The sequence below is a fragment of the Strongylocentrotus purpuratus genome, unplaced genomic scaffold (genome assembly GCF_000002235.5).
Source record: "Strongylocentrotus purpuratus isolate Spur 01 unplaced genomic scaffold, Spur_5.0 spur5_scaffold_12, whole genome shotgun sequence".
Taxonomy (NCBI): domain Eukaryota; kingdom Metazoa; phylum Echinodermata; class Echinoidea; order Camarodonta; family Strongylocentrotidae; genus Strongylocentrotus; species Strongylocentrotus purpuratus.
In genome coordinates, this window is record NW_022145597.1 from 12,098,138 (window position 1) to 12,170,226 (window position 72,089).

A 72,089-nucleotide genomic window follows, 5' to 3' on the forward strand; every position below is an offset into this window, starting at 1 on the left:
GAAGAGCCATGCTTTTCAGGGAACATTTTAATTCTGATGTTCTTCCACACTTGCACAATAACAATAAAAACGCCCACAAATTATTTCACCTCTCCTCAGGAGTCAAACTTCTCTCTAACTGCTGTATTCCCCCTAGTTGAAGTTTAACGCAATTGCAAATGATATTGACTCTCTGGTTAGTTTTTAAATTCCCTTTCAAGAGGGTTAGTTTTCTTTCGATTTTGAAGCTAATGACAATCTTTAAACACATCCAATCCAATACAAAACAAAAAATATTGATATATATGGCGCCTTTAATTTGCGTTTCCTCACAGTTATAGAGTGGAGTACACATTGATCCATATGTTAGAACACTTTACTAATACTCAAGAAGACCTCAGCATCAATAGGCGAACAACTTTCTGTTCGTGTTTTGTTTTCAACATCAACATCAACATTTTTAGAATACAATAAAAATTGATTATGTATTTAAGTCGACTTTTACCAATTATACGCGGGCTTTGATAAGGACATCTTTTCTGGCTTGTCGACTGTGCTTCAAATGTCACCAGGAACATGATGTATCTTTTTCAGTCGTCTTAAACATTTTAGATGGGGGAGGATAAAGCAAGAAATTTCAACTTTCTGAATCCTTTTTAGCTGAAGATACTCTTTTGAAATGATAACGAAAGCCTGATAGATTGATGAAGACCTTGAATGTATATACATGTTGACAGTAAGTCGTTGCGCAGCGTTGGTCGATCCAGCTATTGAGCGGGAGCTGGTGAGGGGTGGGGGGGGGGGGGTGGCACCTTTCTTACTAGTAGTTTGATGCGAGAAAACAAGGCCATCGGTAAATCATCTTTCAATTTATTCTTTGGATATCGAAAAGAATTTTAAAAGAGTCACTTTTTGTAACGTACTATGTTTTAAACATCGCTCAATAAACAAATAATTTGATCTACTTTTACCCCGATGCAAATAACCTTTTTTCCTAAGAGATGTTTGTTCTTATTCAGGTTTTAACTTAAAATTTACATTTCTTGTTTTTTTAATTATAATTTTGAATTTTGGTTTAATCTGTATCCCAATTAGTTCAAACTTTCACCGAATCTGTTTATCCGACCCCCAGCCCCTCCCCCAAAGGAACTTGCGATCACAGTTGGGCTGCGTGTATAGGTTATATATAGCAGAAAATGTAAAAACTCACTTTTATTCTTGTCAGTTATTATTACTATTATTATTCTCATCAGTTAAATACTATTTTTACTCTGGATCTCGGTAGACAGTGTTCCTCTTAGTATGTTTTTGATATACCCACTAAATGCCAGCTACATTTAGTACAAACGTCGTCAGGGGAAAGACATTTCACTGCCCCCTCCCCCTTCTATAGAAATGATCAATTATATACTTTTTCTGAAACCTTATTATTTATATGTTCAGGAAACTTCCACTTTGAGTCTCACAAAGGTCTCAGCATCGCCTCAGACAATAAGAATTGACTTTAATCACCGAGGCACGTATTGTGTTTTTTATGGGTGAAGTAACCATGATTTATGTCCCTTTTGTGTATGTGTCTGCTATATATGTTTTTTTATAGACATCAATGGGGGATAAAAAGAAGAATTTATGGGCTTAACGGCTGAACTCAATCTAACCCGAATGACATGAGTGACATCAAGGCATTAAACAGTATCCCGTGACACTTACGTCAATATTAAGGAGCATAGACCCTTAATAGCTCTCTGTGTGTATTAATAAATTAATACAATACATGTAAATCATATTTATATATTATTGTTTGGAGAGGGATAAACACACAGTTAACACATAAAGAGAAAAATAAATCAGGTTTTCAAGTGATCCCGGCAAACGGAATTGTGAGCGTTTCTTTTTTTTTTAAAATTTTCACAAGCCCCAGTTCACCCCACCACAACTTCTGTTTAGACCACACTCTTTTTATTACATTTAAGTTAATATTATTTAGCTATATTTTGTCATTTAATTTTGAGTAGATTAATAGGATTAAGTTTCGATTTTGTAGCTACTTCTTAAAGATTGATTAATGAATATGGAGCCCCCCCCCCCCACCCCATAAAAACCGGTTAAAACTATCCATGACAAATTTACAGGTGCTTTTTATCGCCTCCAAAACCTGTAATCTAGGCCATATTTATTTCATGCGTGAATTTTGAAATGTGGAGGAAATTAATTTGCCAAAGAGCTCATTGTTTCAAGTTTAAGACATTAACCGAAACGGTGGGATAGCGAAATCGGATTATTTTACCACTAAAAATAAAACACATGAAAAAATCGAGTTATGTGATCTATATGAAGTCGAAGGTGACATCTCAATGGTTCTCGTTACAGTTTCCCTTTCGACGATTTTGTCAAAAAACGGTATTTAAGATGAAGTAATGATACGTGTGTTGAGAGTCGTCAAAAATTAAAAAGAAAAAGACGATTGGCAACCGTGTGATAGAGATTTTATTTAGGATGAATTGTATATTGTATATCAAACATGAACTAGTGATTTATTTTGATCATCACTAACGAAACTTCATCCTCATGAAGAGTTAGAAGTTCAAAGAAAAGATGCATGTACATGTAGTACGAAATTGTGTACATGAAGCACCCCTCTCCCCCCCCCCCCCCCCCCCCCCCCCCCTCTTCCACAAATTGTGGTGCATCAACGAGCTGGTTGCAGGAAAAGGGATAAATGGAAAAAGAAGAAAAATCAACAAAATGTAAATGAGAGTCGTTGTATTCAAATATTTCAGTAAAGAAAAAAGAAGAAACAACCGAATAAAAAAACAGAATATGGGGTGTAAGTTCATGCACTTTGTCTTGTTTTTATCAAGTGTAAGGCACTATTATTAAAAAGGATTTGTTAAATATTATTATTATTATTAAGGGGGCGGGTTTCCTATATCGGATGGCCTTTGTAGCCTAATTTTTTATAGAGTTGAAGGATCTTTATTGTAAGGGAACATTTCGATTCATTTCCCGATTATTCATTACGTCCTATTTAGATGACATGATGATTAATGATATATCCAAATTGTAGAAGGTTGAAAAATATTATGTGTTTCAAATGTCAACATATTTTTGTAAGGTAGGTATGAGGAAATATCTTTTCACAGATGATTTTCCGTCGTATCACTCATCATTTAAGGCAGATCCGGGATTTTCCGATAGGGGTTTGGGGAAAGGGGTAAATGCTTCCCGAAATAAAGTTGTAACGATAGTGTGAACTATTTTGTTGGGGGGGGGGGGGGTAGGCAAATTCGTAGGGTGAGCGCCCGCGCGCACACTCTCAAAGGCATATTGTCCGGCACCCCCTTCCCAACAAAAAAGCATTTAAAAACATGTGACAAGTCCATTGAAACACTGTGAAAACCTCTTTTTTTTCTCACTCAAGGCTGTCTCCAAGACTTCAAATTGTACTTTTCTTCATTAAAAATGACCTCGTGTTTAATGAAATATGTCACATCGTATCAAATTTTGTCGCAGAAGTTTGATAAGCCTGTATTTTCAAAATAAATAATGCATAATAAGGTAGGCTGTAAGATAAAGCTATTGACTTTAGTGAATCGAAAATTGCAGAGAACAGAAGGTGGACAAAATAAAAAAAGATGACAGGAGCAAAATTAGAATAAACATTAGATTATAAAGAAGAGAAAAGGAAGAAAACGGACGATAACAATAAAACAGCGAGGGGAAGAATTACCCTCAATAAGAATAGAATATTATTTTGAATTTGAATTGTAAACAGTTTATATCAATTCTGTTTCAAAGGAAAATAAAGCAACGTTAAAATGTTTCCTTGAAACTTTGCGGTTAGGTTTATCATGAGAATGTAATGATTAAAGAGCGTCATGACGCTATGATATTCCTATTAAACCGTTTCATTGTTTGGAGATTATAAAAAGGATAAAGAGGATTGGAAATATGGAAATGCTCGTGTCCCATACCCAATCATCATCCTCATCATCATCATCCTTTCCTCTCTCTCTCTCTCTCTCTCTCTCTCTCTCTCTCTCTATCTCGCTCACACACACTTACCCATCCCCCTGCACACACGCACACACGCACACACGCGCGTGCTCCCACCCTGAACACGCCCTCCATGTCATACACTAAGTGAAAAATAACGATACAAAAAAGTCACCCAGTAAATACAGTTAAATGCTTTCAATCGCCCCCCCCCCCCCATCCCCAACATACTGTACTTCCTGCTTCACCCTTTTTACCTTGAGACATCATTTAACCCAATTTTACTTGCCACAGTCATAATAGAAAATAGCTTCCTGTCAAAAAAAGACGCGAACAAATCGTAAAATACACCCCAAAGTACAAGAGATCGACATGGTTCGATGATAAATATTGTAGCGCGATCAAATTTTGAGCGCGCGTGCACTCCCATCCTAATTTTTTTCTTTTGCAGTGAGAAAATTGGTTTCTGTATTGTTGGCTTCATCACTAGTTGCATCAAGGCACTCGCGATTAATAGGGAGAAGGATTCCAGAGGAGAAAGAGCATTCCTCTGCGTCTTAGCGCATAGAGAAACAAGCGAGGCGGTCATCTTATTTCACTGGGAACTTGTCCGCGTATTCGTTTCCAAATATTTTAACAAAACCACCACTCGACAGATGTTTGAAGGGAGGGTGAGCTAGGTGACGATCAAGAACATTTCATCATCGCATGACTTTTTGGCGGACGTTTCAAACCTGGTGGAACTGATTCATCTTAAGTAGGATCTCGTGGTCAGTTCTTGCGGATTTTCATCATCGAATTCGGATTCTATTAGCCATTATTAATTAATTAATCCATCCGTTGTGACCCTCATATCGATGAACGGATAAGTAGGCCTAGGCCTATACCTCCGAAGTTTAAGGTACAATCAGTTGATAGATTAACTGCAATCATGAACCAAGTTGTGCTTCGTCAAAAATTGAAGCGATGATGAGCGATTGAGGAGTATAATTCAGTATAATTTAAATATATTATATAGATTTGTCACGTAACGCGCATAACATGGTCGAGTGACAAGGACTGACGCCCTCTTATTCTTGCAAGAAACTTTGTGAAGTTTACGAACCATCTTTTACTAGGCAATGATCGTTGGGAAGTGAGCTGGACATATTTGTGTTGTCTATCAGTCATCTATGATCCCAAATTTTCTGGGTTGAAACGTCCTGGCACGTACTGACTTCTTCTTACTTAATTGATCCTGATTGAATCACCTCTTAGGGCAAAAATAAACTCTCGAATGTTTTGAAGACTTCTAACATACTGTTCTTCCATCATCCAACGAGCTCTGAACGGCAACGAGATCCTCTCGAAAGGTTCCAACTCAACGGCACCTGCTTCTTGAGACAGACTTTCACGTTGTGGTTTCTTTCAGATGTGTCATCATCGTTGTTTTGTTTTGTGTTTGGACAAAGCCCAAGGCTCTGGCAAACTTTTGTTTTCAGTCGTTAACTTAATACGGTGGTAGGTACCACACCAATACATCCGTTCCTTTTTATTCGACGTGACATATTGGATCTCTGCGGACATTGCTGATCGATCTTGCATACGTACTTCACGGCTTTTTCTTCTTTCTATGAAACCACCACCTGTCTATAGTTCGAAAGAGGAAGGTCTAGCCAACTGCTTTCAAGAACACTCAGGTAATTAAAAACGGCATTTCAGAGTTGTTATCCCTATGAATTATTATTAGCGGCGTATGATAATTCCTATAAATAATTAGCGGCGTTTTGTATAATTTTTGTTATCAAGGAAGGCTATGCCATTGTATCAGATGGTTGCTCTACATCGTAATTTACCTAGAGCGCATGCAATTTAAAGATCAACTTTAGATTTTTCATCTCGGTTGATAGCAAAACTCCAACTTCCTCTGATTTTTTTTCTCAAAGTTAATTTTAAGAAGTGAAATATTCATATTCGGCCTTTTCACTTTACTGGCGGACAGCATTTTTAAAACCTGATTGTTGTTTTATCCTTATTCATTTACCTACTGCAATTTCTCGATTTGTATCTATTTGTTTTCACCTTCCTTCTTCATTTCCTCAGTGAATAATGCAATTCGATGTTTTATTCAGTTATGTAGGACTCATCAGCTATACTTCAAACGTCAATATCTTAAATTAAGCTTTGCAAAATTATAATCTCAGTCTTGAATTGAACTTAAAAAGATGGAAGTGTCTACTTCAACCTAGCTTACACTTGTTATGATCCATTGGTTAAACATAACTGTTATGTATATTTTATGTTTCAATGTTATATTCTCATTCTGGTCCGTCCCTTTGGAATAACCTACCACTTTAATAGTATTCGTAGCTTTACAGCGCTCCATTACTTGAAAGTTGCTCTAAAAACCCGTCTCTTTCTAAACAGTGCTATTTAATTATGACAATTGCAATTTTGTGGCATTATACTTTGTGTTGTTTTAGTTTACCTGTACTGTCTTTAGTTCAGAAAGTGATATGTTCGTGATTGTAATATGTGCAGCGCCATGAGCGTCAGAGCCTGGCGGATATCAGCGTTATATCAATATCCATATATGTTATGTTATAATAATATGTATTTCATCGTATAGTTTACGTTGCCATGTGGATTGTTCGATGGAACGTGTAATCTGCACTGTTTTTGTGCCTCCCTTTGTTTTTGCACAATACAGGTGATGTTTTAAAAAAAGAATTTAAGGAAATGTTGTCATGGGACGTCATCCTTTTTTCCTAAATTGGGGAAGGTTTACAGTGCTTTTGATAAAAAGATAACGCGGAATGTATTTATTGCTCCATCCATCTAGCTAAACCGATGATGTACCCCCTAATTCAATCACCTTAATGTAGTTGTCTGAGGGTAATTATAGCAATATGTAAGGGGTGAAACGGTCATTATAAGCATGATAATGGAAAGTTATTCTAGAGGTTTACTTGTTTAGGGAATAGTACGGGTATTTGTCTTGATTCCCAATAAAGATACGATGGTGTCACGGGAAGAGTTGTCGCAGCATCCGTTCTTTTGAAGGAAACATAACTTTCTTTAGAGCGTGCACTGTTTCCTCCAATAATCACATTAATGAAAAAATAGATTTCTATTCCAAATTTCTTACCTCTTAAGCTAACGCTTTAGACCCTTCGCACGCTGTATAGACATGTCTACGCTCTGATTTTGGAAGTATTGGCAAAAACAAAAAACTCAGCATTAAAACATGTATATTTTGAAATTCTCTACATGTATAATGGAGGTTATGAATAATTAAATCAATATTTTTTGTTTAATGTAGGCGTTATGGGATTCATGGGATAAATCCCAAGACTGTATATTATGTGGTACTGTACATATGAACATAATAATAAGACCCTATAAACTAAGTATGGCAATGTGGTGTCGTCATTTGTTGACGCCACACTATACGATTTTCCAGCGATCCGATTTTTCAAATAAAAAGAAATTAATTAATTATTGAAATATAAACAAAGATCATCTTCCTGATTTAGGTTCTAAATATTGATACGACTCCTAACACCCTGAATTTAAGTGCATTTTAGCCTTTTGAACAGAAAAAAAGACGAATCGGCTCAATATCGTAGACAATCGCACTATTTGGTACGACGTCACTACGATTCTGAGTCGACTTTGACACTCCTTATCTAAGGAAGCTTGAAATCTATTGAAATTTACATAACTTTTCAAATCATCGATCACTAAGATTTTAGAATGTTGAATGTTCGTATCAAATGATATTGCAAATTCTTCCAAACTCGGATCGTAGTGAGGTCGTATAGTTTGCAATGCGCTTTATAGAGTACTGAAATGCTATTATGTCATACTGGCCAAGTTTTCAAGGTTGCTGGTTCCACAAAATATTGTACTATTAAACCGATGGTGTCGTAATCGCACCACCCAAACACTGACTTTGCCCCGTTACATGCAGTCCGTTGCTTGAGCAATTTCGCGGTGAACCTCATGCGCAGGTTCTGATTTTGGAACCAGTAATTACGCTAGATGACGAGCGAATATGACTATAACACTTCGGTCCTAGGAAGTTTTAGATTTGCACAACGGAGAACGTGGACTGCCCTTTTAAGGCATTGTGACGTCCTTTAAGGCACTGGCAGGGACGTCACATTGACTTAAAAGGGCAGTCCACGTTCTCCATCGTGCAAATCTAAGAGTCCCTACTCTTTTGATTACGGCTATCGGAATCTTCCGATCTTGAGAATGGAAAAGAAATGTGTTTACGCCATCTTGTGGCACAGACGTCGTTAATAATTTGGACAAATTATTTTGCTATCTGACAAAAGCTATGCAAGCGGTTTCAACTACAATGAGGAGTTTTCAACGAAAAAGTGGCTCAGTGGACGAACAGTGGTCTCGTGATATAGAGGTCCCAGATTCAAAACCAAGTCGTTGCTCTAGTGCCCTTTTGTGATGGCAATACTCCTAATTACCTAGTCATTCGGAGGGGACGTAAAGCCGTTGGTCCCCTCTTCTTTTTTTTCTTCTTCTTCCAGTTAAGTGCCGCTTCATGGTGATGAAGATAATCGCACTGGTTTTGTGTGTATATGTGGAGACTTTCACATGTCCTGTTATTCCACATTTTAACTTGTTGTTCTTGTTGTGCAGGTGCATATATACATGTGTAAGTAAAAATATTCCCGGTCTTGTAGACATTACATCTGCATCCCACTCAAGAAGACCTTGAAGGCGTCAAGAGAGGGGTATTGGGCTGGGTCCTGTGGAAGGTTGTTCCAGTCCTTGCAGGTTCTTGGGAAGAAGGAAGAAGCATAGGTCTGACTACTGCAGTTGAATGTCCTAAAACGAGATCCATGTCCACTTGTTATTGATGTCAGTTCAGTGAGAAAGGACTGCCAGGTAACGTCGAAAAGGTTGAAACGGATGCGATACAGCATGGCAAGGCGGCTGTGAAGGCGTCTGGTGAGTAGCAATGGCCAATTCAGGTTTTCAAGCATAGCCGTTACACTGGAGGTTTGATTAAAGTCACCGGTGACGTAGCGAGCACACCTTCGTTGGACCATTTCAATCTTGTTGACATTCCGCTGTGTGTGTGGTTCCCATGCTGTTGCAGCATATTCCACCACTGGTCGGACGTATGTAAAGTATGTGGCCTGCTTGATCCGCCGTCTACAGTGTTTGAAGTTCCGTCGCAAGAAGCCTGTCACAGAATTAGCCTTCTTGACTGTAGTATCAACACGACTATTGAAGTTAAGCTTTTGATCTATGTTGATTCCAAGATACTTGGCGGAACTCACTAATTCCAGGTCGTGCCCGTGGATGTTATACAGGCCTAGGATTTGTTTCCTCTTGTTGGTGACTCTCATAGTCTGGCACTTGGAAGGGTGGAATTCCATCCGCCACTTTCTCTTCCATTCCTGCAGCCTGTCAAGATCTTCCTGAAGATTTGTACAATCTTGGACTGATCTGATGCGTCTACATAGCATGCAGTCATCAGCGAAGAGGCGTATGGTTGAGTGCTTTACACTGTCTGGTAGGTCATTGATGTATATGAGGAAAAGCAGCGGGCCGAGAGCACTACCTTGGGGCACTCCAGATGTAATCTTGGCCTCGTGACTACGCTGGCCCTCCAGTGTGACTTGTTGAGTGCGGCCACTAAGGAAGCTTTCGATTCATTTATAGTCAGCTTTGAGGAGGAGTCGTCGGTGAGAGACTTTGTCAAACGCTTTGGCAAAGTCTAATAAGACGCAGTCTATCTGCTCTCTATCATCCAGTCCTTTGGCAAGGTCATTGATGGCAAGGATGAGTTGTGTTTCACACGATCTTCGCTTCCTAAAACCATGTTATGAGTCTGACAACAGGTTGTGATTGATCAGGTGATGTATGACAGCACAATGCACTATGTGTTCACACAGTTTTGATAAGATTTCTGTCAGCGAGATTGGTCTGTAGTTTGCTGGAGATGACTTACACCCTTTCTTGTGGATGGGAACAACATAGGCTTTCTTCCAGTAAGAAGGAATTTCGCCTTGAAGTAGGGAGGCCTCAAAAAGGCAAACTAATGGCAGGTGAAATCTAATCAGCTGCCACCTTGAGGAGTCTAGCAGAGATGCCGTCTGGCCCAGTAGCTTTTTGTGGCTTCAGTTTCTTCAACAATTTCGCTACACCTGCTCGGCTAACTGATGTATCATCCATGGCTGGATAAGGACTGGGTCCCAGGTCTGGTAGAGCTGTGTCATCATCATCATCAGTGGTTGCTTTACTAACATGCATATACATAATTTCTAACCTGTCAGGTAAAGTAATACTCAATCAATCATCAACCAACCATCTATCGTTTTCCAAGGAGAATTCATCAGCTTTCAGGCCATTTAAAAACAAATCTAGAATCGTGTCAGAGCGTTGTGTACGGGGAGCGGAAAATTATTTTGGTCAAATTAGTTACCAATGCCCTTTAATTTACAATGGACCTCCAACTCTTTTTTCTAGGTTCATGTCTAATTGTTGACATCAGGTAGGCATTTCACGGCGTATTTCATAATTTAACTCTTGGGACTTTTATTTTAGATTATACAAACTGAAATACAATTGACTAATAAATAAATGACAGTCTTTTTTTGTTTTCAGGAATTCCTTCAAATGCATACATTCGATTTTGAACATCGTTTAAAAAAAGAAATGTTATGTCTTGTCTGTTACCAAATTATTTCGCGTCACATTAAGCTTGATTCAGCATGGCCAGAGCCTGATTAATAACCTTTTAATCTCCTAAGGATTAGGCCCTACTGTAAAGCCCCTGTTAACGGCAATCAAGGATTAAAATAATGGATGATGTTGTCAGCTTGAATAGTTCAGATATGATATGCCGCCGCGGCGCCGCCCCTTCTAGGGGAATTCCCAGATCTAAAAAGCGAACGAAGACTGACTGCTTATGAAGACGTTGCAAGACAAACGAGTAGACATGTCATATTAAAAAGCGACCGCACTAACTAGTCATGATTTTTTTTCCTGTGGGGAAACGGGGTTGAATTATTCACGTCCCTTAGACCTTTTTTTTCTTCTTACAAGTTCTTTTTGATCTGGCGCCTTTGAATTGTTCAGGAATTTGTCTTTCAATGTATGTAAAAGTAGTCATGAAAGTTTTAGGAAAAGCCTTCAACATTTTAAAACGGTAAATCAATTTAGAGTTTCATCAAGAGTAATCTAAAATGAGGTAGATTGAACTCTTTTTCTTAGGATAGATCCTTTGGAGAAAATAGGAAATCAAAGTTGTAAAATAAACTGTTAATCAATAGGACAGCTTAATAAACCTGATCCTCATTGAGTACAACTGGGTATCATTGTACTTGTTAATATTTTGTATTCTATATAAACATGTAAAACTAAATCGAAAGCGTTTGTGCATTTCAATTCATGCTCTTGTAGATTCCGCCTAGCGTTGCGAATTTATATATGTGTTACTATTTTCAACTCTGTATCTCGTTGGTCATTGTCCCTCTTAGCATTTTCAATATATATATTATAATACATTAAATATATAATATTATTTTGACATTTCTAAAGGCAAGCTAAAATATCGATCAAAGGTGAGTGCATCACCTCACCCTATACATATCCATAGTAATCAATCTCAAGAAAGGAAGTTCTTTCCTCCGATAATAGTTGAACATTTTTTTTTGTCGGTAATTTATTTATTTTATTTTGTTTTATTTACCCAGGGTAACCCCATCAGTGAGTAAAACACTGTTATACTCGGAGGCCATGCAATAGTACAACACAAATTACAAACATGTAAATGAATACAAAACAACAAATATTACAAACTTTTAAGAAAGAAAAAAAAAGAAGAAAAAAACTATAAGGCTCCCACAATGCCTCCGCTTGCCGGAACCAACTGGACAGCAAGGTCCGAAGGACTACCTCCAAACACTACTCTCCCTCGCCACCTCATATTGAATTTTTTTTTTTTTTTTGTTTGTTGATGTGTTTGTGTTCATACCAAACCATCTACTGATTTCTAATTCAAATTCCTGGAGGATGAAAAGACGTGCCGAACCAACCGTTAACCGGGATGATGACAATGATATGATTTGGCATGTTAACCGATAAGATGATACCCCGTGCTTCACATTAATTCTAAATCCACCAATTAAGGCTAACATTTGAAAATGCATGTTGACACATTTGATCTTCCAATTCCGATCTAGGGATCTTTTCGGTTCAAACGTATGGACGTAAGGGAAAAAGGGACATGGCATTACGTTTTAAAATGGCGTAGCGTGGGGTATTAAAGGGGAACCACTTCTTTGTACCTTTAAAATTTGATATAGAATGGCGGACAGCAATAATGGGGAATTTGTATATAAGCTTACGCAACATAATAATCTTTTTTCTTTTCCTGGCATCCATGTGACTCTTTTCCAAATGTACAACTGTACTCTTGTTTTGTATTCAACCACTTTCTTTGTTTTTGCCGAATAAATAATAACAATAATAAAATACAGAGAGAGGAAGATAACGGAAGAGAGGGGGCGAGGGAGGGAGAAGAGGGGATAAAAGGGAGAGAAGAAAAGAGAGAGGGAGAGAGAGGGGATATATAACTGAGGGGAGTTTGGGGTGAAAAAGGAGGCTGGGGGGGGGGGAGGGCGGAGGTTCGCTACAACTTCACTACCCTCCGATTTCTTGAAAAAATATGCGATTGACAGGTATGTGTATTAACCCAATTGCATGGATCATAATATTAACCTCTACCCAAGACAAATCTAAGAGTCGATAGTAAACAAGTTGATAAACATGTCATCCGGTAAGACGGCGTCATACCCAACCCTCCAATTAGAATAGATACGATGAACATGTAAAACCAGCTGTGTATCTGAACGGTTGTGTCGTATCCAGACCTCGGCATGAGGAAGGGCTGTCCATACAGTTCACCGCGGAAGATGGATGGGGGGGGGGGCATTGGCTACTTCTTAAAGCGGGACTGCACTACTTAAATCTACTTTCGCCCTCTATATATCAAACAATGCCTAATCGGTGAACATTGGTCCCCCATTTTCTTATTTTAATTGAGAGCCGATTTGATGAGATAACCACCTGTCAGTGACCACGCAGGGGGGAGGGGGTCTAATCCGTCCTGGCCAAACTAGTGCAGACAGTCTTTAAAGAAAAGTTGAATGCCCCTGTTTTACTATCGGCCGGTAATTTTTTTCAGTGTGTGAATGTCTCAATACTTTGAACATTTATATGAGTAATTTTACCATCAGCGCCTTCTTGAATCTGATTAGCCGAAAGTTTATAAACTCCCCGTTACTGTTCAATCAGATTGCTAAGACGACGAGTAGGACATACCGATTCTGCAACTATTGGTTGCATTTTGAAGTCCACATCATAGAGATTTCCTGTAAACAGGGACAAAATACACGGGGGTCGGGGCGAATTAGCCCCCGAAATGCCCAAAAGAGCCCCCGAAAGTGAATTCAAAAATATATTTCATTGTAATAAATTTCATCGCGCTTTGGTATTGGCATAATTTTAGCACCATTTTTCAAAACATTTATTTTTTTTTCATTCGATAAATTGTAAGGAGGCAGGTTAGTGATTGTTGGTTGGTTCAATTCGTCTATTTTCTGTTTTAAGCGGGACTGCATTACTTGTATCTACTTTCGCCCTCCATACAGCTAACAATACCTAAGCGGTACCCCTTGAAGATGAGATAACCACCTTACAGTGACCACGCAGGTCTAATTCCGCCTGGCCAACTAACGCAGATAGGATTTAAGTACGAGAGATTGTTGGTTGTGAAGAAATCTGGGTAGGTTGTTCACCGTGATGTCTTGGGAGGAGCGGAGTATACCTTGACGGTTGCCTAGTGGTTATGAGTTATGGGGGTGTTTCACAAAGATCCTTAGTTTAACTTATTGCTAAGTTGGACTTAAACATTATGGAGAGCCATGTGTAGCCTTATAATGAAATATATTCAAAAGCAAAACATTCAAGTATTTTAGACTTTCATAAATTCCACATCAAGAACAGGAAATCTTCCATGATAATAGAAAATATGAATGATTTGAATCAATATTTTATGCCTTTCAAAATAACTAAATTTTCAAAGATGCTAACGGCTTTCCATAATTGTTAAGTCAAACTTAGAGATAAGTTCAACTTAGGATCTTTGTGAAACACCCCCAGATACATGTAGGTAGGGAGGAGTGAGACCATGGATGCATTAATTTTGAAGGTAAGAAGAATTTTGTCGTCGATCCGGACCTGATGGGTATCCAAGTTCAGTTAACGAAGGATAGGTTTCATGTGACAGAACTTGAACCTGCATGTGGCAAGTCTGGCTGTAGCATGGTGATTGGTGAAGTTCGGTGATTGATGAAGTTCTGTCGTGATGGATTGCGGGGGTCAAGTTCTTCTTCGGGTGAATGCAACATTCGCTTGACTGAGGATGTTGTATGTTGCCCCTCTGATATTTGGGAATCTGCCAATCGTTGTTGTTCTTCCGCTTTTCCTGGCGTTGTCGTTTCTGCTAGTCGCATGGATTTCTGGGATTCTTTGGCTGGTTTGGTTGCCGAGTGTCCGTTCCTCTCGTTGCTGCTGGAAACCGTGCATTTCTCTGTTGTATTTGCGACTGGCAGACAGTAGATAAACAACGATTGGCAGACTTCCAAATATCATAGTTATGAAGATCAGAATGTAAAACATATTTTCTTTATATCTAGAACATGTTGAGACAGCGAAGCTGGTTTGTTTAAAAAGGAAGTGCACCCTGTTATTAAGTTGGTTTTAATTGAAGCAGAAAATATTAAAAATAGGTCAGTGCTGTTTGAGCGAAATCCGGCTGAAAATAAGAAAGTTGTTATTTAGGAGTTACGATTAATCGAACACAAATTGGCAACCCTGTGACGTATCTTGCGCAGGGGCGTCGCTAGACCGTTTTCAGTGGTGGGGGATGTAGAGGCCACCGATTACCGACAAAACTAGCCACCAATTACCAACAAATATATCAGTAAGCAATATCTACAAATTAGTTTAATCCTATAAACCCGGGGCCGGGGGCTAAATAATTTTTCCTACGAACTATCTATACCTCATTTGTTTGGCGGTCGTCTTACGCGCCAGCGAGATCGTTAAGACACACATTTGCCGAGAATTTCAGCACATTTGAACTTAAAGAAAAAACTGTGTACCTGGGTGTCAGTGAGCGCTATTCGCTATTATGTGACGGAGGGGGGGGGGGGATGTGAGGGCACATTGGTGTCATGTTTTCAGGTGACCATTTTTGTTTTTGGTGGTAATTTACGGCAAAAACTTTTCGTTCTGAAAATCTGTTTGCTCCCAATTTTAAGGGTCTGTCTGACATCTTATTTCGACTAAAATTTGTGTCAGTTTCTGTGCTCGTAAATTCCAGCCATACTACATCCTTCTGACCGGTACATCATCTAGATACGGGCAAGGTGACCCAACGGGGGGGGGGGGGGGTCTGTTTTGGTGACTCTGGCAATGGGTTAGATGTTCTCAGTAACTTCGAAAGGGGTGGCTATTTCGATCGGGACAGGCTCCTGACATATTTGTCTGTTTTCTTGATCTGACGCATCCACTGGTAGTTTCACTAGTGATTTTTTTTTCTTTTTTTTTTTGTCTTCATTTTCTTTATCAACACTTTCTTTCCAACATCAATGATTTATAATGACATAATGATACGAAGTGGGTTATTGATCGTGATATATGCGGGTATACAGACTCAGGGCAGTCACCTGTTTAAACCGCCAACAAATTGGATGAGAGCTCTTCGACTTCCGTGCTCTGTAATTTCTTTCTCTCCAGTCTTTCTGAGACTTCATGTCAATGAAGAAAATAATCCAAGGGAAGCTAGAGTCATTCAGACTGGTTTGGAGTTCAATTTCAGTTCAATGCGATGTTTCATATCAAACATTTTTTTGGTAAAGCATACGAGATGATAATGTAAGGTAATTTGCGTTAGTTTGGAGATCAAAACATGTACAACACAATCATGGTCCGTTGTTCGAGTCTCATTATCATTTGTCATTTGTATCATTATGAAATCCCTATGATTTGTATGATGATGAAGTAATGAAATATTGTATTATAATTCAAATGATTATAATTCCAAGGATTTGTCCATTACCCCTATAACTCTGACCGTTTAAATAAAAGCCTACAATTCAATAATTAAATCTTGTTTTAATATAGCAAACGTTAACAATTATGATTTTTGTTTTATTCATTACAGAAATTATCGAATACAAAAAATATCAAAAACCTGTTTCAGACAGTGACATACGGCGAAAAAATCGTTATAATTGCTATGATTGTTATGGTGATGAAGAAGAAGTAATGACTTATTGTATTATAATTCAAATGATTATAACTCCAAAGACGTTTCCACTGCCCTTCATAGTTACAATGTATATGAACGTTTGCTATGATCTAAACGAAAGTCTACAATTCAATGATTAAAGGCGTTTATTTAGAATATAGGAAACGTTTTAAAAAAAATGTTTGATTCATTGCAGAAATTGTTTAAATATGAATATCAAAATCCTGTCACAGACAGTGACATATAATCCCCAAGGCATGCAGAGCCATAGCAATCGCTTGAAGATGTTTTAAACTTCAAATCCTGGAGACCTGGAATAATTTAGGTCAGATGGGAGTATTTCTTTCACCATGGCCATTTATCTTAATCGAATCAGGTGATTGAAATCATAACAAGATGTGACGTATATTTTGTTTGTTTTCATGTTGTATGCTCATTTCTGCCATCAACCCCCCTTGAGGGGCATGGAAATGATATATTGGATCCGATCCGGCGCTGGTCGCCTATTAAAACGAGGTGTGTCGTCTATGTTGGTATTACCATACATATTTTTGTAGAGCTGTATTCTGTGCGGGAAAATGTCATACGAATGATAAAAACGACCGTTTTGACTGATGCATCTTTGTATAAAAGCGAGCCATACCTCACATGCTTCCTCTCGTTATGTACTCATGCTAATTACAGTGATTTTTTTTTTTGTAGAGGTTTCGTAGTCGAGTGAATTAATCGCCCGACTAGAAATACATAGGTCGTGGATTCGAGCTCCGGTACGGCTCTTATTGTTCTTGAGCAAGATATTTTTTCTTTATTGCTCCTATCCACCAAATAGAAATATATTATGGTATCATCAGAAGAAAAACAAATTGCGACAACTTTTATACGCACAATTTTGTAATTTAAAGTCATGGTTAAAGAATGGCAGGCTTTTGAACAGTAAAACCTCCAAGAAGAAAAAAAGGGGAAAATCCCTCTCGAGGGATGAGGTCGAAGCAAGCATAAAAGTTATTGCTCTCTTGAGTAAACGGGGATGTCGCGAAATCTAAACTCAGGATTAAACTCTACTCATTAACAATGTCATTAATGTCACATACTCAGACGATAGATTATGAGGGGAAGAGGTTTACACAGCGCAATAACCAGGAAGACATCAAAATTGGGCGAATCCTTCCCCGAATAGGAGGCGGATTATATCTGGGAGGCCCTGGATAAAGTTGACATAATTTTATGGCAGGTTGTATTTTGTGTTAGCCTTCAAACGGGGATTGAGGGTTGGGGGCGTATGCGGCTCCACCCTTCTTGTTACTCCTCTAGCCTCTTCTCTTTCTTCTCCTCGTCCTCCTCCTACTCTTCTTCTTCTTCTCTTCTTCTCTTCTTCTTCTTCTTCTTTCTCTACTTCTCTTCTAACTTCTTCTTCTTCTTCTTCTTCTTCTCCTCTTCCTCTTCTTCTCTTCTTCTTCTCCTCTTCCTCATCTTCTTCTTAATAGTATTATTATTTCTTCTTCTTCCTCTCTTCGTCCTCCTCCTCCTCCTACTCCTCCTCCTCTTCCTCTTCTCCTTCTTCTTTCCTTCTTCTTCTTCTTCTTCTTTTCTTCTTCTTCTTCTCCTTCTTCTTCATCTTCTTCTTCTTCTTCTTCTTCTTCTTCTTCTTCTTCTTCTTAGGAGAGTTTGGCCAACCAGGTGCGAATTGGGCAAATATGGCGAATACCGCTTTTGTATTGGACAAGCTCAAAATAACAGAAAATACGCTGTTGTGACCAAAATGTTGTGACCAAATGGAACCTATTGGCCCAAATACTAGTAAAGAAGGCTAAGTATGAGTATAATATTACACGATCGCAAAGACTTTCCGAAAAATCTATCAAAAGCAATTTGAAAGGGGGTGTAGCATGACGAGACCTACGTGTCTTTCCGTGGCCTGACTCGGGACCAATCGGGTATAATACCGACGACGCGACCACAGTATTCACGTGCGTGCAACATACGCGAAACCGAAGCGTGAGCAGAACTTCGGTCTGTTTCACGAACGCTTGCGCGCGCTGACCGTTAATTAAAGAGAAGGTTGAGTTCTGGGTGAACAATAATTTGTGAGCGTTATCATTCTTATTATGCAAGTGTGGAAGAACATCAGATAAGACATGTTCCCTGAAAAGCATGGCTCTTCAAATGCCTTCATATTTTAACTATGTCATGTAACATCGTAAAACTCCGGGGTAGGATTTTTACGCCACGTGTTCATGTAGTCCCATATACATCTTTCTGTGTACAGTGTTTGTAACTTTACCAAGACTTGGCCAAATTTATTATCATTTTGATGATTCCAGAACCTTGCAATACACACAAATTCTTATATGCTAGATGATCAACCTTTTCTGGTCGATTCCACACCGTTTCTTTCACAATGCAATCGCATGACCAGAACTTAACTTCATCTTTAAGTCCATTCGTGTATATGCAGTTGTCCAAAAGAAGCTGTGGATTGCGTTAATCAGTATTTGCCAAGCTACACCTCCATTAATAGCCTTGTGTATCACCTTTTTTTAAATGCGTGATCATGAAAGTAGCATTGACATATTTCATGACAATCCAAAAACGTTGTCTATATGCAATGCATGAGTAGACGGTCATGAAATTGCCCGTCATTTCTTTCAGAATCTTGAGAGATTGATTAGATGTAAGACAGTTGGTTGTGTATGAGTTTGTTCGCCTGTTAACCTTTGATCACCAATGCCTGCTGACATCATGCATGATGAATCCTAACTCCCCGTCTTGGGGGCGAGCCAATATTTACCCCCGTTTAACTCTAATAAACCGCCTGCCCCTCAAAGTTTCGCAGAACGCACTTGGAGAAAGGCAGAAAAGCAATTCAAGCTCTAACGATTACTATTTAGGCCTACGGACCTGGATATTAAAACATGACATTTTCACTATTTGGCGGAGCTTTGGTTAATCAGGGCCGCGCAAAGCCATGCTGTGTTTGATTCTGTTTTGTATTAATTCTTCGTTGCCTGGAATGCCTGCTATGCCATGTTGGTGTTTATGGATATAATCATGTACTTGGAATGATATTTTGCAAGGTTCTCATACCGCAATTATTCTTTGTTTCTTGGTTTCTGGTCACGTAATTATGACGTCGTTATTCGCACTGAGACGTATCTCATTTTCTTTTAAATTTACTGATGGAATCAAAACAGATGTGCTGGTACAAGTGAGTTGATGTCGAAATCGTGACATCAACATCTGAATAAAAATTAAAATTCCTCAACTGTTTTGATAAAACCGAATGTTTCATTTTTGCTGGTTGTTGCTTAATCGTTATTGGCGAACGACGTCGATTTCGCATAACGGTTCTGTTCTCTAATTGATCTGAGAAGCGTACGTATGCATCGGAACGTGCTTCAATTTGATTCAATTGCAGTAACACCAAACTATCACAACGGCGGACGAGGAACTTCAACTGTGAAATAGTAAGTTACGTAAGCTATGTGGGGTGTGCTCAAGATGTGTTGTGTTTGTGCGGGTGTGTTCGTGTGAGTGTGTGTGTATAAAACATGTGGTTATATTCCATAATATCATATTCAATATTTTGCGGATTGGTATATTGGTGCAAATTGTAGCCCTATTTTCTAGACCTTCAACGATATTTTGAAATATTCTCATTCGACCTTTACAAACATTAAAGGGGCACGTTCCCGTCAATGTAGTTATCGCTGCTCTAGTCATCGCCATCTTGGTTCCGAAGATCGACTTCTCATTTGCACACAGCTGTCAATCAAAGTACGCGCGGCCTGGCCTGCCTTCGCCAAGCCAGCTGATCGCTGCCGATAGTGACGTCACGAAAGTGGGTGGAAACAGCAGCCGAATCTTAGAGCCGAACTGCGATTGGTATGACTTCGGCACATGTATGCGATAATCGGCATTGTGCGGACATTCGGAACATGCCATCTGCGTTAGGGCCGTATTCTGTTGGTGTCAATAGGCAGCTAGCACCGTCCGCCAGCGGGTACGTATTTTGAACGCCCTCTGGAATACGGGGAACTTGCCCCTTTAATTGTTCTTTAAAAGGCCTATGACATATTTGACATGTTTTCTCAAATAATACGATTTATGAATCTCTGAAGTGATTTGATACGAACAAGTAATGACTGCATTTTTTTTAATCACTATCTTGGTATAGCTATGTTTTATAATCATTTATAGTTTCAAGAGCTCAATCCTATTTCAGAGGAATGTTTTAGTTACCTGGGGGGGGGGGGAGGGGGCTATTACGATAAGATTGATTCATTCAAAATAATTGAGTTGTGTATATAATTGTGTACTATTATGTTATGTATAGCAATTTGAAATAAGTAGTATGACGTACATGTATTGAATGAATACGCCTGCTAATTGAGTCAAACCCGACCTGGGATTGAGATGACGTTTACAAATGGAAACTTGGACCTCATACTAACTTCCTTAGCCAAAATCCGGTTTTGAGGGATGGATAAGCATTGGCGTCTAACAACAATTTTCAAAGCCAAGAAGCACTGAACATTTTCCGTAATAACATTTTAAAATGTTACACAGGTGTCAGGAAGTGTAAAGCAAGCTCGTGGTTTAAAACTGCAAAGGATATAATAAGGACCATATGCGAACGCACTCTCTCGTGGTTTGGGAAACTTAAGTTACTCGAAGTTTTAAAGCGGGAGTAATCTGATGGTTAATGCGAAAACTACGCGCAGCGGGGTCCCTCAATCGAAGTTAGGCCTATGTGCCGTATTTTTGTAGGTTTGTATTTTCTTTTGTTTATGTTTGTTTAATGTTGAAAATCGATTAAAAGTGGTAATGTAATTTAATTTTCCTTTTTTTAAAATAAATATAGCAACTCTTCATCTTGTCTTTTCTCCCCCCCCCCCCCCCCCCCAATCGTCTCTTTCATTTCCCTGGTTATTCGTCTTTCTATTCCCCATGTGCCTAACATAATTATGTGTTTACTTTAGAGTAGGCTGAATTTGTTCAGTCATGATTGATTATTATTTGAATGTAACATGTCTTTACATGTCTTTGTTTAAACTAAATAGAAAATTAGATTATAAAATGTCATCATACTTAATAAGTAGATACGCCCTGATATTTGCTAGTCCGTCCTGCGTGCTTGTAAGATTTAATAGTCATGTTGTTTGCTTAAGAAAGAAAATGAGGTTTTTCATTCTTTATCCCCTGTATCGTTCTATATGCTCAGGAATCTTTCAAGCTCGTTAATTTGAACTTCAATCCATCAAAATAGGTAAATACCTCAGCCATCGTCTCCATCATGCTCCCCGTAAATTGTACCTCTTTGTATCATCCGTCAGTGCGTCTGAATAGCATGCAAGCTAGGTCAATGTTTACACGAAACAAATACTACTCGGGCGTTATAGATTAATAACTTCGTTCCTTAATAACGGGCTATAAGATAAAGGTGAAGGGAATTCAAACTTGATAGCAAACTACTCTAGAAGAAAGCAAACAAATCAAGGAAGCATTCTGGTGACAGTTTTAATAAAATCGGACAAGAAAATAAGAAAGTCATGATTTTTTTCAAAGTTGCAATCATTGTACATTGTATACCGTGTCAAAAAAAGTTTTCACCGAGAAAATTGCTAATTATTTTTAAAATCATTTATGAACAGTAAATTATCATACATCATATGAAAGAGCGTTTTATCCCAAATCATTTAGTTTCATTTTTGTGTGGAATGTGTTCACGCTTGGATGAACAGGAGGCAAAGGCATGGGCTCTCCAAATTGGCCGAATCTGTATTGTCTCTGTGATGAAGTGGCGGTAAACTTGAGTCAAAGTCTTGAGTGACCCGGGATGGTCTTTCATTTCTGCAGGACCAATATTTATTTAATATGCTATCCATAATATCTTTCGAGTACTGCCCCCAACGTAAGAAGGCACTTTAATGGGAGGAAAGGATAAGTTCACGGTAGTTTTGCTTTGCATTTCACAATATCCTACTTCTCTTTCCTTTTCATTTTTTTCTGGTTGATCTGGCCGTCTTTGATTGGTTTCATTTCGATGCTGCCTAAAAATGTAAATATAGGTTAAATTCAGATAAGGATGTAAAACCAAAGTGGGACACCTTTCGCACGGAAATGCTGACCCGCCCCCCCCCCCCCCCTCCCCCTCGTTGTTTTAAATTATTTACCCAAAAGGCACCTACAAATTAATCCTTTCTTGTCAGAAGGGTACTGACATCACTCGCTGCGTGTGCCCCATATCAATAAGATTTCTGTCATTGAATTGAAGGTAGAAATCAATGGGAGCAAACATGAGAAGCAAACGTAGGCCGAATACACAATTAAATACTCAAAACAACCGTTGAGCAGCTTTAAAGATAAAGTTGAGTTCTGGTCATGCGATTGAATCGTGAAAGAAACGATGTGGAATCGATCAGAAAAAAATGATCATGTATAGAATTGAATTATTAATTGGTGTGTGCTTCAAGGTTCTGGACTCATCATAATGATAAGATATTCGACACAGTCTTGGTATTAAGTAACAAGCACTGTACACAGAAAGATATGGGACTACACAAACATGAGACATACAAATTGGGCCTCATTTTTTAGTTGTTACTTGTCATATTTAGAATATGAAGGCAATTGAAGAGCCAAGCTTTTCAGGGAACATTTTTTTTGTCTGATGTTCTTCCAGACTTATGACATAACAATAATAACGTTCACAAATTAGTGTTCACCTCTCCCCAGAACTCACCCTTCTTGCTTGTTTCTGGAGGAACGTCGGTTTAGACTTTAGCGTTCAGACTGATGCTCCACAATATAGCCGAGCGGCAATGATTATTCGGCCTTTATTTCGTCCAAGGCACATGCCTGGGGGGGGGGGGGGGAGGGGGGTCCGCTCGCTATTCATAAAGACCGCCATTCGTAAGGACCACTTTTCATTAGGACCGCTATTCATATTTTGAGAAAAGGGTCATTATTCGTCAGGATCGCTGTTCATAATGGAAGAAGAGGGTCGCTATTCATAATACAAAATCAGAGTCATTTGTCATAGGGGGTCCCTATTTAAAATACTGTCGTAGAGGGTCGCTATTCATAAATGAATGGATTCATGAATAGCGACCCTCTTCTCGTATTATAAATAGCGGTCCTTACAGTTGGTGACCCCGAATATAAATTGTACTATTGCGGCTCCCACTTTTAATTGATTTCAAACTTCTAAGTCCGCTGAGGCGCATAATTACACTCCCACATTCTTAGTTTGCTGCCCTTAACCGCTATTTTGTGTGGGTTCGCTAAATATTTAGATTTCTTTATATTCTAATACAATTTGTTTCGGTATATGGGCCGGGTCAATGTGGATTATGGTTTTACTATCCTTGTCTTTTGAACTTTTGACTTGTCTTCTTTGATATCTACAAAAAGTTATTTTTCCTCATCAATATTAACTTATTATTATACCATGATTATTTACGTCACGTATTACGTATAAAAGCTACCAGCAAATGTCAGATCCGTTCCGAGAACATAAATCGTGGTTAGGTGCCATCAAGTTGTCCCCGACTTCTTGTAACCCCAAGGAAAAGGTCATGTGCAATTTGGCAGAGTTTCGCGTTTTCTGTTTTTTAGGCCGTGGGACGAGACACTGAAAACGTCCTGGTTTTGTTTTATGACGTCATTATCCCTGTTCAAGGCCCCACAAAATAAATGTGCGTAATGTAATGAATGAATGTGTAATTGTCATTGGCGTATTCAACCCCCCCCCCCCCCCTGGCAAAAGAGGGGTGTTTCCGAATTTTAAAGACACCCTATATCTGTGCCCCCCCCCCCTCTTGTTGTTGTTGTTAGGGTGGATGAAGACGGAACAAATGTAGTGTTCACTCCCCCCCCCCCCCCCTGTTGAGCTTTAAAAAAGTGCTTACCCCAATTTATTTTCATGTCTCCCAGAAGATATAAATTACCCCAGGCGCCCCGCTCCCAACACACACACTTCACCAAGTACCTTATAAATCCTTTGATCGACCACTTTGATTTAAACTCCCAAGTAGAATTTTTGAAGAGTTAGCCAAGTCTACATTAAAGTAAAAGTCAACATTGATACATACTCTTTTTTGTATGAAAGCAGAAAAACCAAAGAAAAGAAAATGGTGAAAGTTTAAATGAAATCGGACTACCCACCCCCTCCCCCACACAAAAAAGACTTCCTTATTATGGGTTCAATATATTTCAAACTTGTATTATTCTGTTTCTCCTATGTTTTTCTGCTTTCATACAAAAGAACTTATGACCAGGGTAGGATTGCCATTTTCATTAAAAAACAGGTACACACACACATGCACCTATGCTTGCACGAACAAACGCCTTCAAAAACATATTTCTGTATAATTTGCTTAAACCAGACTTGTTCTAACTGAAAATCTCAAAATGCAATTACTATATTTTGTTTCAACCAAAACCAAAACAAGCTTCTTTACACTCTCCACACCTATATGGATTGCATCACTGAAAATAAATAAAGATTCATTGGTTCATGTAAACAAATATTTATTACATTACGTACATATTATTGTACTTACATTATGAAACATCGTCAATATGAACAAAATATGGGTATCGAGATCATGTCCATATAAATCTATATGTACACACAAATAATTGGTTGCAGTTCCAATTATAACAAAGAGGGAATTTCTTTATGTCACAATACGATAATTTGCACATGAAAACAAAACCCTCGATTGTAAAAAATTAAATGCTTGATATCATTTACTAAACGACACAACATGATACAGTCAAACCTGTTTATAGCGACCGCCCAAGGGAAACACAACAAGTGGTCTTTGTAGACAGGTTCCTTTAGTACATGTTTCAATGAGAAGCTATTTTCAAGGGAAACAACAAATGTGGTCTTTGAAGACAGGTGGTCACTAAAGCAGGTTTTACTGTATTTACTTCTTAGCATATTTCAATAACTCTACACTCTTTGGTAATCCTGGATTCCCAGATTATCACCAAATGATGACACTCCCCCCCCCCCCCCCTCTCTGTCCTCCATAATGTGTTGCTAGGTTAGGGAATGGGGGTTGCAAGGATCGCTACCTTGTCTTCTCCATAGTTCATGTACCTGTAGGTCGAGGGCGAGCGTCGGCATTGTCGTCAACTGACTTCTACACGATGAAGCCGTTTGTTCCGTGCATGGTCCCTTTGCCCGAGAGCGTATCTTCGCCAAAGTCAATGTTATCCCACACAACAGTAGTAAATTTGATCTTATGAATGTTATGTGGAAACGAGTGATGATTTCTTAAAGCGGGTTTGCACTACTTGTAGCTACTTGCGCCCTCTATTTAGCAAACAATGCCTAAGCGGTACCCACTCTTATGAATGTTATGTAGAACAAGTGATGATTTCTTAAAGTGGGACTGCACTACTTGTAGCTACTTGCGCCTCTATATAGCAAACAATACCTAAGTGGTACCCGTTGGTCCCCCATGGTCCCCTTTTTTAACGTTAATTGAGAGCTGATTTGATGAGATAACCACCTGTAAGTGACCACGCCAAACTAGTGCGGATAGGCTTTAATCTCGCTCTCAGCTAGAGCTGTGTCATGTTCTAGGACTGACCTGTGTGAGGTTGTGTGTCTATAGCCATTGAGTAGATTGATGAGTTTTGCAGAGCCAGTGGTGTGTCGTACTCGTACTGTCATCGCCAGGGCACACTGACTGTTATGGTAGGTGCTTCTTTGCTTGTTTTGTAGCACAGATGATATCTTGTGCCAAGGACAGGATCCGTCTGTCAAAGTGGTCCAGTACATTAACTCGCCTGTCCCCAACTGGCTCATCTGAGGCTCCGATCATCCATGCTATGAAGTTATATATCCTAACTGGTACTTTGTCCCTAGCAACATTTAGAGACAAATCCCTTCCGGTTGGTGGCCATGTTTGGGATGCATCAACAGCCATGCACTCCTCCCTCAGGCTGCGTGCTGTGAAATACATATCCCCTACATGTAGTTTATGTGCTGATGGAGTTGCACTCAAATTCGTCTCATTTTCAGTGTCCATATCTTCACTTTCGCTTGAGGTGAATATCTCTTGCACTTTAGAAGAGTCTTTGATATCCGGTACTGGAATGGTGTGAACCATCACCAGCTCACTCTCCAGGCTGAGATACGCTTTGACAAACTGCAGTTGAGGGTATGACTTTCGCAACCTCTTCTTTAGAGTGTCTGGTCTGTAGGAAGAAGCATCTAATCCCTGATTTTTCTGTACACACTGAACAAACATCACTGATAATGTTGTCATTCTAAGGATTTCTTTCTTGTCAATTATCCTCCCGTCAATTACATCTCTACAAAATACTTCATAACTGATGTGATATGCAGCTTCTTCTGGGTTCTCCTCCTCTCTGGGTCTTTTTCTGAAGATTCTAGTTGCTTCCCTGTAACAGGTGGCATGGTAGTGGGCCTTAGATGCAACTAAGTCCTTGCCCTGGATCTGGAGAAATAATGCTCGATTACCTACAGTTTGAACAAGAAAATAGTGAAAGGAAAAGAGGGGGGAATGGAAAATACAACAACAAAATTAGGTTCATGGATAAAAATAAGAATTAAGTTCATGGATAAATATCAATATCTCTCCAAAGCTGTTAATAATGTCTCACTTTGATTTTATTCCAAACTGTATTGAAAAAAGTCTATGCAACAGATTTTATTTCAATTTCTCTTTTACAAAGTTGAACTTATGAATCAATGGTACAAATATTAGACAGAAAACTAGGAAAGTGTGGAATTATACTAGTCATTACAAATCATATATGTAAACACAGTCAAAGCTTAAAGAAAATAACCTATGAACTATCCAATGTGGTACTGAATTTGTTTTCAGTCATCTAACTTTTATTACCATTAGAACAGTTACATGGACGTACTATTTGAAATTTAGAATCACTTTTCAGTTTTGAGTAAATGAAGAAATTTGTCAAAAGAAATTACCAGTCATCTTTGCTGCCTTCTTTAATAAACTGCTGGTTTCTAGCTTCTGACAGGCGACAAGTCTCTCTCTCATCCTCTTGCCTGAAAGCCTTTCCCGGCAATATCGGTTTGAGTGGCATAGGCAGCATTCCCTCGGTAACTCTGGCACCTGGAGACGCTTTGCTGGTGGTTCTTCTGTGGCCTCTTGTTGGTCACCTATGAATTATATGGGAACAAATAAAGGGAAAACAAAATTAAGAGTTAAATTCCCAAACATAAATGCCCGGCTAATATTTTTCAAACTAATATCAAATCATTTATTTCAAATGAAAATCTGTGTGCAGTCACAGTTGTTTTAGTTTTACTGAAACATTTCATTTAAATCAGACAAACAAATTGTGTTGATCATTCTCTATCAGATATCGAGAGCACTTTAAAGTTTAACCTGCTCTTCCTTGCCTTGATGTGTAAGATTTGTTTTATTGTCTTCGTGCATGCGATGTCACTTTTAGCAATCATGCCTATTTATCGTATGGTGTACTGTTTGAATCCAATATTCAATAGACGCAAAATTAATAGCAAATTTGCAAACGGACTCAGCGGAGCCTGGTTAGACTGAATCTTGTCTTTTGATGGTGATGTTAAATTATTTAAAAGCCGGTCCCCAGACGTCAGACGTAAATAAAAATATCTCATTATGTCATCTGATTGATACACGTCTGTAAAAAATAACATTTAGGCACAAAACATGCACACACAAGACACAAGATGTATATCATCACTTGCTTTTAACATGTAGCTGCCCTATACACATTGTTTGTGTACAACATGATGGTCATGTACAGTGATTAGTCATTTAGTGATTACTGATTAGCCAAAGGCCTTCATGATTAAGCCCTAAATAGTAGTAATACATTACATTATTGTTAACATTTAACAGGCAATTGAGATGCCGTGCCGTGCCACTGCACTGCACTGCAACGCACTACCAGTTGGAAGAGGCCTAACTCCAGGGAGCTACGCCGCCTGCGTTTTGGGCGGCGGAGCTCCCTGGAGTTAGTAGTAGAGGCCGAGCTCCGAGCCTGCGCCCGAATTTAGTTTTCGAGATCAATTCTATATGAAACTGAAAATACATATCCATCTTGTTGCTAACCTTCTTCTTCATCTCGACTGGAACTTTGGAGAGATTGGGCAGAAGTAGAACTAGAGGCTTGCTGCTGTTGTAGCAATGTTTCGGCTGCTGTCAGCAACGAAACATCGGTGAATCGCTGGTAGCATTTGCGGTGGTAGCCATATCGCAACTTGATGTCATTAAATTTGTTCAGAGTCTGGTTTTCAGCTAGATCAAGAGCTGACCAAAACTTCTTAGCCTTATCTGAATAACCGCTAGATAGACGTTTCCATCTCTCAGCACATTCTCGAAATTTTACCCAAGAACAGAGAGAAAAAGCCGTCAAATTTGACTGCTGCGGAGCACATACGACATGCATACAACACTTCATGTTGACGTTGACCAGCAATAGCAATTTCGAAAACCAGCAATCGACCGCGCGCTAGCTAGCTAGCTAGCTAGCTAGTGTACTGGCTACTATGGGGCGCCAAGTGTTACCCTAGTTTTTCGGTATAATTAATCACCTCATTTTGTTACAAAATTTGTAATTGTGTTAAAAAGCAGTTTTTAGTGTATTCTGTGACTAAATGAGGTGATTTTATACCGAAAAACCAAGGAAACATTTGGCGTCTCAAGACATTTTGTGAAAAATGAATTCGGTACAAATCATTTTGTAACAAAATAAATTCGGTTACAAATCATTTTGTAACAAAATAAATTCGGTTCAAAGTCATTTTGTAACAAAATGAATTCGGTACAAATTTTGTAACAAAATGGATTCAGTACAAATCATTTTGTAACAAAATGACTTCGGTACAAAAAGATTTTGTAACTAAATGAATACGGTACAAATCATTTAGTAACATAAATGAATTCGGTACAAATTTTGTAACAAAATGGATTCGGTACAAATGATGTTGTAACAAATTGAATTCTGTACAAATCATTTAGTAACAAAATGAATTCGGTACAAATCATTTAGTAACAAAATGAATTCGGTACAAATCATTTAGTAACAAAATGAATTCGGTACAAATCATTTAGTAACAAAATGAATTCGCAGGTACAAATATTGTAACAAAATGGATTCGGTACAAATGATGTGAATTCGGTACAAATCATAAATACAATGAATTCGGTACAAATCATTTTCATAAATTTATTTTGTTACAAAAAAATTTTCACCAAAATAATTGTTTTTAGCTCATTTTGTAACAAAATAAATTCGGTACAAATTTAGTTTGTAAGGCAAATTGCAAAATGATTCTTAGAAGTTCAACGAGAAAAACATGGCGATAATTGTATACATTGATATAAAACAATGTTTTCTAGGTATTCATTAGTCCAGTACCTCTAGACAATAGACAATATAGTTTTGTATTCCCTTCTAGTGTCATACTTCATTTAAGAGAGAAATTCGGAATGAATACTGAACTCCTTTTTTCCTTTGAAAATTATCATGATTACCAGAAAGATTACTTATTACAAAGAAGATTACTTATTATTTCAAAGATAAAGTGATCATCTGTTTATAAAATAATCATTTGCAGACACCCGCATTTCCGCTACAAACTGAGAAGGCGGGTTTCACACAGATTGATTCATCATAATTTGGAGTTATCAAAATCAACCAACATAAAATCAATGTCGTTGGCCTTGGCCAAGTGCGTGTGTCAAATGTTAAGATTTGTGAGATTCCAGTGCAAAAAATTATACCTTATAAAGAAGACAAAAAACAATCTAATGAAGAAAGATTAAAACGTACTTTATAAGTAACATTATTATAACATCTATAAATGCAATAGGGACAATTATAGAGAAAAGGGGGCTCTAAATCTCCTTGAACTAGGGTCTCATGTTATGGAGAAAGGAAAAGTAGGCACTAATCAAAAGGGGAAAGGACAGTGAGAAAAGAAAAGGTGGTCGTGTCAAAGTAAAAATCGTAATGGAGACAGAGATGAAAAAAGTCACTTGCATCAGTTTCCACCTGCATCGTTGCAGTTTAAAACACAATATACCACCGGGTAGCCAAAACTCAAGTATAGGCTTTCATACTCCTTTATCACCATTCATTTTTTTCAGAGACGACGCTGTTTTGGCGATTTAGAGTATCAGGATGGAGTTGGATGATGTTTTGCACGAGCTTAAAGACTGGGGTAAATACCAGACTCTGGCTTTCATCCTCATCACTGTATCAGGAACATGGTTCCCTGCCTGGCAGATATTCTCAGGGGTAAGCAGTAAATGGTGGTGGTGGTGATGGTGGTGGTAGTGGTGGTGATGGTGATGATCGTGTTGGTGTCGGATGGTAGTGGTAGTGGTGATGATGAATGTGACGGTGGTAGTGGTAGTGGTGACGGTGGTACTGTTGGTGGTAGTGTTGGTAATGTGGTGGTGGTCCTCATCATTGTGGTGGTGGTGGTGGTAGTGATGGTGCTGGTGGTGATGGTAGTGCCAGGGTGTTAGTGATGGGGTGCTGGTGGGGCTTGTGGTGATGATCTTGTTGGCGGTGTTGGCACGGTGATGGTGGTAATGATGGATCACAGCGTTGATGATTGTGATGGTAGAGATGGTGGTGGTGGTGGGGGTGGGTATGGTAGTGGTGATGGGGTTTGTGGCGATGGTTATATGTTGGGGGTTATGATGGTGATAATTGATGTTGTGGTGGTGGTGGTGATGTTGATGGTGATAAGGGAAGAATCCTGTATTCTGGATTAAAGACGGGTGGAACTCTAATTACCCCCTGGCAAGAACAAAAGGCAAAGTAAAAGTAAACGTACATGTATGAGCACCCCCCCCCCCCCGCCCTAAACAAAAAATGTTCAACAGTGACTCTAAAAAACTTGCTTGGAGTATAACAATGTTTATACAGAGTTTGTTCAATGACCGTTTGTCCTCCCCCTCCCCCAACTAAGTGATGTTCATAATAATCAAAATAAATAAATGACTGGATTGCAAGAACTTCCAATAAATAGTCGAAAAGCAATATCTTGGTACTGTTTCATTAGCAAATGAGCATTGCTATTCAGGTTTATTTGTCGAAAATCTTTACAGCCGTGTGTACGTTAGCTACACAAATTTACTGAAATTAATTAAACTTTTCTTTCAGTTACATTCGGGAGGTTTATGCCTCTCAGCTAAAGTTTTGTAGCATTCAGTGACAAATTATGTGCATTGTACACTACATCATTAACAGTATGTTCATTCACAAGTTGGTCTTTGTCTCTGTACTTTCTTGCCGGAAACCTCTGGCCAGGCTTTTACCTTGGCCACGCCGGAATACTACCACTGCAACCCTGCACCAAACACTTTTCCTAACCAGTCGCTGGTGCTCCAGAACGAGACCGATGATGGCGCTGTCAGATTCGGCGTCGAGAGCTACGAGAACTGTCTGATGTATGACGTCAAAGAGGGGGAGATGATAACGGATCAGACTCAGATAGTTGGATGTCAGAATGGATGGGAATATTACACCATCTACCCCGAGGAGTCAACGGCAGTTATCGAGGTATCAGTTCGTGAATGATAATAATGATGATGATGATAATGATAAAAGTAATAATAACGACAACAACAACAATAATAATATTGATGATGATAATGATGATAAAAAGTATTAATAACAACAACAATATTAACATTATTATTAATAATGATAATAATAATGATATTAAAAACGACGATGATTATATATAAATAATACGTGTTTTTTACAAAGCCATTTACCATTAACCGAACCAAGTGCTTACAATATTATTACCCCGTTCACTGGATTTTCTTGTGATTATGCACTTTAGAGAGCACACTCTTCACTCCCTGTGGAGTATTCTAACAAGTAGCCCTTTTTCGATTCATATTCGATTCGTAATTCTGATGTTTCTAGCTTAATTCATCAAAACAATGTTACTCTATATTTTCAAAGTCAGTTCTCCAATGGGTGACCGTTTCTTTTTGGGGGGTTTTTTCTTCCAATTTTTTTTCTTTCTTATTATAAACCAAATTTGTTTGAATGTCTTCTACAGATGAACCTCGTGTGCGATCGAGACATCTGGCCCTCAACGGCACAATCCGTTTACTTTGCAGGGGTGATGGTAGGGGCGTTCGGTGCGGGGCAGCTATCGGACATATATGGACGAAAAACCGTTTTGATCGTGTCCTTCATCGGAGAAGGAATATGTGGACTGGTTGTCGCTTTCCTCTACAACTACTACGCTTTCGTCTCCGTCTGGTTTCTTGTGGGTATGTTTGAGAATGTGAGTATATTTAGGGCTAGTTTTAGAATGAGATTTTGAGTGTGTCAGGCAAGGTTCGTGAAGTAATTCTGACCCCTCACGTGTTTTTTGTTATTCCCCTTCAAAGTAAAAAATCACGGCAGCTCAGATTTAAGTGGTATCTTGCTCTTTATCGACAAAATTCTTAATATATCCAACGTTTGAGGAAGGGGAGGGCCTAACAAAAAGTGTAAATATTTTATGTTAAAAGAAAAAAACTTACCATGTACAACTCATTGAATATCAAATTCTGTTTCCCTAGAGGAACAGAGGAACATGAACAATTCAGTCTTATCCGGGGACGGGCCTTGCCCCTCCCGTACTTTGGAATTGGGTGATGCGCACTCGCCAGTTTCCCCATCAGAGAAAGGCGTTCCCTGTTTAGTTTAGTCCCTACTCTTTTCTCATTCACAAATAGATCAGTTCAGCATCTCAAGTGATCCAATAATAATAATAATAATAATTGAGGGCCCTGCAATTATTATTACCTCAGCAAAAGCCCTGGGTGTAGAGTGGCAATTTCGTGGATTAATGTCTTGTCAAATGACGTTAATCCCGGGCTAGGATTCGAACCGTCAACCTTGAATTGAGAGTCAAGTAAATGAACCACTATACCACGACATCTCCACATACCACGACACCTCCAATAATAGTTCACGTAGCACTGATAAAAAAAAGATCCAATTGAGTATAATATAGAGAGTTTATTGACATTCTCCGCTCTTTCTCAATCAGGGTATCAACATCGTCGAGTACGTGCTCGTCGTGGAGATGTTCACACCCAAGAAGCGCACCCTGGCAGCGTGCATCAACAATATTTCATGGGGCTTGGGCGTCACCCTCCTCGCTCCAATCGCGTGGCTCCTAAAAGACTGGCGCTGGATGCAGATTGCCATCTCCATACCATGCTTCCTGGCAATATTCTATTACTGGTAAGGTCCATTATTGTTGTAAGTTACATGCCGGTTTTGGAAACGTTCGTAATTCGGAGCGGAGGGGGGTGGAGGGAACTGTGGTATCTACCATTTTTACATGTCCTTTTTATTTCGGTACATAATTCCGAAGGTTCCTAGATCCGAAAGTTCATAATCCGAATTATCATGTTTTTCGAAAGTGTCAATGTTTAGATAGTTTCGATTTTCCGAATGTTCATAAATCCGAAGGCTCCTTACTCCGAAGATTTGAAATTGCGTAAATTCATATCAAATCTAGAAAATGAAAAAGCATCGTTTATTATTTTTAGGGAATTTGACGGAATTACGAACCTTCGAAAAATGAAATTCACTTCACTTTTGGAGCGATAGTATTCTGATTAAAAAAACAAATCTTCAGTAAAACAAATCCTTGAAATAACAGACCTTTGGAGGAAGGCAACATAAATAATTCATAACATACCCTATGTCATTTTCGGAATCATAAATCTTGTCCGTCTCTTGGGCCTTCTGACAAAAGTTAATTATACACTATTCTCACAAGACCGACAATTGTAGTAAACGATATATGGGGGTGTTTCACAAGGACTAAGATCGACTTTAAGTTTAACTTTACTATGGCAGGCCGTTCATGCCACTAGTTCCTCTAAACATTCCTGGCATTGGTTTTTCAAGGGACGTACAAATCGTGGTCACAAGTCTACAGAATGTATTTTGTTGACAGTTCATTATTTGAGGGAAAATATTATCTAAAGATCATTGTATTGAGAGACTAATAGTGAGAGCAACCAGTGGCATGAACATCCTGCCATAGTTAAGTACAACTTAAAGTCGATCTTATTCTTTGTGAAAGTAGAAATAAAATGTATCGATGTATACTTTCATTTATTCCATTTCATTTTGTGTAGGTTAATCCACGAGTCGGTGCGCTGGCTCCTGTCCCGGGGGCGTACCAGCGATGCGCAAAAAGTCGTCGAGAAAATAGCGGAATTCAACAACCTCGGTCATGTCCCGGTCTTGACCAATTCGGACGATGACTTCGCCATGAAAAAGGAAACGTACAAGAAGAAGTCGACGGAAGGGATGTCGAATGGTGAATCGGAGAAAGGCGACGCCGAGATGGCGGTTAATCACGTGAGGAAGTCGACGTCGACATCGTCGCTGACCACAGTGTTTGGTCTGTTCAGAAAGAAAAGGCTGTTTTTAAACTCAGTCAATATGTTCTGTCAATGGTAAATCTTATCTTTCGCTATTTTCTCACATTTGCTGGTTCATGTGTGGTTGTTTCTTTCGAGATGGGGGGGGGGGGGGAGCGGGTTCTCGTAATTTAACGTCAGCTCGAATTTTTCAGAAAAATAAATGTTTGAAAAAGCCATTTGGGGGATAATTAGGTGATAATAATTCTTTAGAAATTTTAAAGATGACGGGGAAAGCTGATAAACCAAGACGGTACATTCACTCCCGCCAAAACATAGAGTTCACGCCCTCTTTTTGTCTTGGTATAAAAGATATAAATCAATCAAAATATCAGTTCAATTTTTTAGGCGCTACCATCAATGGGACATCTTTTAGGCACCAATTGATATAGATGTTCTTTCTCTACTCCGTACTTTCTAACCTTTCGATATCATTCTCTATTCCTTTCCCCCCCCCCCCCCCCCCCCCCCCCCCGCCCGCCCTTCCAAACAGGTTGATGTGTAGCCTGGTGTACTACGGATTGTCTCTGAACAGCAGTGAGCTTGCCGGTGATAAATACCTCAATTTTTTCCTTCTCGGTCTTGTCGAAATACCGGCATACACTCTCATTATGTATACACTGGTCAAGTAAGTTCATTAAACAAAGAGAAGGGTGAGTTCTGGGAATCGTAAAAAAGAGAAATATGTCTGTGTACTCTGTTTCAATCTTTTCATGTTAGTAATTTGATTTGATTTGATCTGATGCCAATTCGCGTCTGAGGAAGATTTCTGAACGAACACGAGACATCGAAACTGTTACAGATAAATTTTTCCCGTTTCGATGTGATAAAAGAACTTAAGAATCAATCAAGAAACAAATATTGAAGAATGTGTTCTGCCATTTTATGACTACTCTTATAGCCGTTAAACACATCCACGTTGCTTAAATTTAAAGTTGATTCCCATGTTATATATATATATATATATATATATATATATATATATATATATATATATATATATATATATATATATTATTCCCAATGTGATCCCCATAAACTGGAGAACTTCAAAATGGAGAAATAGCTCTTTTTTAATCTGAAAGTTTGAGTAAAAACAAATAGCTCTTAGATGAAAATGGGTTCATTTTTATTCTTTTTTTTAATTGATCACAACATTAGAAACCTTATAGTCACACCCTTATCAGATTTTCCTCAACTTTGATATGTTTCTCCCCGTTTTCCTACTAGCTGTAATCAAGGCTAACTTAGTACCACTGTACTGTGGTCATCCCCTTTATATAAAGCAGGAATTGTGTGCTTCATAAAATCGCATTGAGAAAGGGGGGCACAGATCTTCAATCATGATTCAGTTTTATCAGACTCTTGCAGTTACTCTGGCGGGCATGCAGGCATGGACATTATGCAAATCAGAGACACAAAAGCTACGCTATTTTTTGTTAATGACTTTGATAAATGACGTTCTAGTTTAAATATTATAATAATAATTTCTCACCTTGTCTTAGATGGGGAAGACGACCGACACTAGTCGTATCTAACTTTGTAGCTGCTGTCGCTTGCATCATCACAGCCTATGTTCCGGAAACATCAGGTAAGCATACAGACTTGATGTCAGATACGTTTTGTAGATTTGCACGGTGGAATACCTAGGGGGTGTTTCACAAAGATTTTAAGTTGAACTTATTTCTAAGTTTGACTTGACAATTATGGAAAGCCGTTAGCATCTAAGAAAATATTTTTTTAAAGTTATTTTAAAAAGCATAAAATGTTGTTTCAAATCATTCATATTTTCTATTATCTTGATGTGGAATTTCGCTTTTAAATATGTTCTATTTTAAGGCTGTAAATGGCTCTCCATAATGTTTAAGTCCAACTATGGGTTAAGTTTGACTTAGCATCTTTGTGAAACACCCCCTAGACATAAAGAGAGAGAGGGGTGATCGCGATACCACTATGTAGATACTTCAAGGACTGCTACATGTTGTTTTTCAGCAAGAGTTCTGAAAAGAACTGTTATACGAAATAAAATGTGTAACAGTTCTCTTTATAGCACATTAGCCCACAGAACAAAACACCCTTTTGTGTATTAAGGGTTATTCTAATGTTGAGTTCCTTCCAAGTAATCTAATATGTGTTTTTCCTACTTTTCATATCGTGTGAATTTCTTTCTTTAACTTAAATCTCGATCCCGTTATTAACTGTTGACGATTTTTTTTTTTCCAATTTTATTCGTCACAGTTGTTCGCTCTATATGTCTTTTGTTTTTATTCATTTGTACACATTCGTACTTTTATTGTCAAAATTTCATTTCTGGCGCGACTTATTGACCGATGTTTTGTATTCAATTACAGCTGATGGTACGAACTTGCAGCCCGTCATTGTTAGTTTCGCAATGATCGGGAAACTCGGCATCACCTGCAGTTTCGGCACCGTCTTCGTATACGGAACCGAGATTTTTCCCACGTCGATCAGGTAGGTGGTTTGAATGATGAATTTGTTGCTGTTGTTGTCGTTGTTGTCATTGTTGTTGTTTTTGTTGTTGGTACTAACTTATTTGCTCTGTAAGAAAAGTTGGGTAATATTTACCCAATATGCCTGTTGGATAAAGTATACATAATTTGGGGTACATGGAACAAAACTGTAAAAAAATAAAATGAATGACCAAGTTAACTAACAGGCCTTTGAACAAAAGGAAAGAAAATTAGATAACAAATTAATGAATAAATGAATAAACAATTGGTGCCTTGTCGTTGTTGTCATTGTTGTTGTTGTTGTTGTTGGTACTAACTTATTTGCTCTCTAGGAAATGTTGGGTCATATTTACCCAATATGCTTATCGCATAAAGTATACCGAATTTGGGGTACACGGACCAAAGCTGTGAAAAATGATATTAATGACCAAGTTAAGTGACAGGCCTTTGAGCGAAAGGAAAGAAAAGAAAATCATATATATATATATATATATATATATATATACATGTAAATACAATTTAAATAAATGAATACATGACTAAACAATGAAGAGATAAATGAATAAGGTGTTAATCACTTGTTTGACATACCAATGATATCAATTACAAAACTGGTAATTGCAAACCACCATGCGATGTGCTCAAGGAGCTTTAATACTACCCCGGCTCTGTTTGGATACCACTTTTGGTGCTCACAGCATTGATGGAATTCCTTCCCATCGGTTCCAATTTAACACCTTTGGGGACGACTTATCCACTTGACCACGACTCGCGATATGGATGATTTATGTATATACTCTGTTTTGTTATTAAACTCCATCTTGTTTTCTTTCCTCACCAGAAATGTTGGATTTGGTCTATGCTCATTTTGGTCCCGTGTCGGCGGTGTCATGGCTCCCTTTGTTATTTATCTAGTAAGAACCAAATATAACTACATTCATAATCGCTCACATATCCATCCTACTGTTTAACACTGGATGTAGCCCAGCGACCCTAAGCCACTGAAAGTCAAGTGTTCCAGTTGATAGTAGATTAATATTTTGCCAAATGTCCAAAGGACATTGATGCTGCGGTAGGGCTTGAACCATGAAGTACACAGCCCGATGTCTTATCCACTCGACTAAGTATCCTTAATTCATTGTACACAATTTATTCGTCTATTTTGTCTTCTCTCTTATGTCATCATTAGTGAAAGTTATAATCTGAACTGAACAACTAAGTCTTAGACGGAGTTGTACGAGCATTACGTTTGAAGAAGGAAACTAATAAACAAAATACTTAGAGGGTTCTATCCCCTTCTAAATAAGAAGTTTAACCACGTCGTTTGTGTGGATATATTTTCCTGGATGAATTATGCATTTGAAGTAAAATATATTATACTAAGGTTAACCAACCATTCAACTACAAAAACGAGAGAAAAATTCTTTCCTTGGAACTTGCAAACATAATGCTATGGGATTTGTTCTTTACACACGATCGCAAAAAAAAAAAAACTTTAAGGAAATCAAACTTAAGCAATTTAAATACCCTACAGAGAACCGAAGTGCTGTCGTTTTATTCGCTTGCTTTCCAGGCTACTGGTTTTAAAAAAAGAGAGCCTGCGAATGAAATTCACCGCGAAATCATTCAAACAACGGGCCTTGAGCAGGGAAAATTCAGTGTTAGGGCCTAGCTGATGCGATCACCACCTTACTGTTTAGCATGCAATTGTTTGGAACCAGCTTGACCAGTACGACGTCACATCTCGGTTCTCTTTCGAAGTATCTATATTAATCTCGTTAAGATTATATGAGGCGTCATTGTGATATTCCCACATTTAAACAAGTAGTAAGCGAAGTTTTTGGAACTTGCCTAAGGTCGATTTCTTGAAAGCTTGTGCGATCGTGCCGTTATTAAACAAGTTTTTTTTTTTTAATGTAAAACTGGCGTTTCGTTTCAAATTTACACTCCCCCTCCTATCCCTCCTATAGAACAGGATCTACGAACCTGGTCCACTTCTTATCTTCGGCATTTCATCCTTCTTTTGCGGAGGCATCGCTTTGTTCCTTCCTGAAACTCTCGACCGCCCGCTACCTGAAACTCTAGAAGAGGGCAACAACCTCCACAAAACTAAACCCATTCGCTCTAGCCGTGCGGAATCGCCATATATCGCTGGTGAAAGAAACCTGGCCATGGAAACGTAGTTGACGCTGAGCGCCAACCCGATGATGAAACTGAGCTTCGTTCATGAGACGCCCTCTACGTTTGTCCAACACGCGGGCTTCACTCGGTATTGCGACACAGACTCCTGCGGCAGTTGTTCCGTTGCCAATTCCCTGGATTAATTGAGTACCTAACTTTAATCCTGCACCAAACAATATACCCTACTCTAAACCTAGCCCTCAACCTAACCTGTTACCCTCTTACAAGTAAAACTCTTAAAGCTTATCTGTACTAGTTTATTTGAGGGATTAGAGCACCCTGCAAGGTCACTGCACAGGTGGTTATCTCATCAACTCAGCTCTCAAGAAGAGGATCATGGGGGACCAATGGTCACCGATTAGGCATTTGTTTCTATATAGAGGGAGCAAGTAGCTACAAATAGGACAGTGTGGCTTTAACATATATCTTTGATTATGATTAAAAACACGTTAGGAGCAATAAATACCGGAGCATAATGTAGGATCATCCTGCAATCATATTTTTCCCGATTGTCCTGGAATTGTAATTCATTGGTTCGTGTATTTGATTTCGATTTTTATAATGCATCTTGCATAATTAAGAATAAAGTTGAATAGCTGTCAATTAATTACATGATTAGAGGGACTGTCTGAAATTTATTTGAAAACGGCTGAAAATGTTGTAAAGAAGAGTTATTGAGTACTGTGCAGTTTTGGAAAATTGACCCAATATTAATTAAAATTAGGAACAGTTGCAACACTGCACCGAAAATATACATATAGTACTACTCACACAGCTTGGATTCGGTTATTTGAGTACAATGTTTTGAATAATCCTAGTCGTGTTTAGCAATCTTTTTCATGTGGCATTAGCACTAAAATGTACCTATGTATTTACTATAAAAATAAACAAATCTTTAAGTTATGAAAGGAGTCATCAAAAGTTAATCCTGGGTCCCTTCTTATAAAGAGTTGATACTAACCGCAACTTGCTTGCGATTGATATCAATCGCAACTATGTACTTAAGAGATACTAGAATGCAAACTTGCGATTGATTGGAGGACTTGTCTTTGATTTGGATCAATCGCAACTCTTTGTAAGACGGGGCCCTGCTCTAAGAGGGAAATTGTGTATGTGTCATTTTTCTTTGGTGCTATCATCTGAGGCTTTTTTTCTTCTTATTATTTTTCGTATACAAATCACATATTGTGGTCTTAGAAAGGTTTCAAAATCTACTTTCTTATTACACTATCTTAAATGAAAAGGCGACTTGCAGGAATGTTTCACGGGAGTGGGGAAATCTGTGCGTTATTGTTTAGAATAGTGATTGTGTCCATTTATCGGGATACAATTATATTGTAAGCACTTTTAGCAGTTAATGGTAAAGCGCTTTTTAAGAAACATGTATTGTATTTTATTTGTAGTATTATTTATATTGATATTGTATATTTTGTTATTATTGTTGTCATTGTTATTGTTATCATAATCTACTTATAATAACCATATAACAGATTTCTCAAATTCATGATCCTCCAAATGGCGCGGATTTTGTCTACCATTCTATTCTTAAAGTAATACAAGCAAAGTATAGTACTCATAGGTGGCATTCGTTTTTTATCATGTAAAAATGGTTTTAGTGGTTTTTAATATCTTTTCAGGGTGAATATTTGTATCATGGATGTTTTGCATTTTGTACAGTATGGAATTACCATGCACTACATTTTAGTCATATAGGCGTATTTAAGAGTAATGTTTTTATATTTTTTACTTCAGACAGAACCCCAGTTAGGTAATTTGGCAGTTCTTTGTGTATTTTCTTAATTCGCAAATGTTGTCAAAAAAGAAAAATTGTCCAGTATGAAGTGGATATCACTGATGATAATCTACAATTCTGATTTTTGTGAATGGTATCAACGAAACATACATGCATTTTTTTTAAATCTACATTTTCAGTGTTTCAAATTTCATTAATTTAATACCTATACAATTATATAATTTGAAATTACATCAATTGAATATGTATAAAATCATTGAATTTCAAATTACATCAAAGGAATATGCATACATGTAGTTATTTTCAAATTTACATTAGTTTCGTATGTATACAATTGTTAATTTCAAATTACATCATTGCAATGTGTATACAATTGTATATTTCTATTCATTTCGTATTATGTTATGATGTTAAAAAGGTCTTTAATGTGACTGTAAATGGAATAATGTGTAGTATTTTATTACAGAACTACATTTTGTTATGTTTGAGATCACTGGGGAACATTATAAAGAATTGTGGTCTAGTTTGAACAATTTATTATCCCAATAATCATGCGTCTTGTATTCTTGTGTACTTATAAATCTAGCTGCTGTAGCAAGCGGTATTACTTGGGAGAATTAAACAAAATAGAAAGTTCATTTTGTTATTGACCGGCTAGTGTTATTTTTGTCCGTTTTGTTGTTGTCGTCGTTTATTTTTATTTAAAGGCGATGTTTCTCCACAACCGCAGGCTAACCAGCTCATTAAACCTGTCTGGATTTGTATCTCGCAAAGGCATACCCAGGTTCCTCTGGCGTTGTGGGGGAGGTGGGGGGGGGGGTAGATCCAAGGGGGATCACAGGCATTGTTTGCCACTTCAAACCCCCGCCCCCTCCTCCCCACCCACCTCCACCGCCTACCCGAACACATGCAAACACCCGCGCACATCCACGTACATACCCATACACACACCCATGCTTTCTGAAAATTGTGAATATTTCAAAACAATACATTAGTACAAACCGTAAGCAAACAGAAATGAAATTTCAATGTAAGTGTGATTGAGGCGATGACAAGAAGACATATAGATCGGGGAACGTCACATTCTATTACAGAAAAATGTTTGTACGTTAACAAAAATTGAAGCGTAATTAAATCAACAAGATGATCAATTATCATTTTAATTTGATAAAATTGTATTTATTTGCTATAATTATTAAAATGTGACAATGTACAACCGTTTTTCGATGGACATAAAATAATGCTGACTTGATTATACTTATACGTCGGGGGCGTCGTGGGGGTATTACCCCTCCCTCCTCCAATATTTTGGGGAAAGTTCAGTATGAATGACCTTGCCCCCTCCTGCCAAGCCCCTGGTTATATTAACGGTTTAAAAATACATGAACCATATTACATATTGTAGATTTCACAAATCACAGATTTATGTAAACATGGTCATTAATGTAAACATAATATGTATCTCACAAAATAGCATTTTCGACACCAAAATGTAAAACTAAGTATTAAAAAGAAACATTGAAAATTAAGCAAGTACAGATTAAATAGTAGAGAGAATATTAAGAATAAGATGTATATATACCATTAGAGTATTAATGACTGTGACCCAATATAATATTAACAAAGTAGAAATATTGCAATAATCAGTGCCGCTACTAATGGCAATCTGATATGTAGCCAAACTCTGAACGATGTAGACTTTCTTATTGCACATTTGTCAAATAAATGTTAAGGATAAGATCGCGAGAACTTTCAAAAACTCAAATTAAGGAAATTTATAGAAACTAATCGTTTCTTATCTCTTGAAAATAATGTGTGAACAATACAATTACATCTTCCATCATCCGGGTCTGATTTCACTAAAATAAAAACAAGGGTAATGCGAATTGCCTTTGACGTCTTGAGTTCTTGAGAGTCTTTGCGATCGTATTTAAATATATTACAAAACTGTTTAAAAAAAAAAAAGATCTGACGATGGTCTGCTTAATAAAAACTGTATACAATGGCATATGGCTGCAATAGATTACCAGCACATGTTAAGAAAGCATAGGTAACGAAGTCATCAAGATGACATAACATCGCATACAAAGCAGGGGCGGATCTAGCTTTTTGCCAAGGGGGGGGGGGTTGACCAAAGGACGATGCGGAGCATCATCCACGAGCCGCTTTTTGGGGTGCTATTTTGAACCCCCGTAGGTGATGTTTTTCTGGCATCTATTAACATCTACTAATACTGTGTGGGTCTGGACACAATGATGGCGTTTTTCTATGCACATCACATTTTCACTTGGCAGCCCAAGGGGAGGGGGGGGGGTTAAACCCCTAACACCCCCTCCCCCGCCCCGTAGATCCATCCCTGCATAGAATGTAATCTCAACTTCAAGGCAGTGTGATTTGTTAAGATGCGCGAGGGGTCATTATTATTTTAAAAAAAACGATAGAAGCGCAATAGAAGCGCCAATAAAATAGTATACAATATGGTTATTGTCTCTTGTCGGCGTTTTTAGCATTACCCAAATCTTGCTCGAGTCAGCAAAATATACATAGTACCCTTTACAGAATCTGATAATTTACAAACACCATAATTAATACATGCGTATTATTTTTCTTCTAAAACATTACACGGTCTGAGGTTTGAGGCATATTTTCCATGACAGCGCTGTGCTTTATCAACGTGTATGTAGAAATACCATTCCTCTTTAAAAAAAATGACATTATAAACTGAAGAATATTTAGAAGAAAAATAATTCTTGTATGACAATGAATATACTACATGATTAATTTTTAATGGCATATTTGTTAAAGGAGATAATCTACATGTATAACGTGGGGGTAGTAAAGCATACCCTGAATAAACACAACACTTTTTCCATATGGTTAACATTGTGTTTATAGCCATACATGTATACATAGGCTATTGTGCCTCCAATTCATCTACCACTCACTAGCATAGTGTCATCATTTCATATACACTCCCCCTACTCTCCGCCCCCTCCCATTTAAAAGCCCCTAGAAGAAATAAAATCCCGGTATGTATACATTTTGGTGGGCTGCGCCTCCTTTGTTTAACACAATCTGGATTTGTCATTGGCCTCTACACGCAAGAATGAACAAGAAGATTTATTCTAAGCAGGATCTTAGCAAATAACGATAAAAAGGTAACGACAAAAGAGATGACATAGATCTCCAAAGAAATACATGCAATAAAAATCACTACATAATTAATGTGTTTTTACATGAAAAGATACAAAAACATTTTAGTCTAGCCAGCTATAAAATAAAACCTCAATAACAACACCGAGTACTACACTAATTTGGTCCTGTATTTGGAAGATAAGCAGATGGAACTGAGAAATCTAAATACCAGTGTAAAGCCATACCGTACGAGAAGCAATAATTCCGGCTTTCCCTCTAGCGCCATCTCGGGTCAGCGTGTAGCACTGCTTTCCTACTTGCGCTGTTGGTTCTCGCATCGATTCCCCTCTCTGCTATGAAGTTGGAACTAGGTATTGGGTGTCGTGGTAGAGTGGATATGTCACCGGACTGTGGATCACAAGGTCCGCGGTTCGAGTCCCGCCGCGGCACTCATGTCCTCAGTTGGCAAGACACTTGGGACTTTTCTATTTGCGTGGACGTGTGACGTCCTTTTAAGGCACTGACAGTGCCTTAAAAGGATGTCACACGTCGCAGTCCACGTGCTCGTCTTGCAAATCGAAAAGTCCCTATCGATATACATTTGCCACACTCAACCCAGGTGGTGTAAATGGGTACCTGGCAAGAATTAATTCCTTGAAATGCTAGAGCGCCGTAATGGCCACGTACCATGCTAGAGCCAGGGAAATAATGGTGAGCGCCAGGAGTGTCAAGTCTGACAGATAAGAGCGTTTAAATATACAAGAACCCAATATTATCAATATTATTACGCACAGCTGATAAGTTGACATGGAAATGGCGCTGTGCAATAAACGCTGGGGCAGAAAGTTCTTGAGTCCAGTATTGCTTAAACAAAATTGCATGACCTGTCAACAAATTTTATTTTGCATTATGATAAATGGGTAAGTCCATGGCATTCGGTGATGTGCTATCCCATACGTCACAAATTATTGCAGAGACTGACCATATATTAGCATCATCTTTTTTCTTCATATTTGGTCTAAAGAAACTCTTAACAAGAAGGGCTAATTTACTTATACAATCATTAGATATATCATTAAATTTTAGATGTGATTCGTGACGTAAGGGACAGGGTATCATGGACTTGCCCAATCTGGAACATTCATTTACACATCCTTCATAATTATAGTGAATCAATCACACTCGTAGAAATATGAAAATGTGACGACAGTGGATCAAACTAAACACGGGAACATTTTAACAGACATACTGACAATAACCTTTTTAACTAAATAGTTTGAGTGAAGAAAAAAAGGATAAATAAAAGCTTCTCTATCATATCTTTTGTTATTAAAGAAACTACAATGTCATGATAATGTTGAGGTATACACCCATATGAAACGAATATGTAGTCAAACAAATGTAAGCATTGAATCAAAATATACCCTACCGCTTTGCTTCACGATTAAAATGGTATTCTGACGTTATGTCTACCCTCACCTAACTGTTTACTCTTTTTTACATATGAATTAATATCATGTAGGGGTGAATATTTTGCCGCTGCTTATCCTCTTATTTTTTCTCTGCCGTTAGTGTTTATCTCGTGGCAAACGCGGATATATCCACGGAGCAATCATACACTTGCTATATCGCAATCAGTCGGTAACCACAGCAACAAGTGAGTTTAATACGCAATTAGATAACATGAATGCAGCGTCACTATAGTTTGTATAAATGTACGTATATTGCATTTTGCATAAACTTGCGGTTTACAAATGACAACTGTAATACCTACGAAAGAATCAAGATCAATGAAATCAGTCATTCAAACAAACTAAACATACATGTACATGATCATGATCATGACTGCTGATCCATTACAAATGGGGGGAAAAGGAATCAAATTTATTATTGATTTTGGTTTGAAATTGGGAAACCTACTATGCACAAACCCTACTTAACAGACCATAACTCTGGCATGTCTGCTACATTTTCCGGTAGAGGATTAGATTCCTGCGAACCCTGCACCCTGAAAACATTTAGTTTGCATTTACGACATCTCACATCATTTCCTTGTTGTAGCGACGGCATATCTTTTCAATAATGCATTTGTATTTGCAAGAAGACGAAGTGATACCAGCTTATAACCTGGGGTGAAGAGATTTGACTTGCCTTTTGAGATGGGAAGGGTGGGATGTGGGAAAGGAATATATTAATGAGAAGGAAAAGAAGCAGAGAAAGATTAACTTTCGGACGGGTAATAAAACGGAAAGAGGTGTCGGAGATCATTCAAAAGAAGAATTCGTAGTATTATGGGAAGAAGAGATTTTACAAATGCATTGCAACAGATACAATTTACTTACTATGTAACGGGAATAGTTTTCTGAAGCACACGGGATGAATTGAAGTGGGCTATGAATCATTCTGGGAGTTAAATTTTAGTTCCCATTTTTACCATGACCATGTCTTTGTTAACATGATCGCAAAGGCTTTCGAAAATCAACCTATAAAGGCATTTTTTACAGTCTAGTGTATCACCAACTTAAATGTGGGAACATCGTCATGACATGATCAGAAAATGATTTCTTTGGGATATAAATGTACAATTTGGTATCGAAATTGCCCTAACGTGGGTTTGTCGAAACTCAATGCGATGGTGTTAAAGGTAATACAAAGATTTGGTATGGGGTCATGAATTTGGTTCATGCGATTTTACAATCTTCAGTGATCGTTGTCGCGGTTGAAATCGAGTCTAAAGTGATAAAATTGTAAAAAATAAACTCTTTATGTTGTATAGCTCCCTCTCAAGACTGATATTACTTTAGCTTTAAAACAATGTTTCTTGACTACAATCGACCGAAATGCTATTCCCGTTTGGAAATTATATATCAGAACTGCATATTCAGAGATTTTCATGTTCGCAGCTACCATGGAATTGCCTGAGGCGCTATTTGAAATATTGAAATTTACCAGGAGCACCGGTAAATTTTGATTATTCAAATTTCTCGAAAGCAGAAGTGTGTTAGAGGCTAAATTTTCTAGTGATTATAATATATCAACAGAGGCATCCAAAAATATGAACATTTTAAAGAATTACCATCCATCCAATTTTCGAAATGTCCCAAAACTTTGCATTACCTTTGATTATAAAAGTGCAAGAACATAAATGAAGCGTAGGGAACATTTATGATAATGTTTGATGATGATGAAACTGGATGGGAAGTGAGAGACCATAGGTGTGGAAGCGGGAAGAGTCGGGTGGTATACAGCCGTCACCCGACGTGATGGGGGCGGTTATTAAGGTACGAAGATTAATGGGTATCTTCATGGGAGGGCGACGGTGGTGTCTACTGCAATTAAGCCATCCCGGAGTCATCGGTGAAACCCTGAGAAAACGCGAGGGACTTTAATCAACCCTCCCCGGTGTTTATACTACAAGCTTGTCTTCGGATACCTATTTTGATATTATGCTAATATCAATAACATTGGCATGGCTATCCTGCATGTATGCTCATGTGTGTTTTGACTCGTCATGTTCAGTTTGCTTGGGTGAGCATGAGACGTGACCCAATAAGCTACATCCTCCAAACTCATTAAATATTGTTAATCAATGCTTTATTAATTTCCGTCAACAATAATTAGGAGGGTGGTGAAATTAATTAGCTCTCCAAACCTTGGGACATCATCAGAATATCATACTTTTTTGAGGGACAAAATACTAGAAAATCATTAAATATTGTTAATAAATGCTTTCTTAATTTCCGTCAAAAATAATTAGGAGGGTGATGGAAGTAATAATATTAATCTTCAATTTTGCCATGTCTCTCTTACTCTTTATCTCATTTATTACCTTCATCTTGTTATCATTTCCTGTCTTTCTACATCTTCTTCTTTCTCCCCTTCCTTCTTCTTTTTATATCAATAAATATATCAAACTGAAGATGAAGTATATAAACTGAAGGATATCAACTACTTTGAACTATAGAAAGGCACGAATTTTTGAAAAGTCAAAGATTTTCACGTCAAAGATTGAGCACCCACGCGAGGTATAACAGCGGGTGTTCCATAGTTCTTTAGAAGTTCAGAGGATCCCTTCAATCCTAAATGATAGACTAACGTACTACGTACACCATCTCCATCCTGCTTATCCTGACCGGCATGTAACTATGGCAAACATATTAACACTTAATCCCGTACAGAGACAATTTAGTCGAATATAGTCCTGTGTCTCATTTGGTCGGATGTTCAACTCAACTCTCAATTTAACAAAACGCCTGCTCTCAAGATTTGGACGTAAAACGGCCATGACTAAAAGATTTTTTTCTTCAAAAGCCTCTTGATCAAATCACAATTTTACCAAAACTCTTAAATAAATACAAGATCAATGGTTTTCTAGGTGACATACGTCCGTCCATATAAACGCCTCAATCGAAAAGAGGATGAATTGTTTGTTTTATCGAGAGGCATGACGATCAACTTATTCAGAAAATCCATCACAGATTTATACTGATACTACTGTTTACATATTCCGACAAATAAAACAAACCAAATGCCTACAGGCCTTTTCATGTATGCACTGTGACATCTTCAAATATCTATTCGGCAACATAAAGCAGGCCTGAAGATGATATTTTAAGGGAAATGTTACCTCAATCGACCTACAATAAGACATAGATCACAGAACTAGCCAAAAAGATGGTTAAGTCTTGAGCCATGCATTTCCTCATAACTGATGCGCCGTAATCCCTCAGGGATCAATTTTGGGTCCAATGTTCTTCAACGAACACCGGTAATGATGTGTATCCAGGTTTGTAGATGGTCTTGCTTTCGCATCAAAGGGAGAACCATATCCAAAGACCTACACATTGAATGATAGAGCAGTGTAGTTTGAGTGCTGGTGCCTGCGCCTAAAGCTATCCTAACCTAGCATCACTGGCTTATCTCGGAAATTAAAAAAAACGCAATTATAAAGGATAAGACACGTTTTAATGAAATATCTGGCATAAGTTTTCAATTTATATTGGTATACATTTAGGTCTAATTGCATACTCTCTTTCAGAAGGTTAGGATATTACTGCTGATCATCAAACACGTCATAAAAATAGATGACGTCACCAAGTGTGCCCATTACACACGATGCGTCATTTCGTCTGACGTAAGACTCCGCCAGCGACTGGTGCGGTGCTTGACGCGCCATGTGCCGCTGAAAAAAAGGAGAATGCAAATTTGTACCGTTATAACAATGAATTTTGTAAGAGATATCTGCCTTCACAAACTTCAATAGAGCAGGCAATAACCTAATTGAAATGACGCCTATAGAGTGCGACGGGTTTAAATACCGCAGTCTGCTGTAAAATAATCGAAATTAGCCCCACTCCATAAACGGTTGCTGTTAAGATCAATGGTTGCAGTACCTGGGACCTAAGTGCAAGTGTGCAAGCCTGGTCTGGTCTCAAAAACTGTGGTCGAAAGTAACGATAAATATCAGATACTAAATTATTCCCACAAAATCTTGTTAAAAATACTGACATTTTCTCCTCATCTACATCTAATAAACTATAAAGTCAATCAATAAAATACGAGCGTCGAACCAAACCTACCGTGACGATGTAACATGTAATATTTGCAGGCATTATTCGAGTGCAATTATGCATTTGGTGTAACAAAGTACATTTATCGTTTTATTGCACTAATCATTCGGGAATACAATATTGACTCTTTCATACTGATATTGCAAATACGTATACTGATATCAACTGTTGAACAATATTCCGCTGGGGGATTTTCAGTTGCAATGCTACATGTCAAAAAGATTATCGAACAGGGTTGTATAAGACAATGTCGGTAAGGTCCAATATTGATTTTCCGTCATGATACAAAATAGCAGGTTGTCCATATTTGCCAGGCGCTGCCGAAAGGAGGCGCACAAGCATGATTGTGCACCACATGTTTTGGCACTAGGGAAATTACATGTCTTCAAACAAGATGCCCCTTTAGCCAATGTTCTCATTCAAATATGTCTGATGTCGGTCCTACATTTATTCATCCACTGGTCTGGAAAAAACATTAAGACGATCTAACCAGAATATCAACTATTAAAAAGGCATTTTGTTTAGGATGATAGTGAAAAATCGACGTTGGGCCTGACTGACAGTCTAGGGGCGTTTCATGAAACATTTTATAGTTGATGGTTTTCACCGACTAATACCATTTTCAACAACAATTTTATTGTCACCGACTATTTTCCAGGCCTCTGATTGGTCAAATTCAGTGAGTGCTGAACAGTTGTCGGTGGACAAATTTTGATGAAACGCCCCCCTGTTATTCTTTTATCTAAGCTAGATACCATATCACATATATATCACATTAAAGATTCCATCATTTCACATCTTTCGATTATTTGCATAATGATAATACCAGTCATGGTGTTTATACCCGACAAAATCGGTGACTTGAGGATTAATATTGCATTGAAAATTAGTATATCCAAGTCACACCGACGGGACTGACAACAGGCCGAAAACAGACCAAACCACAAATATAATTAAACCGAAAAGCTTAAAAAATTGGTTGGTTTGGAGTCGATGTTGAGTCGGTTAAAACGTTTGGTGTCGGCTAGACAGTGAGACTATAAGGTACTATACCATTGTCAGTGCAACGAGACCGACACCATAACCGAACACAAAAAAGATAAGAATCGGTCCCACGATTTCTACTCGTTGTGCAGTCGGCTTGGAGTCGCTGTGGAGTCGGTTAGGTGGTACGACTGAGGTATTGGATGGTAACTCTTCTTCGTGGAATGTCAGTTCGAAGCTCGTTGCGTTATTCCACAGTGACGAATCGCAATCAGTGGCCTCTCAATAATTAGGCTAGGCTGTGACATCTTCTGAAGCAACGTTCACCTTACTGATATCATTAAATACTTTTACAAATTGTTTTTCCATCTTTTTATTGACACGCAGCGAGATGTTTTCACCGCTAAATACGTCATCTGTATTATTGAACAACATCATGCTACGAATCAAAATAATAATGCACCGACGTCATAAATTCAATGATTCATTGAGCTCATTCATAACGAGTCCCTCAAAATACAAAGATGGAAAATGTGATATTTGTAGGCACCATGGATAATTGGAATATATGATTTAGCACGAGGTGAACAGCTAAACAGGCGCTTAAAATGTTCAATTAGTATGCGCCCACCTGCATGAGGAATCGCCGCATAACAAACCCGTGGACGATTAGACAGAATTCATTCCGTGGTGATCGCATTAGCACCGCGGAAAGGATTTAAAAAAATCAATCCGTTTCCGTGCTTTTCGCTTGGTCGCAGTTCACCCCAAACACGCCGTAATTGTGTCAGCGTAGCGATCTAGGGCGCTGCTCAGGTGCAGCGGATGGGTCACCATAGCAACCGCATCACAATGGCGTGGTATCTACGGTGTATGTCCGTCGTCGCCCGACAAGGCGTTATAGCACCAATTAAGCTCCAGCGGCTGAGATGCGACTCTCACGCTCTTGCTCCTTACACTTCAAAGGTGCTAGAGGTCAGTCAGTCTAAAGGGGCAGGAATCGATACCTGATGGCCGTGCAGTCGATGGAGTCCGCGCTACGAAAACAGCTTCCGACACAGGTACATACTGCAGAAGCAGACGAGGACGAACATGGCGCCGATGGACATCTGCACGATGGGCCACAGGGGAAAGTCGGGCGTGATGGAGTAGGAGTCCTGCAGGACAGCTCGGAAGCTTTCCACCATCAGCTTCAGCCCCGTGAAGACGTCCTCGTCTTCGAAGTATTGCCTGGTGTCGGAGTAGATGTCCTCCGTGATCAATGACTTCAGTTTTAACGCCGCCTTAGGTCCAGTGGAAGCATACACCTGTTGCAAGAAAGGCAGACAGATTAACCCTTGGACTACTGAGTTATCTCATTCTCATGTGCTAGAATGCAAGATGATCAGTTCTAGTAAGCTACGGGTTACTATAACAGAAACAAAGACAGGTTATTTTATTTGGAGAAAACGTTAGTCCCAGTAATGGCTTATTGCAGCATCCCCACTCAACAAAAAAAAATAAAAAATAAAAATAAATAAACAAAAATTAAAAACGTATAATCAAGGGAGAAAATACCTGTTTTTTTAAGTTTGTAAAAACTGATGAATACAGTCAAACGTGCCTATTAAGGACAACCAAGAAAAACAGAAAAAAAGTGGCCACTGTATTTTTTTAAAAAACACCTTCTACAACACACATTTCGGTCTCTCGAGGGAGAGAAGATGCATGGCAACTTTAAGACAGGTGGCCCATATAGAGAGGTGACCACTAAGACTGGTTCCACTGTATAACATTTTCTTCATTGCCCGCCGACCCACTCCAATTAACTCTTTAAAATATTAAAGAATTTCAGTGGATAAGCTGTAATTACAAGCTGTCTATCAAAGTCCGTCTATTTCGTTTTCAATTATAATATTACAAGTGTTATGTACTCTAATTTGTCATAAAATGAAGAAAAAAGATATCGGCGTCTAAATTATACACGGACCTTACATTTTCTTGAATTTGTCCATGGCCAACATCAAATAACATACACACGAACATTTTCCGTGTGCCATTTTTTCTTCTTCTTCTTCTTTTCTTTGCTTTGTTTCGTTTGTCATCTTCTTCTTTATTCGTTTGGCTTGAATTTGATGTAAATAGCCTTCAGCCTTCTGCATTATCGAAACCACCATTCAATGCGCATTTTTATATCTTGATTTCACTAATGGTACATGTATTAACAGAACTTGTTTGTGATAGCAATATAATGGTTCTATAATCTCGGCCAACGTCTTTGCCAATGGCATGTCTGCAACTTCATGTAATGCGGCCTCTAAGGCAACATTATTCATCAAGAGACATTTTAACAGAGGGACAAGTGGGCAATGTCCTGTTAATAAAAAGAGTATACATAATGGAGAAGGCGTCAAATACTAGCAGCAGGGTATAAATAAATTGTGACTCAAAATGTGTTTATTCAGACAATGAGGGGGTATGATATAAATGTTTCATCTGACAATTAAAATGATCTGATAAAGTCGACACATAACTTTTACGATCAACAATGAACAATTGGATTAAAAGTTCAATGATTGTTGCCCTGCCTATAATTGGGGAAAAATATCATAAAATTAATTTTAATTTTTTTTTTTTAAAACCCACCCCCCCCCCCCCCCCCCCCCCCCCCCCCCCCAATATATAAAAGGGGGAGAGGAAAGAAAAACGTGCTAGGAAAGGGTGACAAATCAAGACAATGAAGTGGAAAATTACGATTATTGTCTTAAGACCACCATTGATTCGGAATGGTTTATAACGTAAGGTTTATGCTAACTACTTTCAATTTTATTTACGATAAGATCCAATGAAAATCTTTTTGATTAATTCTTATGATGAAAACAACATGATATTTGACTATGTACGATTAGTTACAGAGTTTTACTAGCCCAATACACGTTTCATCATACTTATAACAAAACGAAAATGAGCGTTTTTAGTAGTATGAGAACTTACATCACAATCATTCCCCGTTTTGCTTTAAACAAATTCTAGGAAAGGTGGTAGTATTTACCATATCAAACTCTGAGAAAACATTGTTACTGGGACGAATTATCGTTTCTATATTGCCACCCCTTTCTAACACCGCTTTTTAACGTTTATTGTTCATATGTTTGTTTATTAAAATTCACCGTCTACTCACTTGTTTATCTTGCTTAGAAACTACTATGACAATGTCATCTCCGCATTTGCCGAACAGCCATGAGTTCTTGCGCAGATAATCGGCATAGTTCTGAGCCGTCACCGGGTCCCTAAAAAAAACAAGGTGTAAGTAAAAATATTTTAAAATGAGTCTCTGTCAAAGTTTAGTCATGCATTCTTGTTTCCACGAGACTGACGATTGATAAAACCTTCGAAAAATTAACTTAAAGGCATAGTTAACTTTTAAATCTGTTAAATCTGAGATGCACGGCCCTACGTGGTATCAGTGTCTGTGATATGGTATAATATTGAATCCCTACAAAATTGCGCTTCAAAATGATTAAGAAGTGCCTCAATGAAGTAAAAAATCTTTGAGTGACCGGTTTTACCATCCTCGTTTTCCCCAATAGACTGTAGTGTTATGAAAACCGTTAGGAAAACGCAAAATTTGATTTCGATTTCCAATCATAAATATCTTGATGATCAGACAGGTGATCGGCTTGTAAAAGTCATGGGGTTCCTGACTGACCTAAAGGTTTATAATGATCATTTCAGCATGAGCTTAATCCAGGATTTCGTTTCAGAATCTGAGACAAAGTTACCCAATCCCTTTAATGCAATTCCAAATTCGTTAAACGTCACCTTTAAAAATGTGCGAACATGACAGTGATATGCAACAGAATCGAAAATGATTTCTATGGGCATTACAATTAGGGTATTGAAGTTGCCATTAAGCTATTTTCCCCGAAAGTCCTTGCAATCGCGTTATAGAAACACCTGTATGTTACATTGGACATGTTGAGGAAGAATGAAATTCTTTTTTAAATGAATATATTATATACTTGAAAAGAGCACGTTTTTAATCTAAGAGTCTACACGAGCAAGCCTCAATTTGTATGTATGAATAATAGAGAAAACAATCATAGATAGCAAAATTAAAATTCTCACTTTCTGGTTAAAATCATCTAGCTACCTTAAAGTTCACCGAAAGTGAATGAAACATCATTTTTTCATCAAGAAATTTTTTTTTTTTAAATGTCAACTTAAAAACTTCGTAGGATACTGACCTTACAGAGTACATATGTACTTTAAAATAGCCATAACGAATGATAAAGGTATCATTTGCACTGCCTTAGAGAGTAAATCTACAGTTTATCTAAAAATAGTAAATATGAATTATAAGGTATCTTCCTCACTGCCTGGTGGACGGTAAATAAGGCAATATGGCGATTGAAACGGTGAAGCCATTGTTCGTCACGTTGCAAGCTTGCTCTAGCTCACAGGAACATGGCGTCGTCGTACGTATTTCCTCCAGAGCAAAGTCCAGCTCATCAGCTGCACGGGTCGGGAATAGAAGCAAAGGAAATAGCGTCAGAACACGGTATCATTCATAATTCAAAACAATTCGCTGAAAGCCAGATATAGCTTGTGTGTTTGTTTACCATCAATTAATAACAAGGAGGTTTAGCATTAAAAATAGCGTCAGCACATAATATTTAGCAGTAAAATAAGCACACAACATCATTCATAATTCAAAACAATTCATTGAAAGCCAGATATATATTGTGTGTTTGTTTACTAACCAATTAATAACAAGGAGGTTTAGCAGTAAAAATTGCGTCAGCACATAATATTTAGCAGTAAAAATAGCACAACACAATATTTTTCATAATTCAAAACAATTCATTGAAAGCCAGATATATCTAGTGTGTTTGTTGACCACCAATTAATAACAAGGAGGTATTAATAGCAGTAAAAAAAAAACATGACATTATTCGGAAGCTTGATCCTAGCAGCAACGGCTATCTTGGAATAGTTGAATGTCAATGCACTATTCAAGCATTTCTAGTGAAACTGATAAAGAATGAATATTGCCTATCTAGCTTACATCTTCAATGGACCTTGTATTTGGCATATTGGCATGGTCGTGAAAATGTATGAGTGTTTTACTTATTTGGCGTAGAATATAGGAAAACTCGCCTGACGTAATGCGGAAATGATAAAGGCTTGTCAAGCAAAATGTAAATGCTAAATGGATTATAAATATTACACCATCTATCTTAAGCGCGTTATACCAACATGACCAATAACCCCTTGATTCATATAAGATACTCAATTCCGTCATTTTTTCGGCATTATTTTCAGAAATATTTTGGACTTTTTCAAACGAAAGTGTTAACAACTTAGGTTGGTATTATGAGGGGCAAAGATATTGGGGGCAAGGGAAAATCGTGCCAAACATTTTTGTAGTCAAGTGGGCGTTTAATTGTGATTAAAGTCCCCCTTACCTCCCCCCCCCCCCACCCCCCCCCCCCCCCCCCTCTCTCTCTCTCTCTCTCTCTTTCTCGCTTTCTCATGATAACAATGCTTCGATAATATAACGGTAAACAAAATGCTCAGATGTTTAAAATGAAAAAAGGGAATTACAACTGTGGTAGACGTTGACAAAGAAATAGCATCAAATATCAAAGCTGTGTATATAATAACTGAATTGAATTGAACTGAATTGAATGCCAACTTGTATTTTAATTCTTGCGCTTCATAGCTATGAGATAAACAATTGTCTCTCAATAACAAATGGAAGCGTGGAATGAATGTTATACTGATTATAGATTTATTAGATAAATTGATCCGAAGATGGTTCGAGACCTGTCGCAGAGGCACAACTATAAATGGTTAATTTCCATTTTAGATATTGCATTTGTTTATTGGAGAGAAAGCACCTTCATTGTATTTTCGGTTTAAAAAAAAAAATTATTTTATCTTTTGAGAAAATATTATATCCGCCAAATCAGAGCCATGTCATCAAATTTCCTGACCCATTTGTAAAGAAGTACTCATTGTGTGTTTTCCAATGCTATGAACGCGTTTCAAATACGTACAAGTACTTGCTAACCCCCCCCCCCCCCCCTCCCGACAACAACAAAAATATATATATATATACACATGTATATTGCTTGCACCACTGATGTAGTACCTGTCATGCAGAGATAATGGTTTTCATAATCATTTGGGGACTTTCTACGGCATTTATTTTAATTAATAGCGGCAAAAGCACTTCCAATAATCTAAAGTTCTAACGAGGCGAAATGATCTTTGAAGAAATATTGCTATTGCTGATGATATCAATCACTCACCCTCCTCTCTTGAAAGAATATGAAATGGATCACAGAGCCATGAAGGCCGCCCTCCACGACCGCACAGTTTGACATCTGTCCTGGGATTGTACACGAGGTCTGCCATCGCGGGGGGCGAGGAAGAAAGGGCGAGAAATTTGCATATCAACATGATGACATGAGTCCAACGAAAGCTCACTTTCATGATATGATCACATGACCCGCGTTGAATCGGGGGTCCTTCTCAGCGTGACTCGGCACAAAAGTTCAAAAATCCTCCACACGCATGCGCAGTCGTTCCCGTACTGCGCGTTCAATCACGGCTCATCAACACCACCAAAATCGAGAAGAAAACAATAAACTGGCCATCCGGCTATCTCATAAAGCAAGTATCGTGAAATCCAGTAATTGACGTTGATCATCTCAAACAGTTTTCCATTAACAAATCGCCTTTCTCATGAAATACGCGAAAACAATCAGGGTAATTTTCCATCGCCTTTGCCCATGGGCGTTTTTGGTTTCCAATTAGGTTTACGCTCGAAAACGGTATCATTCTGAAGACACCAACATAAACAGATTTTATATCAAATATTGATGCATACTCCTTCTTCAAAAGACCAATGACCTTTATCAAAAAACGCCTCAGGATCACTCGTTCTTAGATCGCAGTGGATTCCTGTAGACCGCGGTAGATCGTAGTAGATCGTAACAACGTACACCTCTGTAACGACGGAGAACCAGTCCTCATCGTCAATATCAACTTCGTACTCGTTAGAAATGGATGTCCAAGACGAATTTAATTCATGAACCATCGAGAAGTTGAAGCGTTAAAGTTGAGTATGCTCCATACAGCTCGCTCACTGCAAGGTTTAGAAGAAGAAAAACAATTAACATACACTGACAATAAGGTTTACATCATAGCAAAGAAGTTAGATTTCATTTTTCATTAGTGACTAGAGGTGCATTTAGATATAAAACAGTAAACAGCCGGCCTTTCTGTTTGTTTGTGTTTTAATCGTGTAAATTATTGGGAACAGCACGCAGCAAATGCCCTACGTGTATTCACGTTTATAGCTCATGTGTTATTCGAAGCGTATGACCCGAATACGTTACGTCGCAAAATATTTTTGATATTTCAAAATAAGGGGATAAATAATACGCTGCCTTGACAGAACCTAATCAAATCTCTGATGCCGAGACGACTGTTATTGAATTTATTTTACTACTTTCTTATAACAGGGGCATTCAGACACACAGCGATTAGTGAGTTTAAGATATAGATTTAATAAATTTTGTTCTTTCTTTTTTCTTTTTAAACTCACTTAATCGCGAGATTCGAAAGAAAAGAATCTAACAAAATTTGGGAACGTTAGAATGCCCCTTAAATATTCGCTATAAGACTTATTTGTTACATTTATCAGAAAAATTGTTTGAGCTTTAACGAAACTGCACAGATAGGATTTAGCATGTTCAAGGAAGGGGAGGGGGCTATATACTTGTGATCTGATATACGTAGATTGGATAAGCACAGACCGACTACTTGCTGAAACAAAACCAAAAAAAAAATGCCTTGTGCTTCTAAAATAATTATATCAAAGGGCAGATGTAGGTTAATTAAACATTATTCATATATTTTGTACGCTATGTCTTCAATTTCATATTATATACAATCTTGTATAAAACAAGTAAATTTGACTATTCATGTATATCCCTTGAATAAAGCTGATAATTTTGATTACAAATTGTCCATTTTTCTACTGCCCTTCTAAATTTGTTTCACTCCTGTCTATATTTAATCATTTTATTCATTATTCATATCATTCTAGTTTGTATCTGACTTCTTTATATATTGTTATTTATTAGTTTTACCCAATTTCCCACGGGGGTTTTACAATATATCTATAAATGAGATTTGATTCAATGGTGCGTTGAATTGGTGTTTAATAGAGCTGCATAAACACTGCGTTTAGCTTATCGCGTCACCCATTATGCTATCACGAAAACACATTAAGCAATCAATGTCGTGATGAATTCTCATTTCATTTAATTATCGACCGACACGTTCCGGGGGCTAAAAATCCATTCTACTCTGATTTGAGGACAGCCGCACATTATTCATGAAAGTATCACTCGGGAAACTGCATTGGACAAATATATTCCGTGTCATTTCCACGAAAATACGTTTTTTCGCTTTTAGGTATGATAATGGCGGGAGTTGCCGTGGCAACGGCGAGCATGCTTGTCAAATCGTCTGCAGAATTATATATGCCGCGTTTCAGGCATTTTGTGTTTGAGAGTATAGTGCTGCACTGCATGTTTTATTGTCACCATTGTTTAGGTACACGTATTCGTTCTTAATTCATATTGAGTACCTTGCTTCTGAAAATCAGGCCAGACCATACGTAATTCAAAGGACGTTTTCAAAGGAGCATTTAGCTTGATATCAAAATCATCAATCAATTATCTTCATGTCATGTTAGTGTTATATTTTCTTCTTGAGTTAACCATCTACCCTAAATTTTCATTATATTCTGTTCTTTAGATTCCTCTCTCATAATTATCTTAGTCACACTGACAAGGCCCACACTACAATTATTTCGTTTTTGTAAAAATAATTTGTGCATAACTTGTATTTAGCTTTCATTATCCTTTGTAAATAATTTGTAATTACTATGTTGTTTTGGTAATGTCGTCTTCTTTTTTATACGGACTTTGTATTACCGTATTGAAATGAATTAACAAAAATACAAAAAAAAACACACACACGGACAACAGGACGACCCAAGAAATACATTACCCCTACGGAAAAACATATGTGTTGTGTGCATCCATGATCGTGTTCTATATATCATCCAAACGACAACTTATCGACTCACAAATATATCATTAAGAATAAAAGTAATTACATTAACATTTAACTTAAACCAAAAGCAGGTTTTGGGTGATAACAGCCCAGCAAAGCGCAGCAAGATCACAGGTTTCAGATGATCAAATCCCATCAGGCGGATATATAAATTATGGTTCAATCTTTTAAAATTCGATGCATCACAATTCACATTCAATCACATCATGCTGGATCCTGAAATAATGAAATAGCAATTATACTTATTTTTTAAATTACTAATAACATTAACAATAAGTATAACAACAATCATTATGATAAAACTGATAATAACAATAACAATGATAAGTTATGTACCTCAGTCTTTGATATGTTATCATGCTTGTAATTGCAACAGAAAGCCAAAAATCATCCTAAGAATTCAATGAAATATAAAATCATGAGACCATTGTGTCTTTGTATCCTAAAAATGTCATTTGATATTCATTTTATGTAAGCAATTTCGTTTCATGCGTGAAGTTTTGATTGAGTTATGGAAATAAAATTATTTGAATTGAATTAAAATGACTTCATTTGTCTATCGGCGAATTTGTCTAAGTATGCCAAGTGTAAATGAAATGATGGAGTCAAATTAAAATGCTATTAGTTATTAATGAGGGGAAAGGAAGGAGATAGCGAAGGAAAAAGATGAACAGAGAGAGGAAGAGAAAGGCAGACAGTGGGAACAAGTAGGAAGTTAGACGGGAGGAAAGAGGAGAAGCTGTGATGTGTGAAACATAGAGTGCGTGATGTGCGTGTGTGCGTGCGTGTGTGTTTGAAAGAGAGAAAAAATAGAAGGTGAAGAAGAAGATTTTAAAAGAAGAAGAGGAATGAGAGGTAAGGGGAGAGGCTCATGTGTGAAACATAGAGTGCGTGATGTGCGCGTGACGTGTGTGTGAGACAGAGAAACAAATAGAACATGAAGAAGAAGATGTTAAAAAAGAAGAGAAAGGAGAGGATTATAGGAGACAGTTTGAGCGATTCATATTTTAAAACATACGAGAGAGGAAGTAAAGGAGACAGCAAAATAATTAATGAAAACTATAAGTTGAGAATACCGTTTCATTTATCGCACGATTGAGAATAAATCCGCGTTGTAAAATGTACACAGTATTGATACAAATAAAAAGGAACATTTCAACGTTATATGTCAGGCATTATCATGACATTGTAATGATATTTATTTGTTTACCTTTTTTACTTAGATTCATTCGAAATTGGTTTAGAATACGTCATTTAACCCATTGCTTTTTATAACCGGCTGGTTTCCATATTAAACAAAGGGGGATTCGAGAATTCAGTAGTCAATCGGTTAATACATCTTCACCCAAAGTTTACGTTATTTCATGTAGTTTGTGAATGTCAACACCAGAGAAAGTGAATAACATTAGTAAGGCTTATTAATGCCAGAGAGGCGGAGATAAACAGAAAAATTAAGAGAGAATCGTGATGACAGTCACGGCCTACCTTGTCCTCCTTACATCGTAAACCGTCTTGTTCATGAATCCGTTAACACTAATCCAAATATAACGCTAGCATTTCGCATCGAACAGAAATATCCCGGGTATTTTCGCATCAACAAACAATCAACGCAAATTCAAACACGCGTTTTATTTGTGGGCTAAATTCTATCAGAGGCAAGACGTACATGTAATCAATCTACCTGTATGTACAAAAATAAGACTCATTCGAGAAAGAAATCCAATTTCAGTTGCCTTTCCCAATCAAATGGTCATTTAAAACTTGTTCAGGAGTGACCATTACGTCTCTAAAAACGGATCGTTCTCCTCCGTATACGCTACGATCTGGAGCAATGATGTATCAACGGATGAGATTAAATGACCTCTCAGTTGACCTTCTGCAGAAAAAAGAGGATACCCAAATTTAATCAGAATAGTTGTCTTGGATCCGCCTTCATTTCAAAACAATTCCCCTATCCGTGTCTTGCTGTGTATGTGTGTCTGTCTCTGTCTCTGTCTCTCTTTCTCTCTCTCTCTCCCTCTGTCTGTCTGCCTGTCTCTGTCTCTTCCCTCTATCTCATTCATCTCTCTCTCTCTCTCTCTCTCTCTCTCTCTCTCTCTCTTGTATCCCCACTCTCCCGTTGACACTCACACTATCTCACACACGCGCACACACCCACACGCACACGCTCGCTCCCTCTCTCACTCTCATTATCTCTTCCACCCACCAAATTCTCTTCTCTCTCTCTCTCTCTCTCTCTCTCTCTCTCTCTCTCTTTCATCTCTCTCTCTCTCTCTCTTCCCCTCTCTCTCTCTCTCTCTCTCTCTCTGTCCCTTACTCGTATATTGTCATGGTTGGGAGAGTACGCTTGGATTTTGCGATGAAACAAGACTCATTCTCTTCTCTTTTCTCCGTTTGTCGCTACTCCACGGTAAAAGCTCGTCTTCCATCTATCGAGCTGGTCTGGTACAGTTTTCTTGATTCCCGGCGAGACACGTGGTCACATTTGCACTTTTTTTCGTCGTCATCATCACTGCCCAGTCTCAAATTCCAACAGTTCTGCTCTCTTTCCTGACGGCCAATCAGTTTCCCGTGTTTTGCCCCACCCCTCAGCAATCGGCCATTTCGTTAATCTAACGCGTTTTTCAATTTCACTGATCTTTGTTACTGTTGTTTGTCTTTGTTTGTTTTGGTCTTCCCTTCTAATATTCATGATTAAATGGTTAATATCATCAGTATTCATGTATCATTACCTGTGATTTGCATTATTAAAGACGCAACAAACGGGTTTCATGTGGAATTCGACACCATTCTGGTGTTCACCCAATAACAGGTGTTGTCAGTCACCACGAGTGCTTTTCACTTTTAAGACAGACAGGTATTGTGTAATGCACTGTGTCCTTGCATATACCATCGTATGTAATGCTTATCCTTATATTTCAAATTTCCTTCACCCTCGAGATATAGGCAAGTTTGGGTATTTTCTGGTGGGACGATGGGTTCGCTGCTTCCGAGACCTTGGCACACTCATTCACATTATTTGGTAGTTCAACCAAATCTAGTGTCAGCGAATTGTGATGCAATACACATGGACACTGACTACTGTGTGTCTTTCAAAAGCTCGGTAACATGCAAAAGGTTGCAATAAGATAAAATGGAAGGGCGTGTTTTTGAAGATACGGTTGAGAATTGGTCATGAGATTACATTGTGAAATAAGCTGTCGGTCGTAATTTGGAAATGCTTGATTATGATTTACGAACGAATTGATTTATGTTGTAAGGGTTTTTATCTTTGAAAGTAAAAAGAAAATAACCCAATCGTGCTGAATATGAAATTTGTGTGGGACTAAACACATGTGGCCTGAAAGTTTTCATCCTAATTCGTCAGCTATTTCTCATCATAATTAAACATGAGGCCATTTAAAGAGCATTATTTCCCATGTTGATAATCTTCCAATCTAACGTACAACGAATAAGAAAGCTCAAAAACCTTTTTACATCGTGACCAGAACCTAACCTTCTCTTTCTGTTATGCCACGTAAATGTCTCTTGTGAGCGTTGGAAAAGAGCAGTACCGATTCCGGGCTTATTCATAATAAACAAACATTAAACAAATCCCTGAAACACCTTTTTCTGTTTTGTTGAAGATGTAATTAAAGCGGTGATGCTTTGACCTAAGCAGAAGTTATATCTTCCTCTTTCATTTTCCGAATCCAAAAGCATCGGGCAGTTATTAACTTCGATCCTTTGATCTCATAGGTATTATGCTTTTTTAACAGCCTGTCGATAATTTCGGGAAATATAAAAACATATTCGGCGGATGGCATCCCAGGTGTTTGGACGCCTTTCGACGAGGTCGTCGGAACGGGATATTGGCAGACGACACGAAAAGAGCGGGAATCGTAATTTGTTTCATCTTGGAAACAAACGTCGCATTAATAAATGAAAAGGCTATAACGGGATGTATAATGTATAAAATGAAAAGAACCCGACGAGGTTGTCATGTCATAAAAAGCGCGTTTGCGTCACTAGATTTTGTTTTCCTATCTAAATGAATGAAATTAATCTGTAAGAAAGTGCATACATGGTTCTGAATTTGAGAGGTAACGGAAAATGAAAAAAAATGAGAGGAAGGAGTGGGGAAGAGGGAGAAAATGGGCGAATGAACAGAGAGGGGAGGAGTACAGACGGAGGGAAAAGAGAGAGAGAGAGAGAGAGAGAGAGAGAGAGAGAGAGAAACGGGTGATGAGATAGGGAGGGGGAAGAGGAATGTGTATATAAGGAATAGAGGATTAGCCATGGAGAGAGGGAGTAAGAGAAGGGGGTAGCGGTTAAAAAATGAGCAATTAGGGAAGAATACAAGAGTTTAACGTTTAATAGTACACAAAGGAATAAGAGGAAGAAGGGGCCTTACTACCAAATAAAAAACGCCTGGACACCGCTGCATAAAACTTTCCATTAATGGTAACTTTGTCATCAATGGCAACTACCATGGTAACATGGCTCAACAGCCAATCAAAATCAAGGTGTCCATAGTAGTTACCATTGATGGCAAAGTTACCATCAATGATTGTGTTGATGGCAAAGTTACCATCAATGGTAAGTTTTGTGCTACGGGGTCTAGTTTTGACAGGGAAGACAAAACAGTGTTAGGAATAGAGAGTGTTGAAATAAAAACGGATAAAACAAAGAATTAATGCAAATGAAGAGAAAAGGATATTGAATAAGAGGGGGGAGCTAGATAGATAGAGAGAGAGAGAGAGAGAGAGAGAGAGAGAGAGAGAGAGAGAGAGAAGGGGAGCTTCCTATCTACGTTAGATCGCAACTTGATAACACATATTATCACAGATACGATGATCTTTCATATAAATTTGCTAGAACCGGATTGTCTACTAGTAAAATCAAACATTTGTTCACGGTGCTAATACTTATAAGAATGACGAGATGAAATATCAAACGATGATGCGGTATATTTCGACTGATTCTCATCAGTGGCGTAACTTTTTTTTGTTTTTGTTTTGTTTGGGGGGCACCGCCTGCACCCTCCCACTTGTCAGTAGCCTCGTAAAAATCAGTATCCTTGGTTTGACAAATCAATGTGTATTATTAATGCCTCTATCTGTAACATTGGTATTAATGACTGGAAATGTGCATGTACCAAAGATATTATTCTATATAGCATGTATCCTTCGATCTTACAAAATGAAAATCTGAGTTGCCAGGAATTTTGATTGTTTTAATTGTTCGTTGATACTATCTGAATGCAACTCTTCCCTCTCCCTTTCTCTTTCTTACTCTATATATTTATTTCTCTCTCTCTCTCTCTCTCTCTCTCTTTCATTTTTGTTTTGTTGTTCGTCAACCGCTATTTTATAATGAATTGTTTAGATATCATGTTTTACTTATGACAAGAACGTCAGTTCAGGCTTTGCTTATGACGACTCCTTTTGTGCTATGTAGTATTTTATGTGACCATGCTGTTAAAAATCATGTATTTGTGATGATGTATATGATAAATAATAAACACCAAATCAAATCGAATCAAATGGGGATAAGTGCAATTGGATGCAAAATGGGTAATTCCTTTTAGTTTTTTATTCTATTGTCGATCTGGTTTCGGTCTCTCTGCGCTCCCTTGGCGGTCTGGTTTCGATCTCGAGTCGGTCTCCTCAGTGTGATATGGGCGTACTAAGAGCGATTAGTACCCGCGATTTAATCCGCCTTTCATATTTTTTCTTTGATTTGACCTCTACACCGGCATGACTATAGACCTCCCGTAGGAGGAGATTCATATTGGTGGCAAGGACAGTTGGCCTAATAGGATTAAAAACCTTCGTGTTGATTTCATCGAGTGATCTATTAGTAGTTTATAATGCACAGGGGCTGCTCTTTCTCTCTATAATGGCGTTTTTCATTTATGGTAGGATTATTCCTTGAAATGCATTGTGCGCTGATTATGGCTGCCGGAGCTAAAGCTAGGGTGATAATTTCTAAAGCCTTTTGGAAGCGCATAGAGACGTTATAGATATGCGCTATACAAGAACAGAATATTATAATTATTATTATAATAATTCTGGAGCATTTCTTGAGTACAGACGATCAGTTATATAAACAAAAATCAATTGCATTTTGGACTGTAGACTGTGGAATAAAACTCAAACTCTTGTGGGTTACAGAGAGTGATGAAGAGAGAGACAGAGAGACAGAGAGACAGAGAGACATAGAGAGAGACAGAGAGACAGAGAGACATAGAGAGAGACAGAGAGACAGAGAGACATAGAGAGAGAGAGAGAGAGACAGACAGAGAGGCTTAGGACATAATCTGTTATAACTTTGGGAGCATTCCACCGAATATTTCCTTGCCAAATTAGCTCCATTCAGTTTTCTCATTTCGCATTGCTTAAACGCTTCCAAAAATTTATTTTTTTATATTTGTGTATTTTATTGTGTATTATATTGCACTGCAATTGTACTACAGTGATATTCTATTATCATGATTGCAATGCATGTTCTGCTTTTTTGTAAAATTACATAGGCTGGAGGTTTTATAGAGTTTTCCCCCCTCTTATTTTCACTCCCTAAATATTCAGTTGAACGGATGGTTTTCAAAATTCATAAGCATTAGATGTAGTAAAAGAAAATGCAATTTGCTCGTGTTGGAGTCCTTGAGCATGCGCAGTAAAACAAAAGGTCTCTAGGGTCATAACGAACGAGGCTAAGCTTGTAAATGGGGCGGTGCCTTAAACGCCATAAACAGTGTGGTTTATTTTGGTAGTGCAAAGTACAGAGTCCAGTCTAAATTAGGCAAGCATTAATCCATCCCACACTTTGCTCCTCTGATGCATTATCTACATACTATACAGAGGAGTGGAAAATTAACTAGATTTAAAAGTCATTTTAGGAATAACGTCCCTGTCCTTTAGAGTTGAAACCACTCCAAATTAAAGTGAACTCCACTCCAACCAATCAATCAATCATCTATCAATCCACCTGTTTTAGGAGTAATATTATGTATTTAGGGATTACCATGATTAATTTCATTTGGAGTTGAATCCACTTCAATTTACATTTAACTTCACTCCAACCAATTAAACGATTAATCTGTTTTGGAGTAACATTAGGTATTTAGAGATTACAATGATTACTTTAATTTGATGTTGAATCCACTCCATAATATAGTGGAATCCACTCCAAAGTAATCGTTTAATTATTTTTTTTGATGAGTGGATTTCAATAATTTTAACGTGGATTCCACTCTAAACGACATAATCCCTAATATACATGGCACAAAATGTGGAATTCCACGCGTATACATTTTAGAGGGAGAATTAAATGTCGAAAATCGTTGAATAATGAGTGGCGGGCCAACGGATGCATATTCTTTATCCTCAGTGCACAACTAATGTTATAAACACCTTGTAATTTAATAATGATTACTTGTAATCCAAATATATAAGTAGACAGCAAGCAGTGGAGCAGTTACCATTTTAATGAAGCATATAGAATGAGTTAAAATCGTACATTTAAGACATAAGACTGGGAATATCTCAGTAATGTTTTAACATTTTCGTTTCTAAGGTGTGTAGCTCCTATAAGTTCTGTCATAAACATTCATTTTAAGCCATATTTGTGAGAAGGCTGTTTGATTAATCGAAGGAAACTTCTAACCTAGTAATCAAGAAATTAGTTTGGATTTCATTTTAATTTGAGGTATGTTCATTGCATATATCGTAATTTTCCTTATTAAAGAACAGTACAATATCCCAACGCAGCCTTTTTTCCCAAAAAATTGATGAGCACTGTAGTCGCGTTTTATCGTTCAGTGGTCTGTATTGGCCAATCATTGCAGTTGATCTCAGCTTCAAAATGTAATATATGATTTGTGAAAAGCACAATCTCTAAAGGTACATGTACAAGACAATCATGATCGCTCACAAACTGGCGGTAAAATTGAAAAGGTTGCTACATCGCCATATCTTATAGTTGACCCATGTCTAGTAAGATTTCAAGAATATTTCATGAAAACCAAATACATATTGTATATGTTAAATGGAATTGAAAATGCAATTTTTGTCCCTAGGACAGCTGCACCCTTTTACCTTTCACCCCGATAGCTTCCACTGAAAAACTAAATTCACTAGTAAATCTGACCCCTGGAAAATGGACAACCCGCTTTGTCCGGGGATACTTGTCCTTGGATACCTGTCCGGGGTTAATTGTCCATAGGTAATCGTCCGGGGGTAGTCATCAATTTACTTCTGAGTACCAATCTAGTGTACGCCAGTGTATGACTGTGTAACAATTCAATGTGGTAGTTTAAATTGCAATCCAACCATTGTAATGAGTTAATTTCTAAGCAAGCAGACAAATACATGTTAGATAAACAAAATGGCAATTTTTTGATAAAAGATTGATTAATAATAAGAAAGTTATGAATTCTTAGTGCCTTTCCCCTGGGCGACTACTCAAAAGACATTGTGAATAGCATATTATTACGTCTTCTAAAGAGAATAGACCTTCTTAGTCGTACAATTTTGAAAATTTGAAATTTTAGTCATTTCGTGTGTTGGAGCCCGTACCCATAGTGATTACAACTTTTAAAATTCATACATTTTTTATATTTTGTCCAATTTCATTCAAACTTTCACGAGTCTACTTCTTTGATGTTTATGTTTTCATCTAGTTAAAGAGTAGTTTTTTGTTTAGAGGTTGGATTTCCCTTCTTGTTTTAAACCGTGGGACCATAATATACCTGTATGTGCTACTTGTATGTGTATACCATGCTACATCGCATAAAATTATGTCTAGTCAAACAACGTGCATAAATCAATTTCTTATTTCTTTTATATTACATTAGTCTATGGAGACTCAACTAATTACACGTTATGAAACGATGTTCAAGCAAAGTTAGTCAATGTATATAGTGTGAGTCATTATTTTCCTTAACTTTCCTTTTCATCCCAGATACAGTATAATCAAGTATTTTTAAAATAGCATAATCGGTTGTGAGTATTAACACACGTATTCGTTTAGATTCTACTGTTGAATTGATACTTAGATGATGATAGATTGACATCTAATTTCCACTAATACAACTTGTTTATTTCTTTTAATATAAATTCCCCGTAATAAGATGTTATTATCTGACTGAACACCTTGTAGCTTGATTTCCTAAATTGCCTAGGTCATTGTGTAAACCATTCAAAAATTAACACTTCCGTATTTAAGCTTAAAAATACATGTGCAGGGAAACTAATAAATTAAATCATATCAAATTAAAAAAAGATAGGCATTGCATATTCGTTTCACCTGTCAAATTATTTAAATCAATAGCACACAAACTATACATTTTATACATGCACGAAACATAGCTCCAATAACTTGTCCTAGCTGTTTAGCTATAGAGTTACAAGAATCTGTTTCTAATAATGATAATTTGTTTTTCATAATCAAATTTTCCTTATTGCACTTATATACAACTGTACCATCTATACTGGATGAGAAATCGCTCATCGAAATCTTCATATACAACCACAGTCCATATCAAGAGATATTGGAATTTCGTATATACAGTATTAGGATTTTGTCTTCTTCCCGTGTCGGATGAAGATATGCCGATCGTTACAAGTCAGGGTCAATATTAAAACCGCCGCTATATGCTTACGAGTCATGACTACCCCCTCTCCTTCAGACTAGCACAAATATTCGTATTAATATTTACGAAAACCGTTAAGCCATCATTAAATCATTCGTTTTGTGTGTATAGTTTGAATATATCGGAATATAAAGAAGGGTCGTATAAAACCAAGATTACCACAAATTTCTCGTAGCTAAACAGAGTTTGACGATGGTTTCGAACGATAACTCGATGAAGAATCATGTCGGGTTCCATTCTAGAGTAAACGTCGTTTAGTACGAACATCGTGCGACTATCGACTGGGCTTACCGTGATCACGTGATCATGATTGTCCACCAGCTGTCATTTTTCTTTTCATTTTCTTTTATCATAATGTTTCCAGGTACTGTTACAGTACTCTTTGTCGCGTCTGCACGTCCATTTAGCTATGCGATTATTCTTTATACAGCCTTTCTGTTTACGAGTTTTGTATAAATATTTCCCGGTGTGGATGGGCTATTACGTTTTCTCGTCCAATAGTGATACCACGGCAAGGTCGCATATTGAAAATCAAGAAGTGGGTTTATATATTGTAAGCTGTCTTCGTTTGTAATGTCGACGTTATGCCGGCTTGGGCATGACTCAGTGTTAGTAAGATTTAACAGTGCATGGATATGATGGATACCTTTTTATTTATTTATTTATTTTATTTTGACTTCAAGTAATGATGGACTGATAGAAGGTATTTTAACCCAATTCGTCAAATAAATGATTGAAATTTCAAATGAATAATTTGTGAGCTTCCTCGTTTGTTTATGTCCGTTTGGAAGATTACGTATTACTATGACGAAACCGGAAAAGTTAATGCAAACATGTCAACATTGCACCATATACCTAATTTTGTGTAGTGTGCATGTGATTCCAGCTCCACTCAGTCAAATTTTTTCTTCATTTGTATCATTCTAAAACATGTCAGTATTCAAAATTCTCATTTACAACAGAATAAACCTTTCCCACTAAACAGACCTATATTTTGGCATATTAGCTTTGTACTTGACAAGTTATCAAATACAATCTACTATTACTACTATTAATACTACAACAAATTGTATAGTAATAATACTTATAATGATACTAACAATAATACTCCTACTTAAAATGATAATAACAATAATAATAATGATAATAACAATGATGATAAAAATAATGATATTAATAATAATCATCATAATAATAATGACAATAATGATTTTTTTTTTTAAATTCCAGGCACTTTCTTTCACCCTGTTATCGCATGACTAGACCTTTATAGCGTTCTCTTTTTTATTAGTCAGATGCCGTTTGACTTTTCTCTTTCTTGCACATAGAATTGAGAGCAAGGAGGAGACGCCGCTGTCATTTCCGAGAGTAACTAGGGGATTAAATCTGCATTATATTTTGTCTGCGCCTCAACTGATTGGCAGCTGTAAATGTTAATCATATGCTGATACAATGAGTTGCATAAGCTGACAGAGTATAATAGGTTTTTTTTTTCCAAAGGCGCACAAGGGCTAACCCCCTCGATAAATCCGTACAACAAATATACGATTTTTCCTCTTTTTTTCTTTTTTGTTTGTATTCCTTTCTTTTTTTCTCTCCCCGGGAAACATATTCATGGGGAAAATTAACCAATTTGGCCCTTTTTAGTCTTTTCCTCTGATGATTTCGTCATTGGAAGAACATATTTCTCGAGAGATTTTCTCATGTATATCTAAACGGAAATTACATTCCCGGGAGAGAATAATGGATGATGGGAAAATTGCCCGGTTGACGCCCCCCCCCCCCCCCCCCACCCCCACTTATGTTTTTAAAGAGGGGGTGTAAGCATGAACCAGTTGTGCCCCTCCCTTTACATTATCTGGTAGTTATATGACTGGAATAGTCAGCATCAAAACGGCGAAGCCAAGTCAAATTTGAACAAAAACTTTTTTAAATATTGAGTGCAGACCGAAATGAAAAAGGATGATAAGATGATGAGACAAATCCTTTAGGGAATGCCCTATTTTATTCAAAAGCATTCAAATTCAACATCACAGTAGATCATTCGATATATTAGGAAGATTGGTTTGAATCTGATGTGCACCCTCGAGACCGATATAAAGACTAGACAGCGCCTACAATACAGCCTCGTCGATCCATGGAGCGATGACATTTTGTCATTCGCAAAAAAAAGGGACCTTCGTGCCCCTTTGTCTTACTTCCATCAGTTTAGAATACTTCTCTTACATGAGCAGGAAAGACGAAGACATTTTTGTAATTACTATTATTAATATGAAGATGGGAAAATTCTATCAATTTGAATGATGCGTGTATTTTTACGTTTGACGGATATTTGTTTCTATGCATTAATTCTGTTTCCTTTGTATTGCATTCTCCCAAAACTGATATTGGAAGGTATGGCTATTTTGTCAGAGGAATTGGAAAATCACTAGAGAATTGTTGTC

The 72,089-nt window shown here is 37.8% G+C and overlaps 2 protein-coding genes across 2 annotated transcripts; one reads left to right on the top strand and one right to left on the bottom strand.

Moving 5' to 3' along the window:
- The first annotated feature begins 19,583 nt into the window (after positions 1 to 19,583).
- Positions 19,584 to 39,715, top strand: LOC582688 (organic cation transporter protein). The gene is made up of 11 exons (XM_030981838.1): positions 19,584 to 19,776; positions 30,463 to 30,613; positions 31,637 to 31,888; positions 32,403 to 32,633; positions 33,387 to 33,583; positions 34,492 to 34,815; positions 35,273 to 35,407; positions 36,285 to 36,370; positions 37,131 to 37,251; positions 38,092 to 38,164; positions 39,221 to 39,715. The coding sequence occupies exons 2-11, from the start codon at positions 30,497 to 30,499 to the stop codon at positions 39,431 to 39,433; spliced, it is 1,749 nt and encodes a 582-aa protein (XP_030837698.1). The 5' UTR covers positions 19,584 to 19,776; positions 30,463 to 30,496; the 3' UTR covers positions 39,434 to 39,715.
- On the bottom strand, positions 24,823 to 28,771 carry LOC105440948. The gene is made up of 3 exons (XM_011671587.2): positions 28,423 to 28,771; positions 27,291 to 27,485; positions 24,823 to 26,816 (listed from the first exon to the last, which is right to left on the bottom strand). The coding sequence occupies exons 1-3, from the start codon at positions 28,769 to 28,771 to the stop codon at positions 26,023 to 26,025; spliced, it is 1,338 nt and encodes a 445-aa protein (XP_011669889.2). The 3' UTR covers positions 24,823 to 26,022.
- Positions 39,716 to 72,089: the final 32,374 nt, after the last annotated feature.

Bases quoted from the DNA above. Each gene is read 5' to 3' on its own strand.
- LOC105440948 (XM_011671587.2), bottom strand. From the start codon at position 28,771: ATGAAGTGTTGTATGCATGTCGTATGTGCTCCGCAGCAGTCAAATTTG. The intron at 27,486-28,422 runs GTTAGCAACAAG...TATAATTCATAG, and splicing joins CAGTCGAGATGAAGAAGAAG to GTGACCAACAAGAGGCCACA. The intron at 26,817-27,290 runs GTAATTTCTTTT...TTCAAACTGTAG, and splicing joins GAAGGCAGCAAAGATGACTG to GTAATCGAGCATTATTTCTC.
- LOC582688 (XM_030981838.1), top strand. From the start codon at position 30,497: ATGGAGTTGGATGATGTTTTGCACGAGCTTAAAGACTGGGGTAAATAC. The intron at 36,371-37,130 runs GTAAGCATACAG...ATTCAATTACAG, and splicing joins CTATGTTCCGGAAACATCAG to CTGATGGTACGAACTTGCAG. The intron at 37,252-38,091 runs GTAGGTGGTTTG...TTTCCTCACCAG, and splicing joins ATTTTTCCCACGTCGATCAG to AAATGTTGGATTTGGTCTAT.